This window comes from Rousettus aegyptiacus, unplaced genomic scaffold (genome assembly GCF_014176215.1).
Source record: "Rousettus aegyptiacus isolate mRouAeg1 unplaced genomic scaffold, mRouAeg1.p scaffold_m13_p_4, whole genome shotgun sequence".
In the NCBI taxonomy this organism is placed as follows: Eukaryota; Metazoa; Chordata; class Mammalia; order Chiroptera; family Pteropodidae; genus Rousettus; species Rousettus aegyptiacus.
The window spans coordinates 69,592,088-69,664,176 of record NW_023416307.1 but is presented as its reverse complement, the minus strand read 5'-3'; the positions used below and the strand labels follow the sequence as shown (position 1 = coordinate 69,664,176).

Sequence of the window (72,089 nt, the reverse complement as noted above, 5' to 3'; positions counted from 1 at the left end):
TTTGCAACAACATGGATGGACCTCAAGAGAATCTTACTAAGCAAAATAAGCCAGACAGAAAAAGTTGAAAATCACATATCACTTATATGTGAGGTAGAAACCTAAAAGCAACAAATGAGCAAGACAAACAGAGACATGGACTATAGACTAGTGGTTACCAGAGGACTATAGAGTAATGGTTACTAGTGGGGTGGGGGAAGAGGGGGGTGGTATACGGGGTAAAGGGGGTCAAATGTAGGGGAATAGGGGGAGGGTGAAGTGAGTAAAGGGGATCAAATATATGGTAGCTAAAGGAAACTGGACTTTGGGTGGTGAACACACAATAGAACATACAGATGTCAAATAATAATGTACACCTAAAAATTATATAATTGTATTAACCAATGTTACCTAATAAACTTGAATTTAAAAAATGAAATCTTACCATTTGCAATGACATAGATGGATCTAGAGGTTATTATGCCAGGTGAAATAAGTCAGACAGAGAAAGATAAACATTATAGGATTCACTTATATGTGGAATCTAAGGAACGAAAAGAACAAACTGATCAAAAACAAACTTGCAAATATAGAGGACAATCTGGTGATGGACAGGGGTGGGGAGGAGAACTGGGGCAATGGAATAAAGGGTTACAGAAGTACAAATTAGTAGCTGACAGATGGTCACAGGGATAGAGAGCACAGCATATGGAATGCAGTTAGCTTTAATGTATTGGCTAGATGGAGAGCCAGAGGAGAGAAAGAGCAATTAGGGGGATTATTTTATAAACTTTATGAATGTCAAACCAATGTACTATATACTTGAAAGTAATAAAATAAAACCCAGGTGTTTTTGCCTACGCCATGCTGGCATAGGTCAGATATCCAAATAATCAAAACATAAAGTAGAATGTACCTTTTACAGAATTTACTACTGTTAAGAAAAGTATATCCAAAATATAGAAATTTGGCAAAAGGAAGGCTGCATATCTTTTCAATGTCATACTTGAACATCATCTAACAGGCCTGTCCAGGAATTATCTATTTCTTTGGGAGAATATACCTTTCTTTGACTTGCTATTTAATAATGATTCTATGAGGTTATGTAAAAATGTAGATTTTTGTTCAGCAGAGATGTGAATGACTTAAGTTCAGTAGAAAAAACCCCAAATAGTATGGTTTTATTGCCTTTTATTATATTAACCAGTGCTGGCTCTAACTTTGCCAACTTATTTTAGCATCCCGTTCCCAACAAATTGGAATTCTCTATTCATCGAACAGAATTTTTGAACCAGTTTATGATTCGGCTGATTCCCTTACTAATGAGTTAAGTAAATCTTTGACAAATGTTCCATATGTACTTGGAAAATGATGCTTTAACACTACAACATGCTGCAAAGTTTTAGTGTAAGAAGTGTTTACATGCAATAGGGGCCAAGACAAAGGTTTCACAGATGAAATGGCACTGATGTGAGTCTTGAGGAATGGACACGATTTCACCAGTGGCTGTGGGCAGGAAAGCCATTGCAAACACAATTTTAAATATTTACATATTCAGATATAAAGCTGACAAAGAGGTTCTAACCTAGAGCACTTAGGAATAGTTATTTTAGACCCATTTTATGTAATCTAAATAAAATATATATTATCAAATAGAATTCATCATTACATGAAAATAACAACACATTATCACCAAGTAGAGGTTGCTCCAAGAAGAGAGGAAATGTTCAACATCTGAAAATCTACTAACATAATAATATATAACAAAAAATTACAGGAGAAATACCATGTCTTATTAATAAATGCAGAAAAAAGACTCGAAATTAGAACATCATTTCTAAGAGACAGTACATAAAATGGAAATAATTTAAATATATTATTTATAAAAAATCAATAACAGATATCCTAAATAATAAAAAAGAAGACATTTTTCTTAATATCAAGAACTAGACAGTAATTATGGCTACCGCCATTATTGTTCACAGTTTTGAAGATATTAAAAAATGACACACGTTTTAAAAAAACTAAATACTGACAAAATCATTGGAAAAACAAGGTTAATTCCTTTGCTGACAAGACTGTGTTAAAAAAAGAAAGAATTTATAAGAATTTGTGAAATGGTTAGGGACAGGATCATTTTTTTAATATCAATAAATTTTCTCCATTAAGCAAAAATCACTGAAAAATGGAAATGGAAAGAATTTCTGTTCTTAATGACAATAACAAAAAAATAATACCTAGGAGTAAATTTAACAGGGATTCTATATGAAAAAAAGATCTATATAAAGAAAATTTTAAGTTCTATTGAAAAACATAAAATAAGATATGAAAGAATGTAAAGATGTATACTAGTTCATTGATAGGAAAAGCAATATTATAAAAATACAAATTCCTTAAAAAATTAATGTATGAATCTAATGAAATTTCAATTAAAAACCTCCCAGAGATGGTTAAACTATGTATTAAAGTTTTTATAAAATCTTAATTTCCTATTTTGTGTTTTGAAATTTTCATGGTCTCAGTATAGTCTTTTTTTCCCCTCCATCAATTACTACTATACTATCATTTCAAGTTTTCAGCTGTTTTTCTACCTCTTCTGTGTAGTTGGTGTGCAACAAAAAACTCTATTATGTACTAAGAAAGCATGAAAGGGATATTTACTCTGGTTTGATGCATGAAGAAAATTAAGGGACACAGAGGGAGAGATGAAGTGGGACAAGAATAGCTAGAGCATGTTTACTTTTCTCTAAAGTATTACTCTGAAGGCAATTTTACTTGACCATGAAGACCCCTTCTCATTTACATTATAAATATACGCTCCTACTAACATAACTTAGACTTCATCTCTTGTGAACAAATAACCTTAGCCTAAAAGAGTACAAGCCTATCCCTGCCCTGGGCACTTTACAGCACAGAGTTTTCCTCCTTCAATTGGCAATGAAGAATACTTTGCTAGAATGGCTTCTTTCTAATTCCTATGTTTCTCACCTTCATCCACAACTGGTTTGCAGCATGACAAGGGGGTGACAGTATCTCAGTTCATACAGCCTCAGTAAAATCAGTTAAGAAAAAGAATGGATACTTATAATTCAAGTTGACCCCAGAAGTGCTCCGAAGAACAAGAAGCCCTGTGAAGATTCATACTGACTTCAGCATACCCCACTCTGGGGCATTTTGACCACGATTCCTGGGGACTAGTTCAGGACTTCTTGGAAAGGTCCCACACAACATTCATATTTCTTGTTTGGCTAAAATAAAGTTGTATTAAGCTCTATTTCCTCTCACAAATACATTATTCAAAAAAAATGAGTAGGTGGTTCTGGTCAAGATTCTGCCTTGCCTCCTCCCACAACTACATCAAAATTAAAACTAAATTATAGAATCACCTGAAGGCTAGCCAAACAAAACTCCTATAACTAAGGATATAAAGAAGAAGCCATTTCAAGACTAGTAGAAGGGGTGGAGACACAAAATGGGCTAGTCCCACACCCTTGTATAATGGTTAAGAATTGGAAGGGATATCTTGGCTACAGAGGTCATCCCTGAGGAGCGAAGGGTCGCAGTTCCACATTGGGGTCCCCAGTCCAAAGTGTCAGTGCCAGGAAGAGGAGTCCCCATAACGACTGGCTGTGAAAATCAGCAGAGACTCAGTCCACATGAGACTGAGGGTTGCTATAGACCCAGATGTCCTCTTAAAAGGCCTGCACACAGACTCACAAATACCCTCCAACAAGAGAAAGCAGCTCAAAAGGCACAAGGGATATACAGGGACAAATTGAATTGTCTGGCTTCAGGGTGAGGGCTAGAGAGACAGCTCTCCTCAGTGAGGGTGGACACCATTGTTTCTTTGTTGAGACCTCCTCCAACACAGCCTACAGGTACAGGCAGGTGCCAAGTCCGAGTCTCCTTTCACCAGTTAATACCACTCTTACCCCACCTTGGTGGTTCTTGGAGACCCCACCCCAACCAACTGAAACCTCTTTCAAAGGATAGCCCACATAAATTGTCAGCCTGAAACCAAGCTTTGGATTTTCCTAAAATCTCCGAAAGGTTCACAAAGCCGAAACAAACAGCTACTGGCCTCTGTGTACCTCGTACCTTTTGCTAGGTGGCCCCCAGCCTGGCACTTGTAACATCCAGCCTCAGTTCATGGAATAAAAATTCCCAGGTATCTCCAAGCCTAACACAGAAAGCTATCAACCAAAGATTATTTTGTAGTTCCTACCAGGTGGCCCCAGGCTGGACACAGACAACAGCTGACATTGACCTGCACCAGAGCCCTTCCCACAAGACCCCAGAACCAACACATTTTGTGGCCAGCTTCAGACCATACCTGAGTACCACCCAATTAGCTTCACAAATGATACAGCCAAAGGATCCGGCAAGCACCAGAGCCTCACTTAAGCAAATCCAACTCTGTGGAATCATTTTGCACAGAATAGTTTATCTGCTAAAGTCACAGCCAGTCAGCTTAAGCCAGTCCCACCTACTGATGTACCAATAGCAATCAAGGCTCAACTACAATAGGAAGGCACATACAACTCACAAAATGGACACCACTGGAGCATCCAGCACAGGTAGGTGAGACCGTACCAGTGGGTCCCACAGAACACCAGCTATATAAGACTATTCTGCCAAGACTGGGAGATATAGGAGATCTACCTAATTCATAGAAACAAACACAGGAAGACAACCAAAATGAGGAAACAAAGAAAAATGTACTTAACTAAAGAATGGTACAAAACTCCAGAAAAAAAACTAAATGTAATGAAGGCAAGCAATCTACCAGATGCGGAGTTCAAAACTTTGGTTAAAAGGATGCTCAATGAACTTAGGGGAAGAAAAGATGATCTCGGTGAGGAGTTCAACAAGAGATAGGATACATTTAGAAAAGAGATAGAAAATGTGAAAAAGAACCAGTCAGAAATGAAGAATACAATAACTGAAATGAAGAATCAACAGCAGATTAGAGAAAGCAGAGGATCAAATCAGTGATTTGGAAGGTGAGGTAGCAGAAAACACCTAATAAGAATAGCAAAAAAGAAAAAAGAATCCAAAAAATGAGGAGTATTTAAGGAGCCTGTAGGACATCAAGCATACCAACATTTCCATTACAGGGGTGCCAGAAGGAGAAGAGAGAGAGAGTAAAAAATTGAAAACTTATTTGAAGAAATAATGACTGGAAACTTTCCTAACTGGTGAAAGAAATAGACATACAAGTCCAGGAAGCACAGAAAGGCCCAAACAAGATGAATCCAAAGAGGCCCACGCCAAGACACATCATAAGTAAAATAGCAAAGTTTAAAGACAAAGGGAGAATCTTAAAAGCAACAAGAGAAAAACTGTTACCTGAAAAGGAGCTCCCATAAGACTGTTGGCTGATTTCTCAACAGAAACTTTGCAGGCCAGAGAGATTGGCACAAAATATTCAAAGTAATGAAAAACAAAGACTTATAACCAAGATTACTCTACCCAGCAAGGATATTGTTTAGAATCTAAGGAGAGATAAAGAAAAGACACCACCAAACCAATATTACAAGAAATGTGAGATGGAATTCATTAAGAAGAAAAAAATAAAAAATGTGAATTAGGAAACATCCCCCCCAAAAAAATTCCCACTGGCAAAAGCAAATGGATAATAAAGCAGTGCATTAACAAACACTATAGCTCGTACAAAGGTTAAAAGGCAAAAGTCAGATGATTATATGTCATTACAACAAAAAAAGGTACATACAAACACACATGACAAGATAAACGTAGAGGGGGCGAGTAGTGATTATATAACATGTTTGAACTCAAGAGACCATCAAGATAAAATAGACTACTATAGACATAGCTCAGTATATATGAAGCACATGGTAACCACAAACCAAAAATATACAAGAGCTATACAAGAAATAAAGAGAAAGGAATTCAAAGACAGCAAGTCAACAATATATATAAGAGAAGAGAGCAAGAGAATAAAAAAGGTAGAGAAAACTACAAAAGCAGCCAGAAAACAATAAAATGGCAGGAACTACATACCTATCAATAATTATTTTAAATGTAAATGGATTAAATGCTCCAATCAGAAGAGAAACAAATAAAAAAGTGGTACATATATACAATGGAATATTACTTGGCCACAAGAAAGGATGAAGTCTTAACCATTTGCAACAACATGGATGGACCTAGAGGGTATTGTTCTAAGTGAAATAAGTCAGACAGAAAAAGACAAATACCATATGATTTCACTTACATGTAGGACCTAAAAAACAAAATAAATAAACAAGCAAGACAGAAGCAAACTCATAGATGTAGAGAACAAACTGATGGTTGTCAAAAGGGTGGGAGGTTGAGGGGCTGGGTGAAAATGGTGACGGTATTAAAGAGTACAAGTTGGCAGTTGCAAAGTAGTTATGGGGATATAAAGTACAACTTAGAGAATATAGTTAATACTATTATAATAACTATACATGCTGTCAGGTGGGTTCAAACTTATTGGGAGAATCACTTTATAAGTTATATAAATGTCTAACTGCTATGTTGTACAGCTGAAACTAACATAATATTGAATGTCAACTATAATTGAAAAATTAAAAAAAAACTTTTCAAATTAGTAGGAAATATTACTCTCATTCAAAGACTTTACTGTGTTGAAAGTTCAATTTAAACTTTTATAGAAAGACAGCTACAATTAATTTATTATAAGTGTGTCATTTCAACTTCCTAAAACCCCCAAAAATATATACCCCTGGACATCATCTTCTTTAAATTGCAGAATTTTTCGTAGAGTTTTGTTTGGTTTGATTTGGTTTGGTTTGGTTTGGTTTGGTTTGGTTTGGTTTGGTTTGGTTTGGTTTGTTTTTTTGTTTGTTTGTTTTTAATAGAAGAGCTTTAGAGGCTTCAAAAATATCTGTTGAAAATTAGACTGTGTAAAATCAGTTATCCATACAGACAAGTTAGAAAGAAGTCAGACAGCTTAATTTGCCTAATCAACAACTTTAAACCTTCACCTTCAAAATCATAACACTTTCCAACTTATTAAAAGAGGAATTGCTTGTGTTTGTCATCTATGAATAGCACCAGCTGATACTACAAAAAATAGCAATCTAAGCAAAGCATCCTTTGGGGGCTAAAACCACACCTGCTGTCCAGGCAACAATACTATTTATTATATTCAATGACTGAAGCAAAACAAAATATAAATTGTTTAAAATGGGTCAGCTAATAAACACCCATTACTCACTGCTTAAAGGCCATCAGGAAATATTTTACATCATAAACAACAGCTGATAAAGAGGACATTTTTATTGTTCTCACTAAACACAAAGCTGTTTTTCAGTCAAAAGATACTCTAGTCATCCTTTAAATCCCATTTCTCTTTCAACAATAATCATTTATGAACACCTACTATGTATCTGGCACTAACTCTTCCTGAAGGATTTATATTAGTGAGTTTTAGTTTTTCATATTCTAAAACTTCCTTTTCACATCTGATGATTTTACATAGAATGTAGCTCCTTGTGATGTCAAGCAGTAGTTACACTCTCTAAGTTAATGGTCACGCTTAAAAATCTAATTCCCCAAAGGGAATTTATTTTAAGCAGCTAGGAATTATCTCCAGTATCATAGATTTCCCTCTGAAATAGCTGTCTCCTGAAGTCTTTTACTAAAACCAACCCCAACAAAGCTCAATTCCAAAAACTTCTTTACCACCCTAAAAGCAACTTTTAAGTCCCAATGAGTGAAATAGACTTTGAATAGTTAATCACACTCTGTTAAATATGCCAATAGCTTTATCAAAATACAGATGTTCACCAACAAAGGAAGGCAGGTTGCTTACCTGCTTCCTGACATAGACTAGCTCTACCAGTAAGGTTATTGCAAAGGTCAGGAAATTTAGAAATGACTCAGACAGTGCTGGGAACAGGTGGGCTCAAAATGGTTTCCTGCTTTCTACATGAAGCATCAAGGAAAATTATTAAATCTGTTCAACTGAAGACTAGGGTAAGATGAGTTCAAGTGACAAATTAGTCTCACTCACCCCACCCCACGACAGCATGTCAAACCATCCTTCTGAGCAACTTGGGAATGTCCTTGACACCTTGAGGACTTAATTCATCTATTAGATGACAAACCCAATTCAACATTCTAAATCCCTTGAAGGCTCAGGTTTTCAAATACTCTGCAGTGAAATAAAAATTATCTGGAGTGACTAATCATCACTCTTCTGAATTAGTATCTTTGTGGGTTTGGGTATGTGCTTGTTTATACACTGCATGAGTATTTCTGGAAGATTTGATACTGTTTTAAAAACACTGATCTAGGACCTACCCCACCCCATCAAAAAAAAAAATCATTCCTTAATGGAAAGATATAACAAATGACTGCTTGAAAGTGAAAGGAAGTCAGATTTGTGTTTAAAACCTCCAAGAAGAAAAGTCTACCAGAGAAAGAAAAAAGAAAGGAAAGTAGAGGAGAGGAGAGGAGGAGAGACAAGGAGATGACAGGAGAGGGAAGTCCGAGGAAAGGAGAGGGATGAAGGAGGAAGGAAGGAAGGAAGGAAAGGAAGGAAGGAAGGAAAGGAAGGAAGGAAGGAAGGAAGGAGAGAGAGAGATAGAGAGAGAGAGAAAGAAAGAAAGAAAAAAGAAAGAAATAAAGAAAGAAGAAAGAAGAAAGAACGAAAGAAGAATAATAGAAAGAAAATAGAGAGAGAGAAGAAAAGAAGAAAGAAAGAAAGAAAGAAAGAAAGAAAGAAAGAAAGAAAGAAAGAAAGAAAGAAAGAAAGAAAGAAAGAAAGAAAGAATCTGTCTCAGGCTGAGAGCTATCTCACAATATCACATCTCACTTAAACCAATACCAGGTTATACCAGTGTTTTTTGAAAGTGATACCATCTACTCTACTCACTTACAATAGAGTGAGGTGAGGGAGACAGATGGACGGACAGACAGACAGACAGACAGAGGCATGCCACAAGCATAAGACTGATTCCTATAGTATTGAGCTCTTGGTACAAAAAGATCCTGGACTAAGCATGATTACGAGAAGAGTAAAGAAGCCTGTGTTCCTCAGAAGCAGGAAGCTTCTTGAAGTACTTAAAAGCAGAAACTCAGAGGTACAAATGGGTGGGGCAAAGCATGGATATGTATGATGCCAGCTCTGTCTTCCACAGCTCAGACCTCAGCTGAGTCCTTCTCTTCATAGGAGAAAACTTCCATGTAGTAAGAGACCACATCATCACACTCATTCTATAAACCCAGAGAACAAGAGCTCAAGCCATAGCTCATTCTTCCCACCTATCTTCCCCTTGATTATCTCTTTCTTGGAAAGGCCTGGTATAAGCTTATGCTGTTTTGCTGGGTGATAATTAACTGAAAATATACTGAAGTAGACATAAGCATTGACTTCACTTTTGGGAATCTAATCTGAACTCCAAGCCGGCCTACTAATAAGCATCTTAGGGAAGAAAGATCAACATATCACACTTTCGATAGTCTGACCAGAAATTCTCTTGGAGGCATGAATCTCTTACCAGATCAGGGACCAAGCCTGTGGCAAGTAGCTATAAAATAAATCTGAGGCCTCTGAGATCTAGCCAAAAATTCCTATGAAGAGATAAGAACTCAATATATTGACCAAGGCTGAGATTAAACCAAAGTAAAAGCACCCAAGAAAGGACTAAGCCTTGGCTTGTACCTATCTGACCACAAGTAGGCAGGTGACAAATCTGTCACCTCAACGCACAAGGTCTCCTTATCTTTAAGAGGCAAGTCAGCAAGGTGAGAGACAACCAGGAAGGACAGAGGTCACTGGAAGAGTCAGAAAACATTCTTAGGTGCATGTGATCCACAGGACTCTTGTAAGCAAAGAGGGCTTCGACAAAATGCCCTTTAATTGTCAGCAATGACAGTGAAGCTTCTGGATCCCTGCATCTGAAGAACATAACAATTCAAACAATGAGAGTGAAAAGTCACAATTAGGTATTAATAAACCCCATTGAAAGCTAATTTATGTACTTATATATCATAAACTAGGCTTATTGCTCATGAAAGATCAACAACTGTGTCCAAGGAAGTCAAGTGGTTTTGTCTGTTTCAGTGTTTACTTAGTTGAAACACAAATTAACTTAGTTTTATCATACTTATATTGATTAGCATAAATCTATGATGAGTGCCTATTCTATATTTCAGATATTCTCAAGAGTGCTGGAAAAAAAAAGTATGTCAACCAAAAGTAGAGCTATACATCATATTTAAAATTGCTATAGCTCTCCTTATCTTCACACTGACTCTAAATTTCTATACCTGACTTCCCAGACTTTTTATGAATTAACCCTTCTTTAAATGTCCAAGGTTATTTCTTAGCATCAGCCTCTGTTCCAAACATGAAAGCCTCCCAACTATTGTTACAGGATGTTATAATTCCCTGTACCTCTTTGTCTTTATACATGCCATTTTTCTTACTAGATTGCTTTTGTCTCTCTGCTTCTCCTGGTTCTGTTACACAAATTGGGTCTCTTTTGATTGCAAGCTATAGAAACTGAACCTAAATGTTTTAAATAAAAAATAGAAAGTTTTCATTTGCATAACTAAAATGTACAGAGTAATTCTGGTTTTAGCAACTCAAACAATATCATCAGATCCAATTTTTCCCCATCTCTCAGCTCTTCCCTACACTAAGTTGGCTCCATTCTGCCATGTTTGTCCTTCGTGAGGGCAAAATAGCTGCATTTAAAAGAAAGGCCTCATCCCTGATAATTCAAAAAGTTCTTGTGTTGAATCTTATTAGCTTTGATTGACCGGAACTGTGTCACATGTTCTTCCCCAAATCACATGTGGCATGAGAAGTGGCACTCACTGATGGCTCAGCATTAGAGTCGTATCATGTCCATAAAGCCAAGAGTGGAGTCAGGTTCCCCTGCAACTCATGTATGGCAAGTGGCAAAGGAGCAGTTTTTTTCCCCACAGCACAATCAGAGAATTATTATCATAAGAAGAGGGAGCAAGTGTTTGGTGGAAAACAACAAAGATACTCCCCACGTCTACAAATCTTTTGGGATCCAACCATGTTTTTCCTCCTCAGGGGAGTTCCAGTACAACATGTTTTGTTTGTTTTTTTGTTGCATTTATTAATGTAAACAATTAGCTCATGTTAAAGAGCTTTATTCACTAAACATCATATGTGTGCCTGTTTTGTTTCTCTAATAACACTGGAAGCACCTTCTGGGTAAAGACTGTAGCAATTTTCCTTTTGTATTTCTCTCTCATCGGCACTCAGTAAATAATTAACTTTTGTACTAGGCACTATATCTTGAGAAATTCATAGGTAGAGATGTTTGGTAAGCAGTGTTAGTCCTGCTGCACAACTCAGAATGTAGAGTCTACATTATTTGATGATTGCTTGGATAATACTTGGGAACATTACTCTCCAAAAGCCACCACCAACCACCAACAACAACCAACAAGAAACCAACCAAACAAACAAACAAAACAAGGTTTCTTCTTCTTCTTCTTGTCTCTCTCATCTTTTTCTCTTCTCTCTTTTCTACATCTAAAATGCTTATACTAGTTTTTCCAATACTACATTGCATTGAACAATAGGAAAAAATGTTAAATTAATGGGATATCACAAGAAATCCCAGGGACCTAATAGCCTGAGTTGCTCATATAGGGGATTCATGTCCCATTGAACCTTTGTAATCTTATTGGAATCTAGAAAATACTATTTAAATATACTAAGCTACTTTCCTGAGTGTTAATGATGATAGATATGGGCTCAAGTTGTAGGTTGAGAAATGAGAGATCTGGAGATTTAAAAATGAAGAATGATCTCATATGTACTTTTTTATCATTCAGCAAATATTTACTGAATTCTTGCTGTGTGTTAGGCATTGTGCTAAGAGCTGCGGGTACAATATGGGCCAGTTAGACATGATGGGTTGCCCAGATAGTAAAGGTCATATTCAGAGAGCTCTAAAAAAACAGATGCGCTCCACCTCCCTCTACGGGCTTGGGCTCAACCAGTGCGACATTTATTAGAGTAGTCAGACTGCAATTTTCTTAAGAACTTGCCTCACTGTTAAGATAATATCTGGTAAGCATGTTACTGCATTCAGAGGAAAAGTACAATATAAATGCCAAACTTCTGGTGTGGTTGTGTTCTCATTGTCTATATTCTAACACTTTGGATTGCCATTCCTAGGCTCTTTTGATTTGCAGGATCCTGCATTCTTCCCATTGACACTGAATGTGTTTGCATGCAGAGATGGAGGTGGCACATTTTGCCTTAAGGCGGGAGTCTGAATGCACTAAGTTTTAGGATTCCTTCCAGTTCGTTATTTGATGAGGAGCAAACTAGATATGAGGAGTTACATGTAGCTAAAGCATTCTCTCATGACATCTGATGAGGGACATTTTTCCCCCCGGGGGTACCAGCATAGGCCTAGCATAATGCCAGGGGGTTTCTGGGGTCCAGGCATTTTTCTTGTCAATGGAATACAAAGTGACAAGATGTAAGATGAATTCAAATTCCACCCAAGGCAATGGATCAAAACCAGGAAAGCATCACAAAAAGACAAACACTGTATGATTCCACTTATATGAGGTGCCTAGAGGCAGCAAATTTATAAAGACAAAAAGTAGAAGGGTAATTTCCAGGGACTGGGTGGGGTGGGGTAATGGGGAGTTGTTTAATGGGTATAGAGTTTCAATTCTGAGAGATGAAAAGAGTTCTGGAGATTGGTGGCACAACAATATGTGTGTGTTTATCACTGTTGAACAGTTACTTACAAGTGGTTAAGATGATAAGCATTATGCTATATATTTTTTTACCACAATTAAAAAAAAAAAGGAAAGAAACAGGAAAGCTAAGTATGGGGATAGATTTTTTTAAAAAATATTTTACTGAGGACAGAAATAGAAAGCAAAGTCCCAAAACAGTCAGAATTAGAGCAGACATTGGCTCAAAGCAGCGGCTTCAGTAAAGGGACAGTGCCCAGGACTGTTTTTAAAATTAGAGTTTTATATTCAAAACTTGCTTTTGTTGGAAGCTGACTGTGCAATACCATCTCATTGTCCCAGTTTAGAAGCACCAGTCACAGTGGTCATAAGACAGTGTTAAACACCTTCTAGAAGGCTCTAGAGAGCAGAGGTATATGTCTCAGAGATACTGAGATATATGGTCCTGACCTTTCAGAGCCAGCTTAAGAACAGAGCAAAACTTTTCAAATTGTCCTTAAAATATTATTTTTTTAAAGCTCACCAAATTGGGCAGGAGCTTCAGAAAGAAAAGCATTCCTTCCTTAGTTAATGGCTTTTGAGAAGCAGAAAGAGGAGAAGGAAAGGATTAAAATGACATGGTAAGAAAGAATCAACTAAAAATATTGAGTGTTTTACTGTATCATAAAAATTTTACTACTTATTTAGAAAGTTTTCATAATGGTCACAATTTTACACTCAAAAACAATCTGGTCACTCCAAATTTAGACCAGGCAATATTTTCAGGCTGTAACCCATTATATCACCCTTTTTGGAGTGCCAAACTCAAATTTCCAACTGCCTGATGGCTGTTGCTACATAGATGTGCCATCTGGACTTTAAGCTGAATATTTGGAAAACTGAAGACAGACCAAATATGCTCGTCTTCTTGAGTTCCCTCAGTCATGTCGCCAGCATCCTCACAGTCACCCAGGCTTGAACTACAAGAATCTAAGAAATTCTCCTTAACCCATACCAATTTGGTTGCTAAAGCCCTTCAACTATGCTTCAGTGATATTTGCCACATCCATCTCCTCCTCTCCCCTGCCTCTGCCACTGCCCTAATCCAGCCATTAACATTAAGCTTTTTCTCATCTTGTTGCTAAAGCCTCCTAACTGTTCCCAGCTTGCATTCACTCTTTTGCTATCCCCTCCAACTTTTAACTAGCCACCTTGATTACATGCTTATAGCCCCTCCTTAAATGCCTTCAGTGACTCCCCAGTGTTCACAGATCAAAGTGCAAACTCCTCAACCTCAATTTCAGGTTTCCTAACAAACTCTCCAAAACGTACTCCTTTGCCTCATCTACTACACCTATTTTGACAAGGATGCTGTGCCATATCCAGCTATAATAAGCTTTCCCATGAGAATGAATTATTTCTTGTTCATACTCAACTGCTATTAAATACCACTAATACTATGTTTTGGGTACCAAGTCACAGGTCCTGTTCTTAGAAAGCTTACAGTGAGCTATAATATATACTGGAATCTTTTTGTTATTCTTATCTGTATTTTATTTACATTTTATCTCCTCAATGATATTATAAATTTCTTAATGGTAGAAAACACATCTCATTAATCTCTTTAGCCACAACTTACAGTAGGTGCTCAGTAAAAGTCAACTGATTGAATGATAAAAATAAGTGAATAAATGAATGGAATAACTTATCTTTGCATGCCAATTTACTATATCATTACATTCTAGCTTTAAAAGTAACAAAATTCTAAATATTTTCACCCATAGATTTCATTCTTAACCAGAAACTCAGTGTAACTCTTTTTCACATTTTTGAAAGCCACTGGATTTGCCAAGTTACATTTGAAATCAACCTATATATGCATCCCAAATATGTCACGTACCCTTCTAAAAGGTTCTTTCTATTTTTTTAACACCGGTGTTAGTAGGCTTATTTGCCAGCTTGGAATGTTATATGCATTCATTTGGTGCAGACAATTCCAAGAATAATGCAGAAAAAAATTTCTCTCCTTCATAGTGTTGAATTATATTTTAATTTAACTTATGTGGAAATATTGAATGTGCAGGAATTAACAGCAGAATCTATTGCTAATGCAGTCTAATTTTTTTTGTTAGGTAGATAACTGTATAGCTTTGAGGAATGAACGTGCTAGAGAGAATTCCCCAAGATCCACCAGAAAATCCTCCATCATCTGTCAACATTTCCTTTAACCAATATTCAAAAGATTGCAGGTGGAAAAATGCAGGACCATATTTGGTGAATATGATAGATATTGTTCAGAAATAGTCATACATTCTTTCTACCTTGTCTTGCCCATGTGACTTGTTTTGGCCAATAGAACATTACTGGGTATGACATGACCAGAAGCTTGAAAAACACTTGCACTATTAGTCTTATTCCCTTTTATTTCTGCCATCTCTGTGAGAGAAGCATCCATGAGTGGGCTTGATGGTCCCAGGAGGAAGAGAGACACGGAGAAGAAGCTGGTCCAGCCAGACCACCCCACTGGGCCCAATCTAGGAAACGCAGATACATAAGTTAAATAAATGCTTATTGCTATAGATCACTTGGATTTTGTGATTCTTTGCAATGCAGCAATAATACAGTGAGCTAAGATTTCCCACCTTCGCATCCCTCTAAATGGTAAACAACCATCTTTATCCTCACTTTTGAATTCAGTTTCATACCTGATACCTTGTGCTGGACATCTTTTATTTGTCCCTCCTGATCCACTCTCCATTCTTTTCCTTCCTGCTTTCTGACCTGGGTGAACTACATAAACAGGATTCCTTCTCTCAGACTTCCATTTTGCATCAGCCAGTGGGGAGCCACAAAAACATTGCTGGAAAGGAAGAGAGTGAGGTGGGGGTATTTATTACCTTGACTTCCTACCTCATTATGACCCTTGACCAACAGTCACTTCTCTCAGGAAGGCCTCCTCTAAATGTCTCTTTCTGGGTTCTAGGAACAGTTCCCCAACCTTGTTTATTTGGGCCTAGGGTGGTAACAATCTAATTACCATTAATTATGGGTTACTGCACCATATCTGGTGGTGTTCTACACTCCAGAACATTCACCTTTACAGATAGTCCCTTTGAAAACAAATCTCATAGGAAATGCCCTAATTTGAATGTTTCATCTCAGTTCTATTGGGGTTCTGACTGATACATGTCCCTCTGGGCCTCTAACACCTTCGGCAAAGCATCACTTTTTGGACGATGGCTTACTTATTGGATCCATCACCAACTGTCCATTATTTAGATCCCTGCTTTGTCAATCTACCCCATCTGATTTAACATCTTTGATCTTGAACATGGTCTATGAGTCAGTCATTGAACAACTTTGATAGAATGTGTACTGAGTTTACTAAGAACTGGAAATACAGAAGTCCCTGCCTTATCACGTAGTGAGAGAGACAGACAAGTCAAATTAAAATTCAGTGTCACAAGAACAACTATAGGGATATGCACAGAACACTATTGAAACCACAGAAGAAGGTTATATAACATGAAACATCCAGAAAAAAAAAAAAGAATCGAGGCAGTAATGATGAGAGAATATAGTCATATGTAAATAGCAAAATCAACTAACTGTCAATGAAATGTAGGGCTGTGCATTTACAGATATGTATCTTTGACCAGAAGAGTTCTTATTTGTATTATACATTGGGCTTCCATAAAACAATTCTTTTGAACAAGAATTCAAAGGCTTTAAATTTGAAAGCCTCTAAGTCTAAAAATAAGTAAAAATAAGTTGGAAAACTGGAAATGCTAAAATCTATGAATAAGAGAGAATAAAATAAGATTGACAATAGAATTGAACAGGAAATGGCAAATCTTTGTCTTGCTTGGAAATAATAGTGTTAATTGAACTAGCTGCAGAAACTAAAGAGTAGTTTTCAGCAACGTGTATAGCAGAGGGCAGAAGCAAAGGCAAAGAGAAGCTCTGTTGTTGTTGTTTTTAATTGAAGATGCATGTGGTGTGATAAAATATCTTCTCTAATTATATCTATTAAGATGTACTACAAAAAAAATGCTTCTCATTTCAAAGACCATACTGTGTATACAAACATCACTAATGCATTAAAAAAAAAAAAAAACTATCCAAAAGACTAATTAGGAGGTTATACTCCTATCATTTGCAAATAATTACAGAGGGATTGTATAGAACCAGTGGTAGTTTGGATGAAAGGATCCAAAAATATCTCTGTCCTAAGGAGAACCAGTCCTCAGCAGAGAGGGGGAAAGTGTATGGGGAGATGACAGGATTCAGTAATTATCAACTATTATTAACTGAGTACCTGTTCTTTGTGGTTTTATGCTATGCATTGATTCTTTTTCATAATTAGAGCTAACATTTGTTGAGTCCTATTATGACCCAGGTATTATGCTGGAAGTTCATTAATTGTAATAATTAAAATAATATAAAATTGATGCTAGTTTTACTAGTTAAAAATAAACAAAAATAATTATTAATTTTAAAAGATAATTATTGAACACTTGCTATGTGCTAGGTATTGTGCCAAGAGTTTTATACATTTGTTTCACCCTTCCAATAACCATTGGGTTATCATTCATTCAACAAATATTTTACTTTTTTCCCACAAATATCTATATTGTGTGAATTGTTTAAAAGAATATTGTGAATTTCGTAAACAAACCAAAAAAGACAGAGATACATACAAGTGTTTTCTATATTCCAGTCTCTATGCTCAACCTGGAATTACAGCCATGAACAAAAGGACATTATTCTCAAGAAGACTTAGGAAGGGAGACAGACAATTACAAATAAACAAGTAAATGCATAATATATCTAATGATGGTAAATCATGAAGTGTAGAAATGAAGGAGAATAAGAAAGATGATGAAGATATGGAAGGGCTCTTTTATATAAGGTGATAGGAAAGTCCTCTCTGAAAAGGAGATATTTTAGCAGAGACCTGAAAGAGGTGAGGGTAGAATTGTCCCCAGCAAAGTAACAGAAGTAAATACCATAATTAGACTCATCCTAGAAATTAAGAATCTGGACCAACAGAGGTGGCAAAGACAGTAAAGTTCACTATGTACTTCATTTGTTCCCCTACAGTTCTCTTTCTTCTTTTAGTTAAGTAGTATAATGATAAAGTTTGGGGAAATTTACAATACATTGTGTAAAAACTTGAGTCGTTTGCGTTTCATTTCCAGATTTCTATGTCCTTCATTACAAAACTAATAATGTGTTTTGGAAACCATTCAAACAATATAGAAATATATTAAAAACAAAAAGGTGAAAGCCTCCTTTAATCCCACTTTCCAAAGGGTACCATCATTAATATGTGTGTCCTTCTAAACATATTATACAGAAATAGGGAGAGTCATCTCATATCTATTAAAATTAAGTGCGAATATCATTTGACTGACCTATACCACTAGTCTGGAAGACAAAATATAAGTAAAAATGATAACATGTCACTTTCAGGGTGAGACGATAAAAAGCCAACACATAGTTCTCTAGTTTCTCTCTTTCCCAGCTACTGAGAGTATGGAGCCTTCATGTCCCAGATACAGCTACAAGATGGTGGAGACTTTTTCAGCCTGATTGACTGTATGGAGCAAAGCTCTCCCCTCCCCATCCCTGGCTTGCATTATGAGTAAGAAATAAAATTCATCATGTTAAGTGTCTGAGATCTAGAGATTGCTTGTTATTGCAGCACTGTTATTTCACCAACTAATACAGAGAGATTAAGAAAATTTCCCAAGGTTTCCTTGCTATCAAGCAGAAGAGCAAGATTCAAACCTAAGTTTGAGTGCAGAGTGCCCACTCTTATACTGCTCTCCTTAAAATATCATATTGAACCTTAATAAACTATCTGGCAAGATAGATATTACCAGCCTCATTTTACAGAGGAGAAAAGAGATTTAGAAATAATGTCACATATTCAGCTAGCTCAGTCAGTAGAGCATGAGACTGTTAGAGGTAAGGTCATTTGTTGAAGTTCACACAGATGGCAAGCAACAGAGCTAAGATACAAACTACCTACACCCATAGCTCATACCCTCCTTTCCTTCACAATGGAAAGAAAGGCTCATCCTATTTCTGAATTAATTCACAAGCTGAGTTACGCATTAATTTTAGTAATTAATATAGTCAAAAATTTTAAAAACTTTTGGACTCTCTATCCATTTACCTTCTGTGAGGGACCATTGCCAAAAAGCTTTGGCAATATTATCAGTATTACCGGAAACCAATAGTAGGTGGTATACTTGCATTTCAATTTATCTGTGATTAATTTTTATATTTTTGGAATAAAGTAATGAAGACATTATCTCATTTAAAATCTACCAACATACCACTTTCAAAATTGCATGTTAGACCAACAGCCCAAACATTCCCCATCTCCCATATCAAGGTAGTTTAAGGGGCACTATGAGCTGACTGAAAGGGCATCATGCAACAATACTCCCAACATAATCCAAGGAAATTCCCCAACCAGTGTCCACCAATTCAGTCTCCACCAGATTCAGAAAGCGATAAAGGCTGTTGGCAATGAGTTCAAAAGAAAGTATCAGTTGCATTGAAAAAACAAGAGGATCACTGACATTTCTGCATGCATCATCTTAGGAAAAGCAGTCAGCAAATGCATTGTCATCATGATAAAGAGAGCACTAAGCCTGAAACTTCAGGGAGTAAGACAGAAACCTCCTGTGCCATCACATCTGTGTGGGAATAGCTGGACTGATGGGGATTGTTAGCCAACAGCTCAGTCTGGCTATTTTAACTCACAGGAATAATTTATTATTTCTCAATATTTAGTGAGTTACTAGAATCAAAATTTAACATGTGTCAGAAATGCCTGGAAAGCTTGTTAAAACAGATTCCTGGGCCCCATCCTTAAAGATTCTGATTTAGCAGGTCTGGGGTGGGTGTCAGAATTCCCATTTCTGATTCAAAGTGATAAAAAGCAAGGAGCTACAACCAAGACTACTCCACCCAACAAAGCTATCATTTAGAATCAAAGGACAAATAAAGAGCTTCTCAGACAAGAAAAAGCTAAAGGAGTTTATCAACACCAAACCAGTATTACAAGACATGTTAGAGAACTTCTTTAATAAGAAGAGAAATATATCAAAAATATGAATAATAAAATGGCAATAACTACATATCTACCAACAACTACTTTAAATGTAAATGAATTAAATGCTCTAATCAAATAATAGAGTGGCCGAATGAATAAGAAAACAAGATCCTCAAAAGACACACACAGGCTGAAAGCAAAGGAATGGATAAAGGCAACATATTTCATGAAAAAGGAAACAAACAAACAAAAAGCTAGAATAACAATACTTATACCAGACAAAATAGACTTTAAAACAAAGGCTATAACAGTAGACAAGAAGAACCCAGTAATCCCACTTTTGGGTATTTAACAAACATAAAACACTACTTTGAAGGGACATGTGAATCCATATGTTTGTTCACTGCAGCATTGTTTATAATAGCCAAGATATGGAGGCAACCTGGATGTCCATCAATAAATGAATAGATAAAGAAAAGGTGGTACACATAGTCATAAAAACAAAAAAAAAAGAGAATGAAATCTTGCCATCTGCAACAACATGAATGGACCTAGAGGGTATTGTGCTGAATGGATTGCCAGATGAGAAGGAGGTTGGTGGTGGGTGACAAAGGGGAAGGGATTAATAAATACAATTTGACAGTTACATAATAGTCATGGGGATGTAAAGTATAGTATAAGGAATATAGTTAACAATATTGTAATAACTATGTATGGTGTCAGATGGGTGCTAGATTTATTGGGGTGATCACTTCATAAGTTATATGAATGTTGTATAAATCGCCATGTTGTACACCTGAAACTAATATTGTATGCCAACTATAATTGAAAAATTTTTAATTATTAAAAAAAAAAGAATTCCCATTTCTAATCAGTTCCCAAGTTTGGAGGTACCAAACTTTGAGCACCATATCTAAGGATTCTGGGGAGGACTGAGTGGATGGAGGAAAAACAATTGTAAAGGAAATCCCAGGAATAAAATAGATTTTTTTCTGACCTAACAAAAAAACTTCAGTGTTCAAAGTGAAAGAGCACACTGATAATCAGAAGGAATATTGAAAGAAAATCTGTCCTGGATATGTCCTAGTGAGATTTCTGAATTTCAAAGTACATTATGCTACATGGCAAAATGGACTTTGCAGATGTGATTAAGGATATGAATCTTGAGACGGGGAGATTATCCTATATTACCTAGATGTGCCTAATCTTATCATATCAATACTTCAAAATGGAAAATGCAACTCCAGAGAAACAGATGGCAGCATGAAAAGAAATTGGCTTATCATTTCTGGTTAGAAAATAGAAGAAGAGATCCATGAGCCAGGAAATGCAGATGACCTATAGAGCTAGAAAAGGCAAGAAAACAGATTCTCCCCTAGAGCCTCCAGAAAGAAATATAGCGTTGTTGACTTATTGACTTTAGCCCAATGAGACCTATGTTGAATTTATGACCTACAGAACTGTGAAATAGTAAATTTGTGTAGTTTAAGCCACAAAATCCATGGCAATTTGTTATAGCAGCAATAAGAAACTGATACAGGCATGAATTCCAGAAAGGAGATATCTTTAGACACAAGGTACAACATCTGACCTATAAGAGTCTTTTCCTAAGAATTTAAAACTAGAAATTAACCACCCTTAGGCAAAAGAGGATCTAAATCCAGAAATTACTGGTATATTCTGATTATAGAGCATATTTCTAACATGTGCTCTATAATCAGAACATACCATGCATAGTTTAAAAAATAAATTAATGATATCAACACTAGTTAAAAAGTGAAAAATCCAAGACACTTAACCTTCTGTATTTAGTGAATTGTACAAAAGAGGTCTTACTGATTTACTTAAACAATCAGTCTACTTCCTCCAACAATAACATCTTGTAAGCTTAGAAACAGTCATTTTGCCTTAACTACTAAGTTCCTTGGGTAAGAAAGAAATGAATACACACAACTTGGTGTATATGAAATATTCCAATATAACTAACCTTAAGCAAGACCTAGAATGTGTGGAGCTGAATAACTTGAGAAGAGAGTTTAAGAGACTAGGAATTTAGGCATCTGAAATGCCTACCTGAATGGAAGGCAATCAGTCCACCAACAAACTAGAGATAACTAGTCAAAGAGAGATTAAATATTCAGGTGTTTCTAGTACAAGTTCTTATGTGATTTTATGTCAAGTCTGGTTATAGACTAATGAGGTGGGAATTATCCAAAGTCTCAATAATATTCACTTACTTTCTCTTCTTTAATGGTTCTGTTATTCACAGAAGCAAAAAAGTAAAACATAAATTTAAAGAGTGTGGGATTGTCTTGTTTTCAGGTAATACTTCACTCCTCTCCTCTACTCACCAGCAGTTGCTTCCCCAGAAAATCCACAATGAGATATTTGGCCAAGTTTATATTAATGGAAAGTTGTATCTTTAACCTGTTTAGAGTATAACTAACATTTAACATAAAGATTTAAAAAAAAACTGAGTCAGTGTTCTTCCTTTGATAATAATAAAATTTTGGTGAATGAAGGAAAGCTCATCCTCTTAAATATTCATGTCTCTATCCTCATTTAGACAGGGGACAAAAATAGAAGTGCCAAGAAAATGTCAGAAAGTTGCTTTACTAAAACAGACCCAAACTAATTTTACAGGCAAAGTTAAAGTAATGAAACCTCTGGGAGGTACCAAGGAGATAATGAGGTTCAACATAAACTCACCCATACTACTATTTATTATAGTTATTATACAGTAGAACTTCTTGATTTTTTTTTACCTTCATAAGAAAAACAAATACATCTGTAGCATTCCTTCATCTATTTTATACTCTACTAGTTTTATTATTCTGATAATAAATGTTTTATAGATTGGATTTTTGCTTTACTGCTTCAAAAACACTGTAGAGAGCTGAAAAATGTATTATCAGAACACTTCAAGAAAGAATCTCTTCCCTATGACCCCTATGACCAACTGCTGTAAAAACAAACAAAAAGGCAAAACAAGTTGGTTCCTGTTCTTTATTATTTCAATGAATCACATGAGATAATCTTATTCATCAGAACTGAACGTCTCAGAGACAAGAATCATTGACATCTCTTCTTCCTTTACGCACCAACCCCAGTGCAGCCAAGTGCACACATTCAGTCTGGGCCTCCTTTTCTGTTTGCATCATACTCTAGATTTCAGGTTCTTTTTGCCTCTCTCCCAACTAGCCTCTGCCCGCAATTCTTACCTTCTACAAGCCATCTTTCACACAGAGTTAGACTCTTAAAGTTCAGCCTTGAGGGTTGAGTTAGATTCCTTTTTCACCTTCTTTAATGGCATCTAGTGCCCACAGAATAAAATCCAAACTCTACATAAAAGTCAAGGTCATCATAATTCAGTCTCAACATCTCCTATTTCAGTCCCCTATATCTCCCTCTCCTGCTCCTCCATCTCTTTCTTATCTCTACTCTCAACCACGCCTAAACATATAGTGCCTAACCATGCACTGCAATTTTCCTCCTTTCCTACACTGTTCCTCCTACACAGAATACTTTTCTTCTTCACCTCACTGTTTCCAAGTTCTGCCCTCTCCTTGAAGCTTTGATCCTCTCACTCTCATCAGAAATAATTTCTCTTGCATCTATGTATCATGTTACTTCCTTTTTATGTCTGCAACATTTCCGATCACAAGCTGACTTCAGTACAGTCATTCGTGCACCTGAGGACAGGTACCTCATCCTTCATAACACAAAGCTTTGCTTATACTGAACCTTGATCAATACCATTTTACTGAATTGAATTCAAAAGGGCCAAACTACAGGAAAATGAGGTTGGGCACAGGAGGATTAATATATTAAAATGAAATGTAATTGTTTTTAACTTAATAAATTCTAAATTCATTTGAACCACAAAGAATCTACCCAGTAGCTACAGATTGGGCAAAAGAAAAATAAGACTGTAAGCAAAGAGGTTAATAATGAAACCAATTCCATTCTTTTCACAATTTTTATTTCAAAATCTTTGTTCTATTCTCCTGGGATTTTTCCAAGTAAAAGTTGCAAGACTAGCTGGAACTGAGTCATGGTGTCCACATGCTTTATCTTTGGCACACTGTCCAGAGCAGAGTGGACCAGGATTATCCATGCATACGCCAACAGCCACAGAGAATCTACCTGTCACTCATCTGCCATGAGCCAATAGTCTCAATAAGTGAGTAAGGAATAGAAGGAACTGAAGTTACCACGTGACCATGTGGGTGGTTTCTCACCACTGCCATTCTAAGAATGGCATACAAGAAATTGATTCTATTTATTAGCAACCTGACTTATTCCCTGGGAAAATTACTAACCCCAGCTTGTGCCTCAATTTCTTCACCACTTCAAAGGGGATAATAATAGTACCTACCTTCATTTTCTCCACTATCATAAATAGCATATTACTTAATTTATATATGTAAAATATAATTACTGGCCAGAGTAAGCACATTTAATAAATATTAATTTTAAATAAAACTAAAAATAAATATTAGTTTTCACTACTATTATTATTGTTTTAATGAAAACATATAAAAGACAGCATAGTTGAACCCAGCAATGTAAGAAGACAACAGACAGCATAATTTATGCTTTCAGTGGGAACATCTGCACACATAATTATGAAGAGCCAAACAAAAGTAATAAAATCCAGATCTGCACTCATCAGATACATCTGGCAAAAGTTCTAAGTACCTTTATCATGAAAGTTAATATATGACTTTTTATCTGACCCCAAAGAACAGCATTTTAACATTTAATTTATCTAATATTTTCATCCTATTCTCTATGACACCCTGGATGGGCTAATTTATATGATACCAACTGTTGGCCTGATCCATTATGCTCCTTCCCTCAACAGTCTTTTAGGTAAAAATGAAGAGGTGAGAGAGGACTCTTTAACAATCAGTGGTAACTATGGACAAAATATAATCACCCAAAACCAAGCAAAATACCAGACAAGCTGTCATTTATCACTTTTTGAATAATTGTGCATTGGTTTTAGTGAACAACAAAATGAAGAATATTTGAAATTATGTTTTCAGTAGCACAGCTTAAGACGTGATTTGAATTTGGTGTAGTTTAATTTCTACAGCTCTTGAGACTATACCTCTATCCCCAAATGGTAAAATAACCAGCAGATTCCAGAAAATAGTATTACAAAAAGTCATTTGATTTCTAACAAAAATAAATAAGTAAATTCTTGGCTTTCATAGTGGTATTTGGAAAGCTATTTTAGAATAAATTTTATTAGCCTGAAAAAAGATAGTAAATGAGTATCCCAGCTGTTATTCCATGGACAAAGCAATGTGATTATCTTTCTTGTTTTTTTTTTTTTCTGTTTCATTATATATATTTAACCCTCGAATACCAGCTGAGAATCATTTCTCAAAATTCAATATTTAAAATATGTTAATTTTAAAGAGTCAAATTTGAAGGGAAATTGGCAAAGTTCCTAAAGAGAAAGATATACTAATATATTTTATTAACTGTCTCTGCATGTTTGACTTTCAAAACTATTGTTTTTCTACTTCTGAATTTGTACCAGAAATATGTATATCTTCCTAAAAAACCTATTTTTTAAACACAATCAAGAAAATACCTGTTGATTCTCCAGATATCTCATACTGTTGTTACGGCCTCTGCAGAAAAATGAACAATAAATTGAACTTGTTTGAAGCTGTGCAATAATTTGACATGGTAGCAATTTAGAGATGAACACTTCAACGGTGAGGTAGAGTATTTAAAATGAGTTAGAGATGAACAACACTGGAAAGCTGGTAGCCCATATTAGATGCATTTTCAGGCCTTTATAACCTCACCCAAGCAAGGCACAGGAATACAATCAAGGAAGTTGTGCTTAATAATGTCATTATTACTCACGAGGTTATTAATTCTATTTCACTTTCATAAATATAACATAAGATGATACAAGTATTGAGGTGTGGGGCTTCCTCATATTCTCTACAACTGTGTTAAAAGAAGTTGGATTCCAGGGTCTTTGAACATGGAAAACATTAAGGAACTTAAAAACAGTGAGAACTGAAAGCTTATTAACTTGTTTTCTAGCTTTGTAATGTTTAACAATATGAAATTGAGTAAATCATTTATGCTTGTCTGGGTGCTTTACTTTTTCCTGGAAAGATACTAGGAAAGGTTGTGAGAGCTGATAAAAACATGATACTCTACATGAAAATGTTTATGAATCATTCTTTTCTATAAACACAATAATTATAGTCACACCAGACTCAACTTGTGCCTTACACAAAACAATGAAAATATCTTGAAATAAGTATCAATCTGTCTGTCATACTTTCTGAAAAATAAGCAGCTCACACACCATTGTAATAGCCAAATGACTTTGTTGTTGTGAATTTTATCAGCAAATACTTTGGAATAATCTGAGACCAGAATGCTCATCACAAATGACCTCATGTTTTCATTCCTATTTCTATGAACACAACATGTGTATATCCATGTTCAGGAGCACAATATAGTACTATCATGACATGAAACTGTCTGAGATTTCTTAGTTCACTAAAACATGATGATCATCACCAAAAAAAAAAAAAAAGATAAGGAAGAGAATATGGTGCTCAATTTAACCATAGATCTTTTTGTTAAACAGTAAACAAAGTTGTACTCTGTATTAGAACTTTGTTTCCTCATGAGTGAATAAACTCTTCGGAAGATGTGGCAATTGTTCGGCAAAGCATACTATGAAACACTTTTTAAGGTGAAGTAGTAAAGATATTTTAATACTTCAACATCCTTAGACATTACTAGTGGAAAATATAAAGTCAAGCCCCAGTATTGCCAGACTTTACACATGAACTTAAACCTTTGTTCTAATTTCAGAGCTATTTATTGAAGCTGTGGAAGGAAATGAAACATATTTCATATTATATATAGTGTACATGCACATGTACCTAACAGTAAAAATTCTAAATACAAATCCCCACCCAAAATTTAAGAGAGGTATATTTAAAAACTACCTTGTGTGATATGTATTCTTTAATGTATGATCATTTTATATAGCAAGTCTATATAAAAGACAGTACTGAGAAGTAATAGACAAGAAATAAAATATATATTTTGTATCATCAATTGCTAAGTTTTTGTTTTGCTCAAATTGTATTTGAATTGAATTCTAAAACACTTCTAAAATAGGGGGGGAAAATCCTTCAGAAAAAAAAACTTCCAAGCCTTAATAAATATTTTGCAAATAAATAACGAATAAATAAAATCTAAAAATAAAACCTAAAACTTTTCAATAAAATAAATAAATTCCTGGTATTTGTTAAAATAGTTTAGAAATATGTTATAATAACCTATTAATTTGTCTCATATCTTTTCCCTGTCTCTCTCCAGAGGTTGTGGAAGAGCTGAAATTAGATTACAATCCAGAGATATATCAATTTATAATAAATTCAACATTCATGAAATGGATCATACTCCTGAAAACTCGCTTTAAGATTAAAACTGACATAGAGTAAAAAGTAAACTATAAAGAAATTTAGAAGGCCTATTATTTTGATCGAGATATTGCCAAAATTTAATTAATAGCCACTTACTAAAGACAGAGTTCATCTTTAGGGTGTTCTTTTACTTGATTAGATGATAAGGACACCTTGTACATTTTAAACAATCTTTGACTTGATTTAAAAAAAATCTTTGTCTACATTTAAATAGAAAACGTTTTTAGACAAGTGTTTCTCAAATTTTAATCATTCACTAATTAGGAAAATCATTAAAATGCAGATTCTTCTTCCAAGATTTAGGGTGGGGAAGCTGATATTTTTCCTTTTGTATAAGTTCCTGGTGACAATGACAATGGTGGTCTTTGGACCACGATTTGAATTGCAAGATCCTAGATGACTTTGAATAGCTGACAAACCACTTTAGCATCTCTTAAAATCACCAGTGTCTCCAGAAACTCTTACTTCACACTCAAGATCCTAGATTCTCAGGTGAGGGATCTAAATTTTTATTTTTAATACCATCAGATTTATTTTGTAAAACTCTCTACTTATATAAAGTGCCAGAAATACAGATGTAAGACCTTTAGCAGTTTTTCTATTAAAAAAAATAATAATAAGTTAAGCAAAGCACGTAATGTATTCAGCTTCTTCTAATTGATCCTAGAGATTTCTACAGCCCACAGTATTATCACAGAAAAATCGAAGTGAAATGTTATTATGTATGTGCGTGTTTTTCTGTAGCAAGGAGTTAGGATGCGTTATTCATTCCTTGGATGATATCTATTGCCAGCTGGCTAAGCTTAAGAAATTCTGAACACTAGTCTTTCCAGAATTCTGCGCCCATAACCTGGCTGACAGCTTTATCAACAACCTAGGAAAGAGAACAGGCCCCAGCCTGGCTTCTATCTCTGTAGTGCCAACTGCAGTCTGAATGTTTAAGCTTCAGCAGGAACAGAAGATAGGTCTTAAAGATCTAAAGTGAGCAGATGTTGCTTTTACTAACAACAACAACAACAACAACAACAACAACAAAAAACAATTGGTGATATTCAGAATGGGCATGCACTTTTAAGGTAATGATGGCTTAACCAACAGTAATATAGATTCACCAGTGACACTATTACATTCAAAATACTAATAATCACATTAATAAATAAAAATCACTTTTATTAAAAAGGTACGCATTTCAACTTTCTGGAAGGCAAATGATAGCAAAAAGAACAGAACAATGAACAAAGCAATGGGTCAGGTCAGATATGTCAAATCTCTCTTCGCCTGCATCGATAATCAAAGCTGAATAAGAAGACACACTAGAGAAAGATCCTATAAAGTTGATGAGAAATTTTTTCTCTAACGGTTTTGGTTGAATGAAGTTTTGCTAGTGGTTCCAAAGCTTCCAACAAGCTTCTGTGTTATTCATCATCAATTTCCTGAAGAGGTTGACTGTAGGTGATAAATGGAAAGTGACATCAGTAAAGACCTCTAAAGAGATATAGCTAAGCAGCTCAGTCTTGCCATTTTTGCTTCAGGGACAAACGTATTCCAGAGGCGAGACTGGCCAGAAAGATGCAACTAGCTGCTCATAGGAGCAAGCAAGTAAGTAGTAAGATATTAACCTTAACATTACTTAAGAATGAGGCTTGTCAAAAAAAAAATAGTTAAGACGCCAATTAGGATGGTAATCATAAAAAAAAAAAAACACAGAAAATAACAAGCATAGGCAAAATGTGGAGAAGCTGAAATCCTTGTGCATTGCATTGCTAGTGGAAATGTAAAATGGCATAGCTGCTATGAAAAAGAGTATACGGTTCCTCAAAAGTTAGATATAAAACCACCAGCATGTCCACTTCTGGGTATAGATGCAAAAAAAAAAAAAAAATGGAAAACAAGGACTCAAACAGATACTTGTACGCCAATGTTCATAGCAGTATTATTCACAATAGCAATAATGTAGAAACAACTCAAATGTCCAGTGACAGAAAAATGAATAAACAAAATGTAGTATATACAAACAATGAAATATTATTGATCCTTAAAGAGGAATGAAGTCATGATACATACTACAACATGGATGAAACTTGCAAGGATTATGCTAATTGAAATTAAGCCAAACACAAAAAGACAAAGATTTTATGATTCCACTTATGTGAAGTACATAGAATAGTCAAACTTATAGAAACTGAAGGTAGAAAAGAAGTTACCAGGACCTAGGGTAAGAGGGATGGGCAGATATTCTTTACTGGGTATAGATTTTCTGTCTGGGATGTTGAAAAAGTTCTGGAAATAGATAGCGATGACATTTACAACGGTGTGAAATGTACTTAGTGCCACTGAAGTGTACACTTAAAAATAGTTAAAATGGCAGTGGCTTCCGCAGCCTGACCACCACTTACCCTTTCAGCAACCCTTGCTCTCAGGACAGGGTTTCTCCCTGCTGTTTTCCTTCTACGGAAGCAACTCCTTTGCAAATGTAGGCAAAAGAGCAGTCTCAGGGAGTCACCTATGCCCTGGTGTCTTAACACTCACCTCAAAATTCCCTGATCGGTGCTGGTGAATCTGGATTCTACCATCACTACCTAAAATTCTGAGATTAACAGTGGCGCCGAGGAGCCACGGGAATGGAACCAAGGCTGGCACCTCAGTAATGAGTATATAAGATCCCTAATTAATCCCACCTGGCTTCCTACAATAATCTAAGAAGTGCCTTTGACATTATTTGAATCACAGATTTAGCTCTGGCTTTTGCTAGTAGTTACAGAGGCCTTTCTTCAAAGCATGCAGCAATGCAAGCACAAGGAGCAGTTTGCTTCCTATAGACATATGCCCTGGACAAGAGACATCTGCTGGATGAAATTCAACCAGAAACATAATCAACAAGCACTAAAAAATCCTTGATGTAAATAGTGCAATTTTCAAAACCTTGGAAAGCATAGCAGTTTAAACAGAAATGGCATGTCACGGCTTACAAAGTATTTCCAACAATTTTCCCATTTGAAAGGAAAATATAGAGTAAACTGTCACAACTTCAAACTAAAAACAAGAAGAAAACATAAACACAGAAAAAGACATAAGCCTGGTTGTACAGGCTTTTCAGAAACAGTGCTAGATAATTCACTCATGGGAAGAAAATGATTTGATTTAAGCTACAGAATGTGTTTCCAGAGCTGTTATGTTATGATCACACACATCCTTTATAATCTTTACATTTCAGGCTCTGAAGAAAGCAAAATAGAATTTTCACCTCATTTATATGCATCAGAGAAGTGCAAGAAAACATTTCCATGAAACTTACTATGGCAGACAATCTGCTTAATTGCAGCAGCATATTTGATGTGGGCTCTAGACACAAAGCAAATCCCCCAAATTGGAAATGACAACCGATGCCTTTGCCAAAGCCTGTCAGCGGCTGGTGACTATGACTTGCTTAATCCTGAATGCTTGTCTCCTAGTGGTGGTTTTGTGTGTGTGTGTGTGTGTGTGTGTGTGTGTGTGTGTGTGTGTGCGCGCGCATGTGTGTGTATTTGTGTGTGTGTATTTGCGTGTGTGTGTATTTGCGTGTGTGTGTCTGTGTGTGTGTGGTCTGGGTGGGTGGTCTATGAAACATTTGGACTTTATGGCTGACCTAGCCCACATTCCATTAGGGAAACACCCAAATGCTATTGCTTATTGTTTGATTGTGGAGTGGTACCTGGTTTATTCTCCTCAGCATCAAATCAAACTAAGAATGCTATGAAATCCTGGTTACCATTAGCGTGGCTCCTTTATGAGCGAGGGGGAGAAGTGCCAACACATACAACATACCCTTCAGAATCAGAGAGAAAAAGGAATCGTTCTTTGCCACTTCTTTGGAAAAGAGGAGGCAAGGACAAACAGATTCTGCTCTTCTGTAAGCCCATAGGTGGCTTCTCTTTTCTGCTACAGTTTCATTCTCTGTCTAGAGTTCTAATGGATATCAAATTACCTTGCACACTATTTCTCAAAATTTTAAAAGTCAGTAAAAATTTCACAGTAAAAACAATATATTATTGAAAAAGAAATCTTTCCCTATTATGAAAATGATGATTCAAATGCCACATTAAGCCACCATCTCTTCAATTTAGAAATATAAATACCATATCATAAAGTACTGAACATTATTTATACTTCATATGAATGAAGGATATCAGAATTGATTTTATCTGGGAGAAGAAAAAATTAAGACACTTTCACCAAGAAAGAACAGGAGAATACATGAGATTAAAAAAAAAAAAAAACTAAATTAAGACCAAACTTCAACATCAATTTTCTTTGTGCTGCCACTAAAAGGACAGTGATGTATAGTCCCAATGTGGTTGGTGGTTAGGCTCATCAAGGTTCAAGTATTTCTGATGTTCTTAACTTTAGCTTTAAAACAATGAACTCATTCAATATACATTGAGCTTTTACAAGCATCTACTATGTTCCAGGCACTGTTCTAGACAGTGGTGCTATAGCAACAAACAAAATAGACAAAGTCTCTGATTTCATGAAACTTTAGGTGCTCTGTAATTTTAATAGAATTAAAATAAAATACTGTGATACACTGATACCCAAATATATAAAGCAATCATCCTATATGCACCTACGACTCAGTGCAAACACATTGTATCCAGTTGTAATTCTTATTTTGGTCATCAACCCTCTTTTCTTATGGATCAAGCAAAGATAACAAAGGTTGCGTCTTCAATCACAATGTCAGACTTGAGCCAGCTCCTAAGCCTGTTTTGGTCTCTTCTATTCAGTCTTATTCTGTATCAAACTGTAGTCCTTGTACCAGTCCCCATTCCCCTGCTCTAGAGAGCCATCCTCCACTGAAGAGCTGCCCCCAACAACAGGGCAGTGACAAGGACCCATCAGCTTCCTCTGATCTGCTCAGCATTTTCAAAGCATTTTTTTTCTTATCCCGTTTCATCACATGACTTCTTTGACTTGCATGTTCTTAAATATGCCTAGCGATACAGAACTACCCTTGAGTTCACAGTCTGTCTTGATTGCTATGAGTGGAAAACAACAGTTGAATTATTATATATTCAGGCCATCTCTCTGTTATTTAAAGGTTGAAACTAGTTTCTGGAACAGTTCCATGTGATTCCTCTACCTCGAATATTTCTTTCTCAACCAATCTATAAAACTTTTTAAAAGTAAAAATGCTACCCTTGGAGAGTCTGTTTCAATTGGCCTCAGCTAGGACCAAGATAGCTGTTCATTTTGACTTCATGGGTCATTCAGAGGTGCATCTGGGTTTGAGAGCATTGCCCAGAAAGCTAATTAGTTAATTAGAATTTACTGCAATAACCTCTGCACAACTTAGGTTTCCTTCACGTGTACCTTTCCCATCCTTCTTCCAGATATATCGGCTTCTACCGTATATTCAGCCTAAATTCTTGATGTACAACCATACTTAGGTTGCATCATTCATTATATTACCCATCCTCAACTTTTTGTTTTCCTAAGTGATCTCAGCTTAGGCACTGCCTCAATTTGGCTCTTTTCATACTGTATTTCTAATGTACTTAATTTAGATTATTGTCAAAATTAAGGATGACATCCTTGCTAGGCTATACTTGATATTCATGTTTTTTTAAAAAAAATTAAGTTTATTGGGGTAATACTGGTTAATACAATTATATAATTTTCAGGTGTACATTATAATTTGGCATCTGTATATTCTATTGAGTTTATCACCCAAAGTCCAGTTCCCTTCAGCTACGATATATTTGATCCCCTTTACCCACTTCGCCCTACACCTACCCCCCTATGTTTGGCCCACTTTAACCGTATACTTCACCCCTCCTCCCCTATCCTCTTCCCTCTAGTAACCACTAGTCCATTGTCCATGTCCATGAGTCTCTGTTTGTCCTGTTCATTTGTTGTTTTTAGGTTTATATCCCACATATAAGTGATATCGTGTGATTTTTAACTTTTTCTGTCTGGCTTATTTTGCTTAGCATGATTATCTCGAGGTCCATCCATGTTGTTGCAAATGGCAGTATTTCATCTCTTCTTATGGCTGAGTAATATTCTATTGTAAGTATATACCACAGCTTCTTTAGTCAATCATGTATCATAGGACACTTCGGTTGCTTTCATGTCCTGGCCACTGTGAACAATGCTGCTTTGAACATCAGTGTGCAAATATTTTTTTGGATATGGATTTTCAAGTCTTTGGGGGTAGATACCCAATAGAGGGATTGCTAGATCATATGCTAAATCAATTCTTAATTTTTTAAGGAACCTCCATACTGTTTTCCAGAGTGACTGTACCAATTTGTATGAGGGTTCCCTTTTCTCCACATTCTCTCCAACATTTATTATTATTTGTCCTGTCGATGATAGCTATTCTGACAGGTGTGAGATGGTATCTCATTATGGTTTTGATTTCTATTTCCCTAATAGCTAGTGATGTTGAGCATCTTTTCAAATATTTGTTGGCCATTTGTATCTCCTCTGAGGAGAGGTGTCTGTTGTTGTTATTGAGTCATATGAGTTCTTTATATATTTTAGATATTAGGTCCTTATCAGAGGTATTACTTGCAAATATATTTTCCCATTTGGATGGTTGTCTCTTTACCTTGTTGACAGTTTCTTTTGCTGAGCAGAAGCTTTTTAGTTTGATGTAATCTCATTCATTTATTTTAGCTTTTACTTCTCTTGCTTTTGAGGTCAAATTCATAAAATCCTCTTTAAGTCCAAGGTCCTTGAGTTTAGTCCCTGTGTTTTCTTCTATGCATTTTATTGTTTCAGGTCTTATATTCAGGTCCTTAATCCATTTTGAGTTAATTTTTGTGAGTAATGACAGAAAACAGCCTATCTTCATTCTTTTGTAGTAGGCTTTCCAGTTTTCCCAGCACCATTTATTGAAGATTTCTCCACTGTATGTTTTTGGCTTTTTTGTCAAAAATTATTCGCCCATATAAATATGGGTTAACTTTTGGATTCTTGATTCTGTTCCACTGGTTCGTGTGTCTGTTTTCCTGCCAATACCATGCCGTTTTGATTACTGTCACTTTGTAGTATAATTTGAAGTCAGACAGAGTAATGCCTCCAGTCTCGTTCTTTTTTCTCAGGCTTGCTTTGGCAATTTGGGTCTTTTGTGCTTCCATACAAATCTGATGATTTTTTGTTCTGTTTCTTTAAAAAATGCTGATGGGATTTTGATGAGGATTGCATTAAATCTGTATAACATTATAAGTAATAAGGTCATTTTAACTATGTCGATTCTTCCAATCCAAGAACACAGAATATCTTTCCATTTCTTTGTATCTTCTTCGATTTCTTTTAATAGGGTCTTATAGCTTTCATTACATAGGTCCTTCACATGTTTCATTAAATTTATTTCAAGATTTTTGTTGTTGTTGTTGCAATTGCAAAAGGAATTATTTTTTCGACTTCTTTTTCTGACACTTTGTTGTTAGAGTATAGGAACACTATAGATTTTTGAACATTGATTTTGTATCCAGAAACTATACTGTATTTGCTTATTGTTTCTAGTAGTGTTCTTGTGGAGTCTTTAGGGTTTTCTATATAAAGGATTATGTCATCTGCAAATAGTGACAGTTTGACTTCTTTGTTTCCTGTTTGGATGTCTTTTATATCTTTCTCTTGTCTGATTGCACTCGCGAGGACTGCCAATATTATATTGAATAAGAGTGACAATAGTGGACAGCCTGGCCTTGTTCCTGATCTTAGAGGGAAGGTTTTTAGTTTTTCACCATCAGTATAATGTTGGCTGAGGGTTTGTCATCTATGGTCTTAATTATGTAAGGTACTTTCCTTCTATACCAATTTTGTGAAGTGTTTTGGTCTTAAATCAATGCTGTAACTTGTCGAAGGCCTTTTCTGTATCTATTGATATGATCATATGATTCTTATTTTTAAATTTGTTTATACAGTGTACCACATTAATCTATTTGTGTATGTTGAACCATCCCTGTGCCTCTGGGATAAAGTCCACTCAATTGTGGTGTATAATATTTTTCATATGTTGCTGTATTCAGTTCACTAGTATTTTATTTAGGATTTTTGCATCCGTTTCATGAGAGATATCAGTCTGTAGTTTTCTATTTTTGTGTTGTCCTTACCAGGTGCTGGTATCAGAATAATATGGACCTCATAAATGAGTTGGGAAGTATTGCCTCCTTTTCGATTCTTTGGAAGAGTTTGAGGAGAATAGGTACTAAATCTCTTTGAATGTTTGGTAGAATTCACTGGTGAAACCATCTGGTCCTAGACTTTTACTTTTTGGTAGGTGTTTGATGATTGTTTCAATTTTCAATTTCCATACCGCTGATTGGTCTATTTAGATTTTCCAGTTCTTGATTCAGTCCAGGAAGGCTGTATTTTTCTAAGTACTGGTCTGTTTTTTCTAGGTTGTTAAATTTGGTGTTATATACTTTTCATAGTATTCCTGTATGATCCTTTGTATTTCTGCAGTGTCTGTCATAATTTTCCCTCTTTCGTCCCTGATTTTGTTTGTGTCCTATCTCTTTCTGCTTTAGTGAGTATAGCCAGGGGTTTGTGAATTTTATTCCCTTCTCAAAGAACCAGCTCTTTGTTGCATTTATTTTTTCTATTATTTTTTGTTTTCAATTTCATTTATTTCTGCTCTAATTTTGATTATTTCTTTCCTGCTGATTTTAGGCTTCATTTATTCTTCCTTTTCTAGTTTTTTTTTTTTTTTTAAGATAAAGCATTAGTTTGTTTATTTGGGCTCATTCTTGGTTTTGGGGGTAGACCTGTAATCGTGTGAACTTTCCTCTTATGACCGCTTTTGAAGTGTCCCAAAAGTTTTGACATATTGTACTATCATTATTATTCATTTCTATGTATCTCTTGCTCTTTCTTTTTATTTCTTCTCTGACTCAGTTATTCTTCAGTAGCATTTTAATCTTCATGTGGTTCTTTCCATTTTTTCTTTACAGTCGATCTCTAGTTTCAAAACAATATGATCAAAGAATATGATTGGTATGATTTCAACCCTCTTATATTTGTTGAGGCTATTTCTGTGTCCCAGTTTGTGGTCGATCCTTGAGAATGTTCCATGTGTACTAGAGTAGAATGTATAAGCAGCTGTTTAGGAATAAAAGGCTCTATAAATGTCAATTATGTCCAGTTGGTCTAATGTGTCTTTTAAGAATGTTATTTCCTTATTGATTTTCTGTTTGGATGATCTGTTCATATTCAACAGTAGGGTATTTAGGTCTCCTACTATGATAGTATTTTGGTCTGTTTCTCCCTTTAGTTCTGTTAGTAATTGTTTTACATATTTTGGGGCTCCCTGATTGGGAGCATAGATATTAATAAGTGTTATATCTTCTTGGTGCATGATTCCCTTAATCATTATGAAGTGTTCCTCAGTATCTTTCTTTACCTTCTTTATTTTTAAGTTTCTTTCATCTGATATTAGTACTGCTACTTCTGCTTTTCTCTGAATGCCATTTGCTTGAAATATCATTTTCCACTCTTTCACTTTGAGTCTATATTTGTCTTTGGAGCTGAGATGTGTCTCCTGGAGGCAGCATATGACTGGGTTTTGTTTTTGATCCATTCTGCAACTCTGTGCTTTTTTATTGGTGAGTTCTGTCCATTTACATTTAGGATGATTCTTTATATATGAGGTCTTCTTACAGCCATTTTATCTTTTTCTTTCTGGTAGCTTGGTGTTTCTTTCTGGTAGCTTGGTCTTTCTGGTAGCTTGGTGTTTCCTTGTCCTTGTGTTTCTGTTTTATTTTGGTTGGCTTTTGTGGGTTTTGCCTCCGGTTCTTCTTCTTTTCTGTTATGTGCATCAGTTCTGAATCTTCTGTATGTGATTACCATTATGAATATGTAAATTATAGTTATATATGTATATATATATACATCTATATCTGTGTATATATACATTTTTTTTTGCACATGCCTATCTCTATTCCCCTTTTCAAATTTAAATTTTTCAATCTTCCCCCTTTTCAGTCATTGTTATCTCAATTTGTCCCTGTCTTGAATTCCAAACTCCAGCTCATTCTTTAGATTTGGGAAATTCTCATCAATTATTTGTATGAAAATGCTTTCTAGTCCCTGATCCTTTTCCTCACCTTTGATAATGTCCATTATTCTTATGTATTCTCTCCTGATGGTATCAGCTAGTTCTTGAATTTCTCTCTCATTATTTTTCATTCTTCGGTTTCTCTTTTCTTCCTTCTGATTTATGTCTAGATTTATGTGTTTGATATCTGTGATCCTTTCCTCCATTTGGTCAACTCTATTTCCCAAGCTTACTATTTCATTTTTCAACTCTTGCAGTGTGTGTGTGTTTTTTTTTTTTTTATCTCCAGAAGCTCTATTCTGTTCTTTTCGAGAGTTTCAATCTGCTTTCTCTGCTCATTTAAGTGTTTTTTTTCTTCAATTCCTGAAATTGTTAATATGACTCATTTCAGAACTCACTGAGTTTTTTCAGAAGTACCATCCTGAATTCTCTGTCATTTAAGTTGCATATTTCTATGTCCGTAAGCTTATTTTCTGGAGTTTTTTCTCTTTCTTTCTGAGATGCCTTGTCACCTTGGTTGCTCATGGTGTTTAATGGACTATTTCTCCACATGGGCATTAATGGAAATGTATTCTGCATTTTTTCCGGAAAGATTTATTATATAAAGGTCTCTCTTTAGCCTGCTGCAAAGAAGGTGCTTTTCTTTTGCTTTCCAGTAGGTAGCATCTAAGCCTCTTGGATACCCGCTTTATATAAAGCCCTGAAAATGTCTTTACTCACGCTCGTTACCCTCAGTTTCAGTCCCCGTCAGTTTTAGCAACAGTTTCAGTAGCATTTGCTCAGGTTCCCCTGGGACTCCATGATGTTCTGTCTCAGAGGGTATGGGGGGGGGAGCTCTGGGTTGGGAGTTGGGGGCTGCAACTCAGCCTCAGTTTTACAACTGCAGCAGTAAAAATCAACTGTTGTTTTCTGCCATCCGGCTTATCTGCCTTATGCCTTGATGACTAGGCACTGCCACCGGCTGACCACAGGGAGCTAACAGCTTTTCCAGGCAGGGCTATTCAGGGAACTTGCCGCTCCTTCTCCCCTCCCTGTACCCCTGCAGGGAGCTCCAGTTGTGAGAGGAAGCTTCTTTGCTTCTCCCAGTCCACCACCCAACACCTGGGGTTCTGACCTGTGGTAGCTCTTATGCAGAGATCCAAAGATCTCTACTTTCATGTTTTTTTAAAATAAGCATAGAAGCAGTTGAGGGTCAAATTGAGCTGTGAGCTGCTTCAGGGAGTCTTCACGAGTCAGCAATAGGGCAGGAGACATCAAGACTAAAATAAAGAACTACCAGGCTGCGCCTTTTGACAGCCACTTCCCCATCCAGAACCAGACCAGGAACGGCTCGCAGAACTACCTGAACTTCCACCACTGTGAGAAGGCAATGACCACTTTAGGGGGTGATGTGTCCATGTGCAAATGGTATCAACGTGTGTACAAGTCCCTCTGCCCCACATCCTAGGTGTCATACTGGGACGACCACCATACAGAAGACATGTTTTTTTGGAAAATCTGAACTGGCTCCCCCTGCCTCTTCTCTGTCCTTTATCCTTCTCCCAGAGAGGTGAAGGGGAATCTGGGTACATCCCACCCTGGGATCCTGAGTCATGGCTTACCTAATAATAAATATGTGGAAAAGTGTAAAATAATAAATAAATAAGCAGCGAGGCAAATAATAACCTAGAAATCAAAAAACTATTCTGCTGCCCTATAACCTCCATTCAAAACAATTGTACAGAATACTCTCGGTGTGGATCAGCCTGGGTCTGACTGGGCATGGGCACCTACGGTTTCCTCGACTTTCTTGGAAAAGACGGTAAGAGAGAGGAAAGTTGTAGGAGAAGACAACCCAACTATGGAGGCTTAGAACTCTCACATGCCCTGCTATCAATCTACCAAACCGGTGCAGACCAAACAACAACGGCAAAAGCAGGAAAGAAGGAAGTGGTGGGACAGCTACCAGCTTGTGTGGTAGATCATGGCGTTGAGTATACAAAACTCAAAGATGATGCTAATACAGAACCATGGTTTACCTTTTATGTATTGCAATCAAGGAGTCAGCAAAAGTTGGTCATCACATGTGAAAGAGGGTGATGAAATGGAGATGTCCTAGACTTCTTTTTTGGAGTGAAGTAATAGAAAAGGTCACATATACCATGAAGTGGCTAGTCCACTACAATATAGTTGAAGACTGACCTGATGGAAAGGTTAATAGAGCAAGAGTTCTTTAAATACTTAAAGCAGAACCTGAAGGTCACTACTCTCTTTTGATTAAAACTCCATGAAATAATTCAGAAAACAGAATATTCAATAAAATACTATTTGGGTCCTGCAATACTTCAGGCTTATTTATATATAGCCATGCAGGCTGTTCTTGCATTAATAGCATCCTGATTATCAAAACAAGTAGGAAAACTGCTAGTGACCAGTATGGTACCAGACAGTGAAGACAGTGTGACTCCTGCCCCTCCTATGGCTGAAGGACATGTAATTGGTTGCTGTGGTGAGCATATACCAATCACAGAGTAGGCTGGAACATATTTCATTCAGCAACTACTGAGAGTCTGAGAAGTATGAATTCTTCCAGAGTAATCCTTGAAAACAGCTATGGAAGTAAAGGAGTATCATAGTTATGTCTGCCCAGATTTAGTAAAAGAATTTAACAAGTCTTACACACGTGGGCCAAGTGGATTAAACAGTATACTGGAATCAAGGCAATCTCAAAGAAAGAATTTTCCATTGACGTTAGTTATGACAGATCCTGAACTCTTTTTTCATCTAGAAACTGCTAGTCCAGATTTTATACCACCTACCTAAGTAATAGTAGAAGAGGTAATTCAGAATTATCTTATTGATGTCAAAGTTCTCTCTACAAGAATATTGACCTCACTGAACTAGATGTACAGGAACTTTGAGTGTTACTTTTAGGAGAAAAGGGACCAAGAAAAAGACTAATTTCAAAACATAGTCTCATATACAGCATTGTGAATGTATTTAATGTCACTGAACAGTATACTTTAAAATAGTTAAAATGTTAACTTTTATGCTATGTGTATGTTACCACAATAAAAGAAATATTTTTTAAAAAGTAGCCTTATGACACTTTCCATTACTCAGTCATAGGACAAAGGATTCCAGTAATTATTAATTGCTACCAACTCCCAAAAAGAAAATTGGTTTCTGTTTCAAGTGCTTTTAGAATGAAGAAGCTAGTATATTGGATTGTCTAATTACTTACCTTCTTTTTCTTGCTAAAAAATTTTTTTAAGTAAAGACAAGACTGTTGGATCAGTTAAAAAAAAAAAAAAGCTGTGCTCACAACATTGAGGTATTACCACACCTGTTTTAGCCTCTGCTTATTGAGATTTTTTTCTGGTTCATATGTCTAAGCAAGTGCCGCTGACCCAAAATGTAAGAGGCTAACACAGGGCAATGCCATATATGCTAACAGTTGTCTGCTTCTAAAGGAGATGCCCTTATAATCTCTCTTGTGGCAGAAATGATTGGCAGTGCCACAGTTCAATCAAATCTCTATTAACTGATTTGGGTGGTTTTAATGGACCTGTTCCTTCTCGGCCTTTTTTTTCTGCCCTGGTGTGACTTCTTTCACTTAACATCATATTTTCAAGGTTAATCCATGTGTATCATGTATCAGTACTTCATTTGTTTTCACAACCTTAGTCAGCTTAGGCTTCTATAACAAAACAGACTGGGTGGCTTAAACAACAGACATTTATTTCTCAAAGTTCTAGAGGCTATGAAGTCCAAAATCAAGGTGCAAGAAGATTTGATTCTTGTTGAAAAGCCTCTTTCACGATTTGCAGATGGCCACCTTCTCACTATATCCTCACATGGCAGAGAGAGGAAGCTCTAGAGTCTCTTCCTTTTCTTATAAGGGTGCTAATCCCATCATGGGGGCTCCACTCTAACATAAACCTAATTACCTCCCAATAGCCCAACTCCTCATATCAATCACATTGCAGGTAAGGGCTTCAATATATGAATTTGCGGGAACACAGACATTCAGTCCATAGTATGACCCAGTAATAGTCCATTGTACAGATATACTACATTTTATGTATCCACTCTTTAGTTGGCAGACACTTGGGTTGTTTACACTTTTTGTACAAGTTTTGTGTGGGCACATGTTTTCAGTTCTCTTGGGTATATACCTAGGAATGGAATTGCCAGCTTGTATAATAACTCTATGTTTAACTGCTCAAGAAATTACCAATCTGATAAAATGGCTGCACCATTTTACAAACCTACCAGCAATATATGAGGGTTCCAATTTCTACAAATCCTCACCAACACTTACTGTCTGTCTCTTTTATTATAACCATCCATCCAAGTGGGTGTGAAGTAATATCTCATTGTGGTTTTGATTTGCATTTCCTTGATGACTAATGATGTTGAGCAACTTTTAATGTGTTTATTGGTCCCTTGTATATCTTCTTTGAAGAAATGTCTATTTGAATTTTTTGCCCATATTTCAATTGGGTTATTTGTCTTTTTATTATTGACTGGAAGAGCTCCTGAATGGATATATTCTGAATACAGGTCTCCTGTGAGATATATGATTTGCAGATATTTTCTCCCTTTCTTTACATTGTCGTTTTACTTTCATGATAGTGTTTTTTGAAACACAAAAGTATTTTTTTAATTTCGAAGATAAATGGCTGTTAAAGAAGTCTCTGGAGATCTGTATCCAAAATGTTTTCCTAATACATAATGAATAGTTTCATAGAATTTTATAGCAGGTAGGAAAGTAATTCAGGAATGTATTATAAGAAAAACAAGAGCATCTAATTGATAATTAAAATGAAAAATATTTTGATGGGTAGGAAATTAAATTTCACATAGTTAATATATAAAAATAGAGGTTCTGTAATATATTTTGACTTCCTTCATATGGGCACATGTACATAAAGCAAATTGCAAGAAGTTATTTTACAAAACGAACCAGAGAAAAATCTATGCTTACCCCTTAACCTAAATTGAACTGAAGTGAATACAGAGTTGATTACTCAGGTTAATGGGATGGTGCCTACACGTGACAAATGGCTACATTAAAGAAGTTAAGTTTAAATACTGAACTATGCTAACAATATTTTAATTAATAAAAGTTGCTCTTGAAATAAATCTTTCTGACTAATTTCTCCCCTCTCTTTGGAATCTTTGATAGTTAAAAAAAAAAAACACTAAATTCAATACACATTTAAAACTTTTACAGCAGTTCATGCAGAGCATACAAAGTTAACAGTTTATAAATTCTCTTTACCTCAAGAAAGAAAACAGGCACAAGAAGCTGAACCACTTTTGTGTTCACTCCTGCTAAAATACTTCTCCAATATACTGTGTAAAGCTATTCATTTTCTTCCTTTTTGTTTGAAATATAATTGGCATGTAACATTATACTGATTTCAGGTATACAATATAATGATTCAATATTAGTACATATTCCAAAATGATCACCACAATAAGTATAGTTAACATTCATCTCCACACATAGCTATCAATTTTTTTCTTGTGATTAGAACTTTTAAGATCTATCTTCTTAGCAACTTTCAAATCTACAATGCACTAGTATTAACTATAGTCACCATGATGTACATTAGATCCCAGGACTTATTTATTTTCTACCTGGAAATTTGTACCTTATTTATTTATTTTCTAACTGGAAATTTGTACCCCTGCCTCTGGCGACCACCAATCTGTTCTCTATACATGTGAATTTGTGTTTGTTTGTTTGTTTGTTTGTTTGTTTAGATGCCACATATAAGTGACATACGATATTTTTCTTTGTGACTTATTTCACATAGCATAATGCCCTCAAATTCCATCCATGTTGTTGCAAATGGCAAGATTTCATTCTTTTTCCGCATCTCAATAATAATATTCCAGTGCGTGTATCACTTTCTCTTTATCCATTCATTCATTGAAAAACATTTGGTTTGCTTTCATGTCTTGGCTATTGTAAATAATGCTGCACTGATCATGAAGGTGCAGGTATTTTTGTGAGTGTTTTTGATCCTTCAGATAAATACCTAGAGGTGTAATTTCTGGATCATATGATAGTTCTATTTTTAATTTTTTGAGAACCTTCCATATTGTTTTCCATAGTGGCTGCACACATTTTCATTCCCACCATCAGCCAATAAGGGTTGCCTTTTCTCCACAGTCTCACCAACACTTATTTCTTGTCTTTTTGATAATAGTCATCCTAACGGGTGTGAGGGGACATCTCACTGTGGTTTTGATTTGCACTTACGTGGTGATTAGTGATAAGCACCTTTTCATGTACCTGTTGGGCATTCATATGTCTACTTTGGAAAAATATCTATTCAAGATTCAACGTCCTGCTCATTTTTTAATTAAATTGTTTGCTATTTTGCTATTGAGTTCTATGAGTTCTTTATGTATTTTGAATATATGAATACTTCATTTTATTGTGCATCACTTTATTGTACTACTTTACAGATATTGTGTTTTTTTTACAAATTGAAGGTTTGTGGCAACCCTGCTTAAAGCAAGCTTATTGGTGCCATTTTTCCAACAACATTTGCTCACTTTGTGTCTCTGTATCACATTTTGCTAATTCATGCAATATTTTAAATTTTTCATTATTATTATATTTGTTATAGTGATCTGTGATCAGTGATCTTTGGTGTTACTATTACAATTGTTTGGGGCGCCATGAACCACATCAATATAAGACAGTGAACTTAATAAATGCATGTACCATGACTGCTCCCCCATCTCTTTACCTGTCCTCAGGCCTTTCTATTCCCAAAGAGATAACAATATTGAAATTAATCCTACAATGTTCTCTAAGTGTTCAAGTGAAAGAGTTGTACATCTCTCACTTTAAGAGCTAAAAAGGATTAAGCTTAGTAAGGAAGTTACGTTGAAGGCCGAGACAGACTGAAAGTCTTTTGTGCCAAACAGCCAAGTTGTGAATGCAAAGGAAAAGTTCTTGAAGGAAATTAGAAGTGCTACTGCAGTTAACACACAAATGATGAGAAAGCAAAACAGCCTTATTACTGATATAGAAAAAGTTTTAGTGGTCTGGGTAAAAAATCATACCAGGCGTAACATTCCCATAAACCAAAGCCTAATCCAGAGTAAAGCCCTAACTCTTTAATTCTATGAAGGCCGAGGGAGGTAAGGAAGTTGCAAGAGGAAAGTTCGAAGCTAACAGAGGTGGGTTCACAAGATTTAAGGAAAGAAGCCATTTCCATAACGTAAAAGTGCAAAGTGCAGCATTAAGTGCTGATGTAGAAGCAAATTATCCAGAAGATCAAGCTAAAGTAATTAATGAAGGTGGCTACACTAAACAATAGATTTCAATGTGGACAAAACAGTTCTAGAAGATGCCATCTAGCACTTTCATAGTTAGAGATGAGAAGTCAGTGCCTGGTTTCAAAGCTTCACAGGACAGCTGACTCCAGATAGGGGTTAATGTATCTGGTGATTTAAAGTTGAAGCCAGTGTTCATTTGCCATTCTGAAAATACTAGAATCCTTAAGAATTATGCTAAATCTACCCTGCATATGCTCTATAAATGAAACAACAACGCCTGAATGACAGCACATTTGTTTACAACACACTTTACTGAATATTTCGAGCCCACTATTGAGATCTAGGGATCAGTAGATTAACAGTCCCCAGGAGACTATGCTATACACCCCAGGTCAAAAGAAACTGGGAGAAGGAAGTGGGTCAGAGTTCCAGCCACATTTTCCAAATGGCCCACAGCCTCTATATAAATTCATATTCACAAATAGATTTGGGAGGAAAGTGAGATGCTCACTAATTCTTCTTAACCCTCCTTCTGCCCACCTATTACAACTATTTCTCTTTCAATTATAGCCAAAAATTAATATTAAAAATTTTGTTGTAAACAACAGTTTTTCCTTCCATTTACTGTCTCAGTAGGAAGATATAAATGTTGACATTTCATTATATAGTAAAAAAGGAAAAATATCAAAATTCCAAGAGACATCAGAATGGGTTCATCATAAATCTTGTTCTTCATTCATTCATTTTTATCCAAATTCAAAGTAAGAAAAAGGGTCATATCTTTCCTATTTTGTGCAACTGTGGACTGTTTTAATTAAAAGCCAACATAGATAATTATCTGAAAGTTCTTCTAAGAAGCAAATGTTTTCTCCTAAAAATATTAGTAAATAACACCCTTATGTGACATATGATCACAACCTCACTCCCAGGGAGGACCAGGCCAGTTTATTAGATTTTCCTCTGCCTCATAAAATTCTTCACTCCTTCAAGGCCTATAACTTAATTACAGAGAGAAACTATAAATGACCCTGTAGAGTATATGAGGAAGAATTAGCCATCATCTTTATTTAAGAAGCTAGCAAATATGGATACAGTAGATGTCACCCAGAGCACACCAACCGAGAGGTAAAACAGGGTCACCATATGCTCTACACAAGATCTGTTGGCTTAGTCTTCCAACTACTCTGCCAAAACTCTGATCCCGTCTTAGAGAATCCACAGAGAATTCTGGGAGTCATCAGGAGGTACAGGAACTAATACTTGTATTTGCCATGGATGCCTGTCCTTTTCCTCTGCCCTGCTCAAGCTCACTGAAGTGGCAGTACCTGTCATGGAGGACTCCAGAGTTGTGAGCTACACCATCACTACCTTTGCACCATTATGCCTAGAGCAGCTACAATTACACAACCAATAGCGACTGGTTCAATCAATACCTGTGGAGGTTCTAGCAGAATGGTTGTTTCTCCTTTGACTCTTTTTTAGAGTCCCTTTGCCCTGGCACTTAAGCATGTCACCATGGTGTCTGGGCCAAAGAATGATATGGTTGCGATGTATTTGCTCTACTTAAAATCGTCTCTCCCCTCTGGCTTTGCTCCATTCCCCCAGAATCAAGCATGTTTGTCTTCATTTTCTCTTATGAGAATTTTTATTAAAGACTCTTCAGTTCACCAAATCACCCCCAGTTCTCCAGGTGTATTCATTCATTCATTCATTCATTCGTATGCTAGATATTGTTGAGGAAACAACAGTCTGAGTGCTGTCAGCAGGTTCTCTGATAGAGACATTCAGGATGAGGATGCTGTGAGCATGCAAACAACGGGCACATCCTCCTTATATTTGTGTAGTCAAGGTAAGGCTTGCGAAGAAAAAAATGGCCCCCAAACTGACACTAAAAGAAAAACTAGCAGCTCAGCAGACAAGGCAAAGCAAGAGACAGGGTTCAGAGACAGAGGGTTGGAGGTTACAGGAGGAAGGGGCAACTCCAGACATAAGGGATATTATGTACCAACCCCAGAGGTCAGGTAGAGCATATCAGATTCCAAAGATAATCCCAGAAATTCACTTCCATCAGAAGCTTTAACTTTCTGCACCAATAACTTGAAACCACAAAAGGGAAAAAAATGGCTGACTTGGCTTGCTCTCCTGAGCTTTTCTTTGAGGAGTTCATTAAATAGGGACAGGCTCTGAAGTCAGATGGAAACAGAGTTGCCAGATAAACTACAGAATTACCAGTTAAATTTAAATTTCAGATAAATAATGATAATTTTTTGGTATAAATATGTCTCAAACATTGCATGGGATATGCTTATATTTTAAAAGTTTGCTGTTTTTCTGGAATTCTAATTTAACTGCATTATTGTATTTTTATTTGCTAAATCTGGCAATTATAGATCATGAAAATGACCACAAACTTGGTCACATTCACTGGAAAATCAATTGGAAAAAGAAGAGATAAGATTACAAAAGCAGACATTAATGGTAAAAACATAAAAAGTACAACTCACAGAAAAAGAAAAAAAAGACTACGACAGGCCAAGCAAATTTCCTTGTCTGCATTCTAAATAACTGAATCCCGTGGAGAATGCTCTACAGTAGCAAGCAGAGGGTTCTTTGCCAGAAGCACTTCATAACAGCAGGATTGCGGAGGAAGGACCCTTAAGACTGAGTCCCCAACTCGGTAGTAACGATCAGATTGAGCAATGAGCTTAATAACAAGAGAAGGAAAAGGCCTGCAGTCATCGAACAGCAGGGCCAGCCATCCCTGGACTCTTGGTCACACACAGCCAAAGTGGTGACTATGTCGTAGTTCTTGAGAATTCTGCTGGGTAGAAGCATATCTAAATGTGTGTATGTTTGTCTTCTGGCATCTTGTTATAAGACATCCCTGTGCCAATATCTTGTGGCCCAGTCTCAATATGTAGGCCCTATCTCTACCTCAAAAGAAAATGGATAAGAATCAACATGTCCACTGGGAGGAGAAATGTTTCTGAAAGCAGAAAACACAAAAAACAGATTGAGAATGGCAGGAGTGGGGTAAGGAGGTTTTCTGCTTTCTTAGTCCTATCTGAAAAACAATCGTGTTTGATGAAGAAATTAAAAGAGTGGAGTCATAGATAAAATTTTCATACATAGGGTTGTAACACATCTGGGTCTTTAATGTCTCCATAGAGCTGGCTTTAGGGGCGGGGGACATGAGAAAGAGTGAGAGACACAAAGAAAAAGAGAGAGACAGAGAAAGATAGAGAGTTTAAGAGATTAACATGATTGATACAAGAGACAGATTTAAAAATAATATTTTTATTCTGTTGCAACTTACATAAAATTGTTGACCTTAAGTGGAAATGCACTAAATTTGAGGACAGATGAAAATAAAACCAGTAAACTTCATAGGACTGTAGTGAACACCAGATGTTGAGAGAGTCTTACTAGACCAGACGTCTGATTTCATCTTTAACAGACAAGAAAGATATATAAAGTGTAAAATTTCTTTTTTAAAAAAATCACAGAAACGAGAAGCTTTAGAGATGACAAAGTATAAATGCATGGCCCCAGATTTCAAATCAGGAGGCAGCATCATGGTCCATTCTCTATATCTTCCTCACATGTAGTCTTCTGCTCCAGATCCCTGAGCTTCCACTAGGAACCGTTGGTCTTAGTTCTTTATGTTTAATTCTAATCTGAAATTACTGTTTGAAGAATATCTTTAAACTATTTAAAGATGAAACACATAGAAACACCTCCCTTCCAATTCCTTACCCACTTTAATCTGTCCTCCCCGCCCCCCAATAAACCTAAGTATATACATTCCCAGTTCCAAGATGGAGACAGCCTCTTCTTTCCAGAAACAGGCAGCGCAGCAGGGTGGGTCACGCAGGTGGATCTTTCCACTCAGTTCTTTATATCACGTTAAAATAAAAAATAGGTTTCCCTCATGAGTTTCATATGGCACACTAGACTTTAATATATACTGCATTTTTTAATTTTTAAAAGTAAGATTTTTTGGAAACAGTCAGAAAAATACATACAATCAAGAAACATGAAAGCTAAGCTTTGCTTGTATGAAATCATGTACAGTAGAAGTGAGTCATGTTAAAAATTATCTCAGATGGATGTTCTAATGAACCAAAGCTGTTATTTTCATATTAAATTATCTTTTGCAAAGTAAACATGGCTTTGAAACAGGTGGTTATTTCCTATCCCTTTTTAAAGAAATATTTTCTTATTTCGATAACAATATCAAAAATTTGGGAAACCAAAAGCACAGACAAGAAAATTTAAATTACCCATAATCCTACTACTTAGAAGTAACCACCATTAATTAACATTTTGGTATTTAGCCTCTTAGTCTTTGTTCTGTATTTACACAATATTGCTATAAAAATGAGATCATCCTTTTGTTTATTTTGTTTATTGTTTAGTAACAATGTTGCCAATAAACAACACAGTAACAAAAGTAACATTTTCATATCATTAAATATTCTTCAAAAACACATCGGTAATTTTTGAGCCTTGCAAAACCTTTCATTGCTGCCCTTAAACGGAAATGCACAAAAGTTGAGGACAGGTGATAAAAGACCAATAAATTGGTTTTGTTTTATGAATATACCTTAATTTATTTAGCTAATCTTTCTAAATTACTGATAATTTATATTATTCCCTATCACCAGTTCTCTCTCTCTCCCCTCTAATCAGCAATAATAAATGTAATATCCTTGTAGCTAAATTTTTTGTACATCTAGTTATTCTTTGAGACAAATTGAAGTATAATTGCTGGGTCAAAGAGAATTTACTATGATCTCTGAACCAAATGTTTCTGTTTTTCTTCTGAAATTTTCTAGAATTAAGCAACAGCTCCACATGGGCCTTTTCAGTGATATACACAGTTTACATGCATGTCTCTTCTTACACAATTCATTTACAATTTCTAATTTTATTCTACCAAGTGGCAGATGTTAAGCATATGTGTATTTAATTATTTATTAAAATATCAGAGTAACTGCAACTCTGGTGCTGACAGCTCCAATCATGTCCAGTCCATTAAACTATATCACAAAATTAAATCAATTCATGGAAGCCACTTTATATTGTAAAACCAAGAGGGAGCTAATTTCTGTCCAAAGTAGCATAGAGAACTGTATTCTTTTTTTTTTTTTTAATTAGTTTCAAGTATATAGGTCATTGGTTAGACATTTATGTAGATTATGAAATGATCCCCCTGATTGCTCTTTCTCTCCTCTGGTTCTACACCTTGCCATTACATTAACACTGACTGCATTCCCTAAGCCATGCTCCCCATCCCCGTGAGCATCCATCAACTACTAATTTGTACTTCTTTAACAGTTCATCCCTTTCTCCCTGCTCCCCAACCTCCCTCCCCTCTGGCCATCACCAGATTATCCTCTATATTTGTAAGTCTGTTCTTGATTAGTTTGTTCTTTTTGTTCCTTAAATTCCGCATGTAAATGAAATCATATGGTATTTATCTTTTTCTGTCCAACTTATTTTACTCGGCATAATAACTTACAGGCCCATCCATGCCATTGTAAATGGTAAGAGTTCATTTTTTTTAATGATTGAGTAATATTCCATTGTATATTTGAGCCATAACTTCTTTATCTACTTTTCTGTCGATGGGCATTTAGGTTGTTTCCATATCTTGGCTATTGTAAATTGTGCTGCCACAAATATTGGAGTGCATAGATCTTTATGAATTATTGTTTCGATTTTCTTTGGATAAATACCTAGAAGTGCAATTGCTAAGTCAAAAGGTATATCCATTTTTAATTATTTGAGGAACCTCCAGACTGCTTACCATAGTGGGCGTACCAGTTTGCAATCCTACCAACAGTGTATGAGGGTTCCCTTTACTCCACATCCTCACCAACACTTGTTCATTGATTTATTGATGATACCAGAGAACTGTATTATTCTTAAATCTAAAGTCAATTAACTACAAGAACATACAATAACATGAATCTCATAGGCATTACGTTGAGCTGAGGAAGCCAGACACAAAAGAGCACATATTTACGTGCAATTCAAAAATAAGCAAAACTAATAGAGATTGATAAAAGTCAAAATCATAGTTAACTCTTAGGGCCAGGCAAAATGATACTAACTGGAAAGCTGCCAAGGAAGCCTTCTTGGGTCTCAGAAGTGTTTTATCTATTGATCTGTTTGACGGTTAGCCATGTATATGTAAGAAACTATTGAAATGTACATATAAAAATTGAACAATACACTTAAAATGAGTGCACATCCACTTTACGTACTTTATTGTTGTGTGTTATACCTCAATTTTTTTAACATAAAAAAACTAAATTCTAAATCAATGGTTTATGTATTAGTTTCCTAGGGCTGCTATAACAAAATATTACAAACTTGGTAGCTTAAAAAAAATTATTTTCTCACAGTCCTGGGGCTCACAAGTCTGATATCAACATGTCAGTAGGGCTTGTTCACTCTAAAGCCTGTAGGGGAGAATCCTTCCTTGCCTCTTCCTAGCTTTTGCTGGCTTGCCAACAATCTTCGGCATTCCTTGGCTCACAGATGCCACTCCAATTCTCTACGTTTTCAAGGTGTCTTCCTTGTGTTTCTGTCCTCACTTGACCATTTTCTTATGAAATTAGGGGCCTACTCTATCCCCATATGACTTCGTCTTAATTAATTACATCTGCAACAGCCCTATTTTCAAAGAAGGTCACATTCTGAGGCACTCGAAGTTAGGACTTCAACATCTATTTTAGGAGGACATAATTCAACCCATAAGAGTTGACAATTCAGGCTATGGCCATGTCACCCTGAACATGCCTGATCCTGTCTGATCTCGGAAGCTAAACAAGGTCGGGCCTGGATAGTAAACCAGGATAGGAGACCACCTAGGAAGACCAGGTGCTGTAGGTGTAAAAAAAAAAAAAAAAGTTTGCAAACCCGTTTTTATTTAAAATAAATAAATAAATAAATAAAAAGAAAATTTTAAGTTTTTTGTAAAAGGAACCAAACTGAAAAAAATGGTTTCTGGAAGGGTTTATAACAGAGTCAGCAGTAAACAGACTCTATGAGCAAAGAGATTCCTCAGGAAAGCCTCATTTAGGACTGCAGATGTGCTTAGTTTCCATAGTATGTATTCGATGGAGAAAAAATACTTATAAAAAAATTTACACAAGGGAAATTTGAAGATGTCAAGAGAAAGCTTACATAAGAGGCAATGCAATGTAGCACTTCTGAGATATCAAGGTATGTTATGCTCCTGTTTTTCTCAGTATTCAGCCATCTGACTGCCTCAAGTGGAGCTTTTGGCCATGCAGAAAACCGAAGGGGTGAGCCTCTCTGGATTTTGTGTTTCAAAGTAGGGAGAAGATTGGGTGTGTAGATACATCTTAGGCAAAAACTTGGAAGCAGAACCTCACACCTGCCTCTTACATGTGAGGACTCCTTCAGCCTTGGGATAGAAGAAAAAGAGGAAGGAGCCTATTTTCTGATCCCTAGCAGAGCCACTGGGGCTGGGCGGGGGGTGGTCAGATGCCAGACAGGGAATTACTGCAGCATAAGGGACCACAGACAGCTGCACAGGTATTCTGTGCCCAGGCATGGCATAGCACCAGCAAAGACAGCATTAGGGCCGAGAGGCCATGTGGACAGGCAAGGGTCACCTCGACAGACCTACAAATGTCCATGACCACATGGGCCCTTATCTAATACACAGGAAAAAGTGAATCATTAAATTGAAAACTATATCTGAGGCACAATTTGTCCCCATTTATAAGACATGTAAATAAATCAATGTACAAATCAGGAAACATACATGTCCCTTGTCAGATCACACATTTCAATTTTTGGTTCAGACATTGTGGTCACCTAAAAAGTCCAGCAAAAAGAAAAAACATTCAATGGTTTAAGAGCACCAAGAGGGACAGGAATAAAATTGGACTCAAGCTGGAACCTGGAACCAATGCTTTGGTTTTTATCAACTGGTCATTTCAGATCTAAAGAAGAAATAAAAAGTATTTGACATGTTGTTTGGGATATAAGAGCATGAAAAGAACTCAGACCAACAATGGTTGGTCAAAATCAATGCAGAAAAAGAAAGCAATAGGTGAGAAGCAAAAAGAGATGCCGTGAAAAGAATTCCAATGGGAAATAGAGCATGTCTTGCTGCTTCCCGTGAATTCATCTGCCAAGATTACCTTAACCGTGAGTGGACCTCCAGCTGTAAAGAATGCACGCTGCTAACAAAACCATTTTAGAAGGACACCAATTTAAAGCAGACATATTTACACATATTCATGCAGATTGATGCTATCTTTGCTGACAGGATTGGCCTGTATCTATCTGACATGTTCATTCTTAGGGAGTCTACCTACTCGTTATAGCACCATTGAGTATTTCTGCCTTTTGCCTGACCTTTAGAAGACCATGATTTCTGAACCAAAATCTAATCTGACAAAGGAGTCTTTTTTCCTGATTTGTGAATTTATTTATGTAATATAGATCTATAGATACAGTCTTATAAATGAGGATCAATTGTATCGGATTTAGAAATTTAATCTTTTTATTGAAAAGAATAAAATTACTCAAAATTGAGTCTCAGATAGAAAATCCAGGACATATGATCATCACACAAGGAAAACTGAGCTTCGTAGAGGAGGGAACAGCAGTCATCTGGAAATTGTCCCTTGCTTCTGGCAACGCAGGAATTTGCCTCAGGAAAATTGATCACTCTGTGAGTTTAGGGTCCAGCTCAGCCAAGGAAGACCTATCATCTGCTGATGATAATGAGGAAAGAACGATTCCACAGGCTAATGAAAAGCATTTATCAGGATCCAATTTCCTTCAGCTGCATTCATACAGTCCCTGATCTGCTGTCTGCAGTTTCCTACATGCGCCTTTCCATCCTAAGTACACTTGTGCTATTCCATGGATATCTGAGGCTCCTTTCCAACAGACCTAACTATGAGATGGCCTTTTCTGCATGTTTGCCAATTCCGTTAGTTACATATAGCAATGTGTATCTCAAATTAATTCATCAGCAAATGAACATTTTGGCCACAGCAAGATAGTGACTATTTCCATTTCTAAAATAGCAGAAGGCATTACAGAAAATAAATGTTATTTCCATTCATTGATTACTCTCCACCATGTACCTATGCATTTAATTTTTAAAATAAAATAAAAAAGCTTATTTCTTGGTTGTGGGTAAAATTTTGCCATTTATTTTTTTAAATTACTTTAATAGTTTCTTTTTATTTTCAATTACAGTTGACATTCAATATTATATGAGTTTCAGATATACAGTATAGTGGTTAGACATTTATGTAACTTAACGATCCCTCCAATAAGTCTAGGACCCATATAGCACCATGCATAGTTATTACAACATTATTGACTATATTCCCTGTGCTATACTTTATATCCTCATGACTGTTTTGTAACTGACAATTTGTACTTTTTAATATCTTTGCCTTTTTCACCCGGTTCCCCAATTCTCCTCCCATCTGGCAACCATCAGTTTGTTCTCTGCATCTACGAGTTTGTTTCTGTTTTGTTTATTCATTTATTTTGTTTTAGATTCTACATACAAGTGAAATAGCATGGTATTTGTCATTCTCTGACTTATTTCACTTAGTATCATAACTTTCTAGATCCACCCATGTTGAAAATTATGATACTTCTTAAATCATGAAAAAAAAATTATAATTTTGGCATTATAAAGAAAACCTGATGACATCTGATAAAACACACTCTTTTATAGATGAGGAACTTTAGTCACAAAGAACTTAGGACAGTAGGTCTCAAACTTGAATGTGCATCAGAACCACCTAGGATGTGTTGACAAATAAACTCCTTGACTCCTGTTGATCAGAGATTCCTTCAGTAGGTCCGGAGGGGAGGGCAAAGAATCTGCCTGTAGGAGGGTATAACTTACATATTTAACAATCACCCCAGGTGACTCTGATGCAGGTGTTATCCAGAATGCACTATGAAAATATATTGAAACCACCCCTGGGGTCACACAGACATAGACTGCAGAGTCTCAGCTTAGACTTTTGGGACTGAGATGGGAAGTAAGGAAGGCATCATGGCCCTTGGGCCTGACTCTCCCTCCCCTGCCCTGCTCCTCACTGTCATGCTGCCTTCACACTTGCCCTGAGAGCAATCTAAGTTAATGATCACATTGAAATTAAAATTTGAATGGCATGTTGCAAACTATACCTCAACATACACCATTAGATTATTAGATCTCAATAATAAACATTAGGTGCTCTTATTATCTTCATTTCACAGAGATTCGAATGAGGCTCAGAATAGTTAACCGGTCCAAAATAACAGTAAGAAAGTACAAGAGCCATATGCAAACTCACACTTCGGGCATATAAACCTACTGCTTTTCTGAAGGATCCAAGTGTAATGAAGCAGCTTTTCCTGCTTAAAACTTTCTCACTGTCAAGTACATCCAACCTTTCTCTTAGTCCTTCTGTCAATCAGTGACATTTATGTGGCAGTAACTAAAACAAAGGTCCACAATCGCCTTGCAGGAGCTAAGGATGCTCTCAGGCTTAGAGTACTTTTTATTTGCACCACTTTGCTTTTTCACTTCTTCGAGAACACATCTGGCTTTCTGAATAGAGTTAACAGTAGGTTATAATAAAGATTTTCCAAATTGCTTCCTGATTGGTATTCGGTTTTTAAAGCACATAATGGTTTGAGATGGTATTTCGCTCATACTAAAAGCAGAACCAGAAATTCCCTTGACAATAGAACTTTCGCTTGTAACTTAAACCCCACCACAAAATTCAGAGCCGTTTCAACTGAATACTGAGTGGCCTCAAACTTGAGAGAAGAGATATTTACTTTCCCTGAGGCACAAACACCTTTTCCAGGGCCAATTTTTCTATAGTCAGCCACCATCCCAATACCACCTTTTTCCTAGTCAGTACAAAAAGACTGCTGGGAGGGAATGGGGATTTTCCAAAAGTCTGTGGAGAGTGTTTTGGCTTTTTCATCCCTCCATAAAAGGAGAGAGCAGTATTGCTCAGAGAGAATCTCATGTAATATGGGGATTCACCCGAAGAGTCTTCACACTGCAGACCCCTGGCTGTCTCTCAAAGACTTTCAGGGGGTTCACAAAGTCAAAACTCATTTCATAAGAATCGTGAGACATTATTTGCCTTCTGACTATATTGATATTTGCACTGCTGGCGCAAAAGCAATGAAGGGTAAAAACACTGGTGCCTTAGAGCAATTCAAGGCAGTGACACCAAACTTACTAGTAGTTATTGTATCCTTTAACTCCATACATTCAGGGTAAGAAGGGGGAAAAGATTCACAGAAGCATGTCCTTGATGAAGTAGTAAAAATTATTAATTTTATTACATCTTTTCACTTGACTACATGTCTTTTTAATATTTTGTGAGAAAATGAATGGGAGTACAGGTAAAAGCACTTTGCACACGGAAGTACCTGTTGTTTTCAAGAAAAGTACTTGTGTGATTGAATTATGAGCTCAAGTAGCTATACTAGTTTCCTATTGCCACTATAACAAACTTGGTAGCTTAAAACAACACAAATTTAATATCTTACATTTCTGAAGGTTAGTAGTCTGACACAGATCTCGCTGGGCTAAAATCAAGGTGTCAGCAGTAAGCTCCTTCTGGAAGCTCTTAAAAAAATCCTTTTTTTTTTTTTTTTTTTGCCTTTTCCAGCTTCTAGAAGCCACCTGCATTCTTTGGCTCATGGTTCTTTCCTCTATGTTCAGCCAGCAAAAGAGTATCTTCAAATCTCCTGCCTCCCTCTTTCATTTATAAGGACCCTTGTGATTACATTGGGCCAATCTGATAATCCAGAATAATCTCCCTATCTTAAGCGAATCACATCTTCAATGTCTCTTTTGCCATGGAAGTAACATATTCACAGGTTCTGGAGATTAGTGCATAAGCATTTGGGGGTGGGGAGCATTATTCTGCTTCTCATAAATCTCATTTTTACTTGAAAGAGTGAATGATAGACAAACTATGATTATTCAGATTTGGGTATTTGGCAGACATTTGCTTAAAATCAACAAAGTAAGCCCGTCACTTCTTGGAAAACATCTCGTAGTATTTTTAACCAAAGATAAAATTCAAGTTTTCAAGTGAAAAGGAAAATTTTGGAAAACTTGCGTCTGCCACAATGAACTTCCCAGCTTCCCAATACTTAAGGACTTTTGTAATAAGGTTGGTAGTGTGATTTTATTTTAACATTGAAAAATGATACATGTTCACGTTTAGAAAATATGGTTAGCTAAGTGAACCAATATTTTTCAAATGACCTCTGCATGCAGTTACAAAATCATGATGGGTAAACAATTATTGCACATTATTCAGTATGCAAAAAGAACCAATAGATTTTAATGCAATAGTATGAAAAGTTTTGTTAATATGGCTTTAAATTCTATATTGCAATCAACCTTTAAGAAACTCCTACTTTTAAGTTATGGTATAGTATTAAAGAAGAGGCAGTCAAAATACACCTTCTTTTCCAACTATGTATGTGTTATGCCAGATTTTCTTTGTATATTGCAATTTTTTAAAAAAAGGATCACAACAGATTAAATGCAGAAAAAGATATTAGAATCCAATTATCATCTATTAAGCCAGGCATAGGATATTTGCAAAATTGAAAACAATGCCACTCTTCTCACTAATGTACGTTTGTTTGGGAAAATATAATTATCTGTCATTTAAGATAATTGATTGCATAGATATGTAATGAATTTATTGTTCTTTTCAAAGAATTAGTAAATATTTTTAATTGCTCAGTTTTATTTTCTAATATAGTAAATATTGGTAGCTATAATTCATATAAACAAAAGACATTGAGATTCCCCAATAATTTTAAGAGTGTAAAGTGGTCCTGACACCAAGAGCCACTAATCTACCTTACACCTACCAGTTTTCTCTACTTTTATAGAGAAAACAGAAGAAATAGTCATTATTAAACAAAATAAATCCATTAAATAGGTTCTAAGTAAGTGATCGTGAAAGTAAATAGTTTTTTTTAAACTCAAGGCCCCACTTCTTGTTCCTTAGTCCAAGACCTCCAAGCCTTTGTCCTGTCACCTTTCCTAACATTAGTGACACATGTTTCATATATAAGTACTTGGAGGTAAAAGTTCTACCTCATCTCAAATCCCCATAGACCAAACTTCTAGGGTTAATAGCAATAAAGCATTGTGTAGTGAGTTACATATAATTGTAAGCATGAAATAACATGTAACACATGACAGCAAAAATTCTCTATTGAGGCCAAATTCCATAAAGGTCAATTCTCTGGGGATAGGATTGTCCTGTATCTGACACATGATTCAACATCGCATACTTCTAGTTATGTGTCATCTCCTGAGGTATATGATGTCAATCTACAGTATCTAATGAGTAGCCTTCTCAAATGTATATAATTATATTGAGTGTGAGAAACTTGGCCAGCCTAAACCTAAGACCTAAAAGCTGACCTTTACTGGACAGTAGCAGGTGACATTCTGCAGGCAAAATAATCAAATAAACAAACTAACAAACCAGAATAGCTACATTTTTTCTTTTTCTGTATTTAACAGTGCAGGAACATTGTGCTATGAACAGAGAGTGGCATTTTGACTGATACCAGCAGCATGTTGTCTTACATACTCTGCTTCTCTACCCAAGTGAGCCAATGTCACACTTATGTAAACCTGAGGCCTATAGTAGAAGGCCAAGCTTGCTCATCATGCAGGAGGAAAGTAAATTGACACAGGGAATCCCTGCTCCCATACCTTTACCAGATGCAGAAGCCAGGCCTAAATACCATCAGAGAGCGTTAGCTACCAGCTTTGTCTACCTACTAAAACCATTGTCGGCAATGGCCAAAGACAGACCGGCCACCAGGGAAGGCAGAGGAGGAGCAGGGAGCAACGAACTCAATACTGGCCAAATTGTTCCTAGGCAGAAATGTGAAGAAGAAGGCCATATTTCCTCTTCTTCTAGCCCCTTTATTCCACATCTTTCCACTGTTGGAGACCAAGTATCACCTTATCAATAGATGATTGAGTATCTAATATACACCTCTAATCCAGTATATTAGTTTGCTAGGGCTGTCACAACAAAGTATTACTAACTGAGCGACTCAAAAGATTTATTTTCTCACAGTTCTAGAGGCTAGAAATCCAAGACCAAGGTATTTGTAAGGTTAGTTTCTCCTAAGGACTGTGAGGGACAGTCTGTTCCATGCCTCCTGGCTTGCCTGGAGGTTTGCTGGCAATCTTTGGCACTTCTTGGCTTATAGATGCATCATTCTAATCTCTGTTTTGATGTTCACAAGGTATCTTTCATGTGTGTGTGTCTGTGTCCAAATTCCCCTTTGTATAAGGGCAATAATTGTATTAGGTTAGGGCCCACCTAATGATCTCAACTTGATTATCTGCAGAGACTGTTTCAAAATAGGGTCACATATTCAGGTACTGGGGTGTCAAACTTCAATTTTTGGTGAGAGGACACAATTCAACCAAAAGGGTGCAGTATAAAAATAATCTCTAGTAAAATGCGGAATTAGACTCTACAACTCAGCTTAGAGTCCAATGGCTCCCTCTTACAAAACAGATGGCCTGAAAAAAGGAAAGCAAAAGCAAGTCGGCATATGGGTGCAGTTACCTGCCCTCTAGTAATATGTGACCCAATCAATGCCTGGATTCTGACAGGCAGGGCGAAGATTCTTGAGAACATGTTAAATTAAGTAGCTATATCAGAAAAGACGCTGCCCATTTCAAGTCACAAAAACACTTATTTTGTTTTTGTTGAAATGGCAATTACTAGGATGCAAGAATGTGTGTTTCTCTGCAGTCCTGGGCCTTTTGTCCTCAGTTCCATTCTTATCCCTTCCCCTCCTATGTCATATCTCAGGGGGCTGATTCTGCAGGCTTTGATTCCCAGGCTCCTACGACAACTGGATTTGGGCCAGTTCAGGCCAGTGGGAGGTATTGAGAGTAGATTGGAGTACAGACGAAGAGAGAAGCCTCTCCTCCTCATGTGGCTTCTCTTAAAGCAGCTGCATCTCCTCCATGGTTCAAGGTTCCTCTAGCTTCTTCCAGATGACCTAACCTCCTAAGCACACTACATCCTCCTTTTGTCCCTCCAGACTAAGGGTGTTAGTGGTTTTCTCTGAATTGCCTCACTGACCCCTATTCAGCTCTAGCTTCTCCATCACCAGTTTAACCAGTTCCTTAATTAAATCCTCTTTGTTAGGGTCTGAAAGCAGCAAAAGCCCAATAGCAAAGAGCACACTCAGAGCCAAGTTTTGGTCTCTCTATGTTATTCTCCATTAAAAGAAGTCTGAGATACTTTGAGAGATGACTGATTTCAGGGCTATGACAGGGAAAGAATAAAATGAGCCTGTAATATCTTTTGAGGCCAAAATCTAAGAAAATACTCAAAGAATGATGGGAACATGTCACAAGGACACAGATGCTAGCTAAAAGGAGCTCCCTCTGGCCAAAATAGGATAATTTGAGTATCAAAATAGTGAACACAACATTATAATTCATCAAATAAATTACAAAACCAAAAATTTGCACTGATACGAATTAAAGTTCAATGAGGAGCAAGGTGTTTACATAGTCTCAAAGTAAGCTCTTCCCTCAATTACAAAGGGGAAAAGATTAGCTTTACAGTATAGAAGTCTGACAGACTTCCAAGAAAGTGATCAAAGTGAACATGATCAAAGGACAGAACGAAAATGTGTGCCACCTAATAGGATGGACTGAGAAGAACACAGCATCATTTCTGTGTATTCCCATCATAAATACATAAATACATAAATACATAAATCTGAGTTTAATCATGAGGCAACATCAGACAATGCCAAAAGAGAGAGAGATTCTATAAAATAAGTGGCCCATAAACTTGAAAAGTGACAAGATCGTGAGAATCTATGACTGTTTCAAAGTAAATAAATCTCTCTGTTGAAAATTCAGTGGTTTCAATTTTCCTGTTAACACCCAATTGATACTCTCATCTTCTAAACAGTAATAAATAAATACTTACAATACTAAAAAATTATAATAAAATAAAAAATAAAAATAAATTAAAAAATAAACAGTAAGTTCTCATGTGCAGAGCGCTCCTTCACGGCTTCTACAATGCAAGCATAGCAGCACACACAGTTATTATCAAACATGTACTTGTTGGTTTGACCAACATTAGGAACTCAGTAGTCCATGTTAGTGAATTAGTAAACTTCGATTGGCAAAGCCAGTTAGCCCGACTGACTAAACTGGTCCTGTGGTGACAAGGTCAATTGTCCATCTTTACAGGCTGTGGTTATATGCTGACTACTGGGCCTCATTTTAACTCCAGCTTGAGCTTGCATTTGCATTGGATATTACAATTTGACAGCATGCTTCTATTTAAACTGTCACATTTTCTACATTCATGGCAACCCTGTGAGATAGGCAGGGTATTTCACCTCTATCTTATAGATGAGAACACAGGCACTGAGACAGTTAAGTGGTTCAGCCTAAATCGCCCAGTTAGAAAGTAGCAGAGCAGAGATTTGATCTCAGGTCTCGGACTCCAAATCTTCCACACATGTCTCTGAGCCTAGGAAGAACGAGGAAAGGAGTGTGCCTGTTAGGTGACTCATCCAGCTAGTTGTTCCAAAAAGGATTTGAGTAGCTAAGGTTGTCAACAGCTTTATATTCAAATATGAGCACCATACAGTTAGATAATAATGTCTACCCCTTAAAGTGAGTTCCCTCCCTCTTTGACACAGAATTTGACTAGCATCTTAGCAACACAGACTTAAAGCCCCTTACCATGATATAAGCAGTAACACATTTATATGCAGTTGCACTGTAAAAGCCCCTAGATATCAGAAATGTAGGGCATGAAAATCTGTTCAGTGATTTTCACAAGTCTAGAAAGGTATCTTGATAATAATATAAATAAATAATGCAAACAGGTTTGATATTTATATTTTTAAAAAAGCATGCACAGGTAGAAATATTTAGACTAAATTAGGTTCTGTTTTACATTTTGTTTTGTTTTACAAAATTTACACAGTGAGAATCTCCTACTTATTTATCTGCTTTTTCATGCTGTATTCCCAATAATAATTAGTTACTAAATGTTAAATTAATGAACCAATAAATTAATCAATAACAGAACAAACTAAAATGCGGAGTCAAATTATCTACAGTTTACTTCACATATTTCTCTTCATGTTTACATTTTCAAAATCAATACTGATTTAGATTACTAGACATTCCAACAATATATTACAAAGCAAAATTGTAAAAGTTGTTTAGTTAATATTTAGTACATTTAATGACTCTACTCCCTCCTTAAAAAAAAAAAAAAAAGAGGTTGTCAAAAAAGACAAGTTAGGGAATGTAGGCTAGGAATGTAGTCAAAATGTAGGCTTCAGGAAAAGAAAAACATAGTCCTGCATAGCTAGAGAAAGGAATCCGAGCACTATTCTCACCCTTTTTACTGTTCTCTCAATGAAATTCAGACAATGTCAAAGGATATGTAGGTCTGACATGAGACTTCTCTGATGTATATAGTACAAGCTGGCCCTATAGGATTAAAAGTGGAGCCTGGGGGGCATTGACCAAGAAAAACTATACCCTCATACAATAACTTGTTCTCTTTATACAATATACGTGTCAGAAATGAAAGCAACCAAAAAATCATAGAACTTTGGATCTGGAAAGGATTTTAGATGCTACCAAGTTCAACCTCTTCTCACCCCAGCACCTATTTACAGATGAAGGCACCAAAGAAGACTAGAAATAGTAAGAGACTTGCCTAGTTATCAGAACTAGGAATAGAACAATAGTTGAAGTCCCAACCCAGGACTCCTTCTGCTTACCACACTTTACATATTTAAATTTAAAACACAAATGTGATGTGGAGTAAGGGTTAGCAAGCTTTTTCTATAAAGGGCAAGAGAGTAAATAACTTAGGCTTTGCGGGCCATTTGTTCTAAAGTGGTCACCACTACTCAACCCTGCCATTGTAATGTGAAAGTAGCCATTGATAAAACATAAACAAACTGGTGTGCCTGTGTTCCAATAAAACTTTATTGACAAAAACAGTCCGGCTGGAATTGGCCTGTGGGCAGTAGTTTAATGACCCTTGGTATAAAGGAACGGTACTACACTTACTCAAATTCAGATTCACTACTTTCAGGTTCATTGTTCAGTCAATGTTATGGGCTGGTATGGAATAAGAATTGTGTTTTGACCCAGATTTCCAAAGCCACTAGAAAAGTCGAAAACTCTCTCCAACCAATGTCAAAAATTATTAAAATATATACACACCGCAGAGGAAAAAAGGGCGAAAGGGTAGACAGGCTAATGAGCAACATTCTAGTTACTAATTAGCTGCCTCTTTTTTCTCTCAGCCATTTAATTACTGCCAAGACATCAAATCGAGTAGTTAAGCTTCTTTGTTTTTTGGTATTCAGGGTACTCATTAACTACCTCTAAATCTCTGCTGCTCTCTGGTGGTAACATGAAGCTGTTAGGACACAGTCTAGAAAAGCTGAGTACAGTAGAATTTAGAAACTGAATTCATAAAATACTTTGGGACACAAAGAATGAGATGGAGTATTTTCAAATTTACTAGGCAGAGTCATAATCAAATCACTAAAATATACGTCTATAAATGGTTCTACTTGGTCATTAATTCTCTTTTTTTTTTCATCAGGACAAGCACCAGTTTTTCTGACACCCAAAGGTTCTGTATTATTTCTTCCTCTAAAGCAAGAGCATCATAATTGATGAACTATGGCTCAGAAGAAATTTTAATGTTCTTAGAATTTTTAGATAGGTCACAAAAAGATGCAACAGAGGTCAAAGGAGATTAAATGTCTACCTAGCAGTTGGCAGACAGTAAAGGCATTTTAAATGCATATTGCAATTCTGGGTGATACATGAAATGAAGTGTATTATGATTTTGAAGATAATTTTTTAAAAAGAATGCAAACTAGGACCATGCCACTCTGAACGTGCCTGATCTCATCTGATCTCAGAAGCTAAGCAGGATTGGGCCTGGCTAGTACTTGGATGGGAGGCCACCTATGAATACCAAGTGCTGTAGGCATAAAAATAATATAAAATATTCCATTTACTTTTATAATGACTACATGGTGAAATCATGATATCTTGCATATATTGAGTTAAGTAAAACATTATTAAAATGAATGTCACCTTTTAAGGTGACCTTTTACCTTTTAAATGTGATTGCTAGGACATTTCAAGTACATATACAGTTCACATTATATTTCTACAACAGCACTGGTCTAGAGAACACATTTTGTCTTTCTCTCAACTCAACAAAATAAAAGTGATGTCAGGAAACACTGATTTGCAAATCCTGATCTACTCTTAATATAAAAATTAAAACCTTTACTTCATAATTTGAATCCCATCCTTTCTTTTGTGATGTTTTTTTCCTGTGTTCCCTTGAAATAATATTTTCTTCTCTCTTTCTCTACAGTGAGCCATAGACTCATTATAAGCCTCTCACAATGACAGATTCTTGTCCTGGAGACAGTGTATGAGAAAAGCTGCATCAACTCAGTAAAAAGAACCTTCCAACAGAGTGAAAATGGTCAGCTTGACTGGACAGTACCCCAGATAGCAGATAAATTTTGCATCTTATAGCATCTGAAGTGTCATTGAAGCTAAAAGTAGAAGAGGAAAAAACATTTCAAGAGCTCCCTGATAAACCTTAAACAATTATTATAAACATGCTGTTATTTTTTCATATAACTGTAGTATATATATATACATACACACACACATACACATACACATACACATACACATATACACACATACATACATATATGTTAAGTAACAGTTCTTGAGTTGGAAGTACCTATTATATTTAGGATGAGAGTAATCCTTACTACAGTAATAATTCTATTCTTAAAAATCCATTTGATTATCATTTGACATTGTACCTGTACTCTAAAAAGTTTAAGACTCTTTAAATGGCTTATTGAACAGCTTTGAGGCAGTGGATAAAGCATGAAATTATTTCTCTTTACTCATTTTATTCCCTCATTTACTCATTTTATTCCCTGTTGTGAATACGTGTAGGATTCATGATTGACTCTCACTAGCCTTAGACAGGAAACACCATCTGCTTACACACACACACACACACACACACACACACACACACACACACACACACACACACACACACTAATGACCCAACTCAGAGTATTTGCTATTTCCCGATCTTCGGATTGCAGAGACTTGGGTTAGGATGAGAAAAGTCTATATTTATTTGGGTGGGGTCACTTCTCCTCCCTCTGTGTGAGCCCTGGAGAGTTATCCGCTCCCAAGCTGTTGCTCAGCCATGAGTGTTTAGAACAACAGAATTTGCCAACTGATGTGTCAGAACTGTCAACTATGAAGAAAGGTTTTGTGCAGTATTTGAATTGCCATGTGAACCTAACATAGCAAATAGCATAAAAAATGTAAAAATGCATTTTCTGACATTTATGGCTATGAAACTTCAAGTTTAATAACAGAATTATTATGATTGATTGTGATTACCTTTGTCAGTGGAGGTTTTTAAGATCAGAGAAAAATATTACCTGTTTGAGCAGACTATTCCTTTTGAGGGTAGTGAAATAAAAGAAGTTCTCCAAGCTCCTTTTAGCTACATAGGCAGTCACTAAGCTATTTCATGCAGCCCTTCAAGGAGTAAGAAGTTTATCATCTTTAGGAATCTTTCTAGGAGTATTTCTCTCTATTTTAGAGCAATGAGTTTGACTAAACTACTAAGTTAAGCATTGCTCTATCAGTATGAATTCTAGGCATTCCAGGAAATCTAATTTGATTTTCTAAAAAAAAAAAGAAAATAATTTATTCTCTTATATGAGTGGGGAAAGAAACAGCAGAGAGGTTTCTCCTTGCCAGGCACACATCTCCCATACAGACAGTTCTCTGACCACTTGTAATAGTCATAGTGGAAGTAGAGCCTTCTTCTCGTTCTGTTCCATCAGAATTTGGCCACATAGTATTGAATAATTCTACAAAACATGAAACAGTCTGGTTCAGTGGTTCTCAAACTTAGCGAGCATCAAAATTTCCTGGAGGGCTTGTTAAAATGCATAGTGCTTGACCTCATTTTCCTAGTTTCAGATTCAGCAGGTCTGTGTTGGAGTCCAAAAATTTGCACTTCTGACATGTCCCTATGTAACAGTAATGCTGCTGCTCCAGGAATCACACTTTGAAAATCACTGATATACATACAGATTACTCCAATAAAGAAATGCAGAGATAAACATGAGCAAGAGTTGATCTTTCGGAATTCAGATTGAGTTCTCCCCTTTAAAAACCTTTTCAAAGAGCATATTGAAGTTATTTTTTTAATATTAAAACCAAGTCTAAAAATATGGTTCAAAAAGATGGTTTTTCTATGCTTGACTAAATGATTAATTTGCAAATGTGAAGCAGAACATCTGATTTGAAATGTAGCCATTTTCCATAGTGATCATTTCTACCAGGGAAAGATCTGGAAAAATGAACTATATTCCTCAAATTTTAGTCAGTGTAAAAAAAAAATACCCCAATTCATCATTGCATGGCTTTTTTTGTTCTCACATTATATACTTTCATGCTTAAATCTATTCGGCCTCAAGTAATTATAAAAAAATAATTTTGAAATGCTATTAAATACACTTATAGTTTATATTTAAAATTTGGTTCACCTCAAAAATCTAATGATTTTCTAAATTACCTAAACCTTGCAGCGACACTTCAGGATTGCCAGTGGCCTTGCAAGTCTTATAACTGGATAGTCAAATTTTTAAATCTTAATTACCACTAGAACATTTACACATGTCATTAATGAATATTAAGATGACTGGTGTAACCAAGTAAAGCCCTAATTAATGTTTTAAGCAATCTTTCTAGAATAATATGTGGGACAGGTTTTTCAGATACTGGCCAAGTTCTTCCTGCCAGAAGAATTCCCACCCTCATCCTCCAGCTTCCCTATTCTGATGGAGCTCCAAGAAGACAAGATCGAATGGAAGACGGTGAAGAGCCGGAGCCACATGCCTGGGAGAACATAGCCTGCCTTCCTTGATGACCTAACCTCTCATCAGAAGGATACCGTATGCCCTTGTGAATGTGAAGAAAACTTACAGGATTGAGGGGTGAAAGAATGCCATTGGAAACTCTGACTAGGCACCTGCCTCTTTGGAATGCACCCACCCAGCTTCCAGCGCTATAGAGATGAAATATTTCTGACTGTATCTTTATTAAGGTATGACTTAATCACTGTGCAAATGAGCACATTAAAAAAACAAACAAAGAGGATGTGGTTATAAATAAAATTAATTAAGGCCAAAAAGGAATAGATCTCTGAACTTTATTGACAAATTAAGCCTGAGCCATAAAAGTGATACAGCTGCAGCTAAATATGAATATTTTTCAGGTAAGGAAATGCCATACCCCTTTTACTCAACAGTAGACAGACTACTTCTGCAATGCTGGGATAATTCTGCAGACTCTGAATTAGGACACTCATTAACACACAGGAAAGCCCTAGAAGAGACCAGAATTGTGAAGGGTTTGAAGTGTGTCTTTGGGGAACAGCTGAAAGAACTTAAAGTTAATGAATGGAGAAGAGTTGGCAAGGAGGGACACGCGGACACATGAATGTTCAGTTGAAATATGTGAAGAGCTTTCACAGGAAGGAAATTAAACGTGTTCTTTTTTTCTGCAGATGGGGAAAAAAAGAACCTATGAAAGTATTAGGTAGATCAAGAACACAGTTTTAAAGTTGAACTTTGGATTTAAACCTTGATTCCAGCCACTGTTGCATATATAAACTTGAATACACTATTTAACCTCTGTGAGCTTCAGGTATTCATCTGAAAAGTGGTATATTAGAAGTGCCAACCCTTAGATAAGGATTAAATAAGAAAACTGATACAGTAAACCCAGCACAATGCCTGACAAGTGTTCACGTAATAGTAATTTGAATCAATCAATTAAACAGAGATGCCTGAAAATGCAATAAGCTGCCTCTAGAGGGGGATTTTAGCACAGGCTAAATGACCATCTGCCAGGGATGCTGTGATGAGTACCCTGTATTGTAGAACTAGGTGACCAGTAAGGACCTTTTCAATGCAAAAATTCTTTACTGTTGTTAACTAGCACCTAACTTTCTTTCCCCTGTGCCCCCCACAGCACTTTGATCATACCTTTATTGCAGAATTTATCACGGTTTCTCACCATTAGTTATGAACACGTCTGCTCCCAACCTAGTCTGTGAGCAACTCACAATCAGACTATGGCTCATCCATCTTTGTTCCCCGTGCATCTTTCTCAGTGCCTGGCATATGGAGAGCATTCAATTAAGATACTTATTGAATGAAGATATTCAGGGCTAAGCCCGATGTGGTTCATGCTTGCTTCTCTACCCGTGTGGTAATTCCTCTAGGAAAGAGCCCAGCTAATATTTAGTTCAGGAAGTTTGAGAATTCTTATGATTATACTGAAAATAATACTCAGTGGTGTTTATGCTGGAAACATCACCTTAATTTTCTGGGTAAATAAAGTATTCTAATTGTACACTACTGAGTACATTGCGAATTTATAAAGTTTGGGTAATTCATTTCCAATGTGTGAACTCCTCTCCTAGACTCATGGGCCACATGTTCCAGCTGATAAAATAGTTCAATTTTTACCCATGGAAATACTTATGCACATCTTCCCTTTTCTGTACCAGAAATTTCTAAAAGTGGCAAAAGGCATAATATTACAGTACAGCTGTGGTATGTCAAAACTAATAACATCTACTCATTTATTGTGAGAGTGTGTTTGCATAATTACTAACTCTGATTCTTCTAGTGCCTAAGCTCTTCTCTAGATAAAACCGAGGCATCTTTCAGATCCCTGGACTTACTAATATTTAAATATGTTTGTCTAGGTACTCATCAAAATATTACTATTCCTTTAGGCACTCAATAAAAACTTGACAGAAAACTAAGTAGTACCCTGATCGCATGACAGAGGTAATAAGACGGCTTCCAAATTTGCTTAAATTATAACCGTGTAATAGCTTAGGCAATTAGAGAAGATGTTTCAACTATCGTTTGTTGCAGGAGAAAAAATTTAATACTTTATACTCTGAATAAAATCAGTTCTTAAGGAACCAAAATTCCCCCAAACCACCTAAAAACTCAGAATGAATTATAAATAAAAGTAATACAGAAACTACTAGTCCTGCTAACCCGCAACATATCATTGTGTTACCCTAAACATCCTGACAGTGAGTTAGTTTCAATACCAAACACTCTCTCAGCTCTGGGATGCGGTAAAGGGAAAATCTGAAAGGAAAGCCAATCTTGGCAAAATCTCTTTTGTTCTTTCACATATTCCAAAATGTGAGGCACAGGGAGCACTCAACTGCCCAACCCTGGGCATGACTAAATCTGACTTTTACAAACTTCAAAATAACATTTTCCCTTCTGCTAAAAAACAGTACATGCAGCATCAAGAGCACAGAACCTACCAAACTACCAAAACAGACAGCATATGTTTTCCATCAGGACTAATTTCCTCGGTAATAATCTGTTATTTCTTTATGATAGTCTTGAAGCCCATTCCTTTTGTATAAACTGTATATGTGGTTTTTGGTAAGGAGAATGAAAAAAGCTTTTGTAAAATGATGTCTGTCTAGACCTCCACATAACTTTCAAATTTTTTATGTCATTTGTTATAATTCTTCGTCGTTACTTTATCCTTACTGAGGAATCATTTATCCCAATAGGAGTATCTATATATAGTCTATTATATTTGGCCAGTGATGATCAAAAGGACTTTTATTTACTTTTCTGACAACTATTGATAGCCTAAGTCAGGAAATGTGAGATAAAAAGGTACCCACCCTAGTACCAATTGATTCTGTTGATGTTTACCACTTATTATTACTGTGATGCAAGGGGTGAATCATTAGTCGGCTTAATAGTTTTGTGTTCTGTGACTCAGTGCTGCACATTTAGGGTTGTGTGGGTTCGGAGTAAGTTTTGCAAAGTGAAAAGACTTTCTTAGACATAATATTTCATAGAAGAATATCTTGTATGAAGAGTTCATGAGTCCGTGCCACTTGGCTAAATCAACTAGACATTTGTAATAATCTAAGAAAAGGCCTGCAAAATCATTACACCTCAAAGAAAATAATAAGGAAGGATCTAACATAAATGTTTCCTGCAAAAGCCAGTAGAGTGAGCAGAACACAGGAACTAAAAGAGAAATGTAGATAAATTAAGAAACATCAACCCTTACGTGGGAGACCACCTAGGAAGACCAGGTGCTGTAAGCATAAAAATAAAAAATAAGGGATTATAAGCTGACAAGTTCCTTGCAATCTGTGAGGTAACCCTTGGTTGACCTAAAAAAATAAATAAAAGCAAGAAATACCAACCCTTGTTTAAATCGAGCAAAGTCATGCAGTGCTCTGCTTACATATGCAAGGAAATTTAAAACAGGAAGGAAAGACCACTCTGAGAGAAGTATGCTCTTTACTATCATCAAGATAAAGTTAAGAATTTCACAGCCATTCACCTGGCAGTGAGAGATCTTGAATATAGCGAAGAAGACTGCCCAGCATAAGCTGAATTTATAACAGTATTCATAAATGTCCATGAGTAAAACGAAGTCTCTCCAGCAATAATAAAAGTATATTCAATAAAGATAACTTTCACCATATTTTTCATAAGACCCTATATATCAAGGATGTTAAGATCACTAGCCATTCTCTGTGTAAGGGATTACAAAGCTGTTAACTGTGACTAAAGCTAGAGGTGTGATTATACAGTATGGCTCCTGCAGCTGGGAGAGATCCGTTAAAGAGGTGTTTCCAAAACCCCCGTGAGAAGGAACAATTTTACAATACTAGTAGTTAGTGCCACTGTGCCTATTGGTAAAATAGTCCAGCTACAGAAACTGATAATAAATCCCCAAGGTAGTCTAGAAGGAATTCCAAACATACAAACGAAAGAAATTGTGTCACCTCAACTGGATCAAGCCTTTTCTTCAATTCATTTAAACAAAAAAAAAAAAAAAATGGGGGCGGGGAGAAAAAAAGAGAGAAAGAAAGATTGAAGCAGAGCCAGGACATCATTTGTATATACCCAGAGGATCAACAAATGATGGTCAGCAACACTGCGGGGTGATGAGCTTTGCTCTAGAATGAGGCCCTTCTGTAGTATACATTCCTAATGCATTAACTTTGGATTGTTCTTCATACCTTTGCAAAGTCTGACCATGCCCAAGTAGAACAACAAATACAGAACCCTATAGTGAACAACACACCAATATTTCTCATTCTATGATGAGCATTCCCAGTGAAGGAATGCTTCACTTAGAAATTAATTCTTTATGCCTCTTAAATATTCCATTGCTTTATAGAGACCTTGCTTTCTAAGATTCCAGATCAGCTGATGATATAATCAATAATTATTATTGTATGGTGTCTGCAGTTTGTGACATATTATTTCATTTAATACTTCCAAGGTTAGTCTTATCATTATTCCCAATTAACAGATGAAGATATTGAGACTCACTCAGAGGGGTAAATTATCTTCCCCAACATCAGCCAGTCTATGAAAAAATCAGGACTTAAACGTGTATCTTCTAAGTATTAATTCTTTGACCCTTTTTCTATATCATATTCTCTGACCAATGATCAAAAGGTTTTAAAAGGATCCATTTAGAAGCAGTTCTACAATATTTCAAAACACAGGTGAGAGCAAGAGATATATTGTAAAACTGTAACTATACAGCTTGTACTCATCTTTTAAAACAAAACTAGCTTTTAGGCTTCCTGCTGCTACTTTATTTCTACCATATTTTTCTTCCACAATAGGCAGGTACTGCCAAGTCATCATTACTTAATGGGAAAGGCTCCCTTGGCAGGTGTCTGCCTGAGGACAATTTCCAAAATGTCAAGTCTTTTCACTTCAAATTCTGGCTAGCATATTAGCATAAATATAAATTTCTGTTCCTTACCACTGACATTTCATCTAATAATGTTGGAACTAGGCTTAGCTACAAAATATCAGCTGTCATGGAGCCCCGCTCATAGCAACATCCCATACAAAAAAGAAGTGTGCTCAAATTGACAAAGAAGCTTTTGTGTTTATCACGCAAGGCAAGAATTTCCAAAGCAATCCTAATAAGAAGCCTTGAGAGTTTGTTCTATCAGCAAGCTGTTGATAGGTTTCTTCCCTAAAAGATAGGTTTCTTTCCCTTTCATTTCTGTTACTATGAAGGCTACCATGGAGTCTTTTACTCAGTGCTCATGACTTCCTGCTTACATATACAGTAGTCTCCCTTTAGCCACAGAGATACGTTTCAACCCCCAGTAGATGGCTGAAATCATGGGTATTACCAAACCCTATATGTACTGTTTTTCCTATAAACACATACATATAATAAAGTTTAATTATGAATCAATTACAGTAAGAGATTAACAAT

General features: G+C 36.2%; 3 pseudogenes; all 3 read left to right on the top strand.

Annotated features, from left to right (window-relative positions):
• Positions 1-30,607: 30,607 nt before the first annotated feature.
• Positions 30,608-40,162, top strand: LOC107510789 (annotated as a pseudogene).
• Positions 40,163-51,348: 11,186 nt separating this feature from the next.
• Positions 51,349-51,469, top strand: LOC118602160 (annotated as a pseudogene).
• Positions 51,470-63,559: 12,090 nt separating this feature from the next.
• Positions 63,560-63,678, top strand: LOC118602709 (annotated as a pseudogene).
• The last annotated feature ends 8,411 nt before the right edge of the window (positions 63,679-72,089 follow it).